The sequence below is a fragment of the Salvelinus alpinus genome, unplaced genomic scaffold, assembly GCF_045679555.1.
Source record: "Salvelinus alpinus unplaced genomic scaffold, SLU_Salpinus.1 scaffold_56, whole genome shotgun sequence".
NCBI lineage: Eukaryota > Metazoa > Chordata > Actinopteri > Salmoniformes > Salmonidae > Salvelinus > Salvelinus alpinus.
This window is the reverse complement of record NW_027255997.1, coordinates 134,353-206,441: the sequence shown is the minus strand read 5'-3', so window position 1 is coordinate 206,441 and position 72,089 is coordinate 134,353. Positions and strand designations below refer to the sequence as shown.

Sequence of the window (72,089 nt, the reverse complement as noted above, 5' to 3'; positions counted from 1 at the left end):
AGACTGTTTGTGCTTTGTTAGGTTTGGAATTGTGACATGTATAGTTAAAAAGTGTCTATTTAGAGTTGCTAAGTTGAACTGTCAGTGACAATAATACATATTTGAAAACAATGACATTATTTCTATCTTTGTTGATTTCGGGCTCAGGCATAAAGCCTAGACAGGCGGCTGGGAAACTCAAGGATCTCCGATCAAGAGAGAATACTGTTACGGGGCTCCCGAGTGGTGCCGTGGTCTAAGGCACTGCATCGCAGTGATAGCTGTAACTACTTGATGATCAAGTCAAAGGAAACATATCCTACAATCTGCAAGGCACCCAGACGTTGTCAAATGTGAGTTATCAGTGAAACAAAGCTTTAGGAATGTTATTTATCAGATTCTTACATTATCCACCTTAATGTGCATCTGTGAGCTTTGTCCTCTCCCATTCCTGGTCATTATAATAGACATGGTAATGTACAGTAGGTGTTATCAGATTCTTACATTATCCACCTTAATGTGCATCTGTGAGCTTTGTACTCTCCCATTCCTGGTCATTATAATATAAATGATAATGTACAGTAGGTGTTATCAGGCCTTTGTGATAAGGTCAAGCATTCAATGAATTAAAAGGTACAATGTTCTCATTTGATATGCTTTCTTTATTGATTAACATAATGATCAGTGTTACACAGGAATCATTTTAATTGTATTACTTTGCTCAGGTTTTTCAAAATAATATCTGACTAACACAATGCTACATAAAACCTTACAACCCCTTGGTATATTCAGAAGAATTAAACCTGCTGCTAAAATATAATTTCTATAATTCTATTGTTAATTGATTGAAAACAACATTAAAGAAAACTTTCTAAATGATCTCTGACAGTGACTTTATGACATAAAAGCTAACATTGTGTCAGAAAAATATTTAAAAATTAAACAGATAAATTGCCATGCAAAAGCTAATATCTGGCACAATTTTGGGCTGATTCTGCCTCTCCAACTCAGGGTTTTATTTGCCATACCAGAGGTAGAGGGGCATACCATTGTTGCCAGTATTCAGATTTTTATCGATGAGGATCAAGCCGGCCTCCTTATAAGGACAACCATCCTTGTTGTTGGATGTAACGGTCAAGGCCTTGATCGGGAGAGATCCAACTTTCTTGAACCAGACCATCACTGGCTGACCGCTTGTTCCATCATTGAGGTTAACATTCACCACGGTGAAACCAGCGTTCTGTAGGATGGAATCCTGTGCATGGTTGATGGATGCATCCATCCCGGTGATCCCGCCGCCCATTTCAGTGGATTGACGGTACCAGAGGAAGATGGGGTTTCCTCCAGAACCTCTATTGAGATCTTCATCCATCCGGATGTAGCCCTCTTTGAAAAGGTTCATGTGTTGTTGAACTGAGGTGGTGGCAGCAACGTCACAGATGTAGGTCTCACTCTTTCTCTTCAACCAGAGGGTGATGAAATCTCCTGGGTTACCGCGGTTCAGATTGCAAGGTAGCCTTTCCCAGCCGAGCTTGAATTGAGCGGCCTCTTTGTTCTCATCAGTGGTGAGGAAGAGATCTTCAATGGGAATGTCGTACTTAGGGCTTGCACCACTATGGTACCACAGCTGGATGACGTCTCCGTGTGTTCCAGAGTTGAGGTTTGCTGGGAGCTCAGTGAACCCTGCTTTTTTCAGGTCCTCTTTCATTTTATCAGTGAATGAAAACTGGACTCTGGTGATGGGTTCACCACTGCCATTTCTGAACCAGATGTAAACTTTAGTGGTGGATGAATTGCCTTGGTTGAGGTTGACATTTGTCTTTTGATAGCCTTGGCCATGAAGCTCTTTCTCCTTTTCAGGGCTAGTGGAGATTGCAATTTCTGTGATGTATTTAGAAGCCATTTTGTGTCGTTGGAGACAAGTGTCTGTAAAGTGAGAATACAGAGTGACATTGGTCAACACATCATATGAAGCATGAAATGACACACTAAATACACCAAAGACCAGGACATCTGATAAGTATAACATATGAAGGAATCAGCGACCAGCTTTACTAAGTATTTTCTACAGGTGTCCTAAAGGGGAAACAGGGCTTGATAAAATTATGACTTCAAGGATGCACAAAAACACCCTAAACAGATACTAAAACAGACATTTGGTCTCGTCTGAGTCAAATGATTCATTATAAACATATATAAATGAATTGGTTAACTGAAAAAACAACACTAAAAGACATTATCACACATCAGGAGTGGTAACACTGCCCCCTAGAGGACTTCATTAGTCATGAATTTGTTTTCGTCTTACATCAATTCTGATCCACATTGAAGACTCTGATTCTTTGATCATCTGAATCAGGTGTTATGGTGTTAGTGGAACAAGTGAAACCCATGTATCCCACCACCACCCTTTATAGTAACACAGACATACTCATATACACATCAGAACCCTTCATTGGAAGTCATTTCTTTACCTGCGATGTTGAGTTCTTCCTCTGTTCTGGAGTGTCTTCTCTGGGTGAATGTGTCTTCTCTGGGAGAATGTGTCTTCTCTGGGAGAATGTGTCTTCTCTGGGAGAATGTGTCTTCTCTGGGAGAATGTGTCTTCTCTGGGAGAAAGTGTCTTCTCTGGGTGAATGTGTCTTCTCTGGGAGAATGTGTCTTCTCTGGGAGAATGTGTCTTCTCTGGGAGAATGTGTCTTCTCTGGGAGAAAGTGTCTTCTCTGGGAGAAAGTGTCTTCTCTGGGAGAATGTGTCTTCTCTGGGAGAAAGTGTCTTCTCTGGTAGAATGTGTCTTCTCTGGGAGAAAATGTCTTCTCTGGGAGAATGTGTCTTCTCTGGGAGAAAGTGTCTTCTCTGGTAGAATGTGTCTTCTCTGGGAGAAAATGTCTTCTCTGGGAGAAAGTGTCTTCTCTGGGAGAAAGTGTCTTCTCTGGGTGAAAGTGTCTTCTCTGGGAGAAAGTGTCACATCGAAGAGCTGAGTGTCTCTTTTATACATTTTCTCCAGTTAAGTTGGCAAAAAATTCACCTATCAGAGTTCTACAGAATACATATTCCTAGGAACTGTATCTCTCCTCCATTCAGAGTACTACACAATACATATTCCTAGGAACTGTATCTCTCCTCCATTCAGAGTTCTAAACAATACTTATTCCTAGGAACTGTATCTCTCCTCCATTCACCTATCAGAGTTCTACAGAACAGATATTCCTAGGAACCTTCTATTTCCTCCTCCTCAGATTACACCCCTCCTCTAGTCATATCTCAACCTGTCTATCCATTACCCAGTTCATGTCTCCTTTTGACCCTGACCTTAAAGTTGGAATCCATAGAGGTGAAACTGCCACGTCAGTTTGCGATATTAAAACACAGACGTTAATTCAAACAACAAAGAACAAAAATTATGATCGGACATCGTTCCACATGATTACCTGAACAATAGAACAGCAGAGTATGTACTATGATTTAGCATTTGTTATTTATATATACATATTGTTTTAGAGGGTAGATCATATTTAATATTGCAGATAGATAGTGGCTTCTATCAGTGTAATTGTCTGCATCATTTCCAATCCCTCATATATATATTTTTATTATATTTTCTTTATGTATTATTTTGCCCCTGACGGAATCTAAAACAAAAATCCAGAAAATCACATTGTATGATTTTTAAGTAATTAATTTGCATTTTATTGCATGACATAAGTATTTGATACATCAGAAAAGCAGAACTTAAAATTTGGTACAGAAACCTTTGTTTGCAATTACAGAGATCATACGTTTCCTGTAGTTCTTGACCAGGTTTGCACACACTGCAGCAGGGATTTACCAAAATAAGTGATCTAATGACTCTACCTCCTCACAGCAAAATCTGCAGAGCTGGGATGGTTGTATCCCCCATATATATAACATTCTATTGGTTGAGAGAATGTTGTATAATAATTACAAATGAAACACTCTAAGTTTTGAATCAGGGGTCATTTTATGTATCAGTTCATAAATCATGTTCCAAGGAATTGATACAATGGAAATCTCTTCCCAACAATTTTGCAACCTGGTATATTTTCTTTATCACCATTTTCTTTAAACAATTTTGTTTCTTAATCCTTAGCCTAAAAGGTTTGGGGCCCTGCGGAAATCTAATTAACATAATAAAATAATACAATCTGTCTGTTTAGAGATATTGGGTTGGATGTGTCTCAATCCACCACATCAGCCGATGTCGCAATTCCGCATCTTTAGTGAAAAGTGTCAGAGCTGGAGTGTTGTTTGTCAGACCATGAGACATCCTGAAAATCTGTCTTCTCATGAAAATGTCTGTCGCGTCCGAACGGTTCGGTCTACAAACTAATACGACCTACAAACTAATACCACCTACAAACTAATACCACCTACTAACTAATACGACCTACAAACTAATACGATCAACAAACTAATTCGGTCTACAAACTAATACGACCTACAAACTAATACGACCTACAAACTAATTCGACCTACAAACTAATACGACTTACAAACTAATACGATCAACAAACTAATTCGACCTACAAACTAATACGATCAACAAACTAATACGACCAACAAACTAATATGACCTACAAACTAATACGATCAACAAACTAATACGACCAACAAACTAATACGACCAACAAACTAATATGACCAACAAACTAATATGACCTACAAACTAATACGATCAACAAACTAATACGATCAACAAACTAATACGACCAACAAACTAATATGACCTACAAACTAATACGACCAACAAACTAATACGATCAACAAACTAATACGATCAACAAACTAATACGACCAACAAACTAATATGACCTACAAACTAATACGATCAACAAACTAATACGATCAACAAACTAATACGATCAACAAACTAATACGACCAACAAACTAATACGACCTACAAACTAATACGACCTACAAACTAATTCGACCTACAAACTAATATGACCTACAAACTAATATACCAACAAACTAATATGACCTACAAACTAATATGAACTACAAACTAATATGAACTACAAACTAATATGACCAACAAACTAATATGACCAACAAACTAATATGACCTACAAACTAATATGACCAACAAACTAATGTGAACTAATATGACCAACAAACTAATTCGACCAACAAACTAATACGACCAACAAACTAATATGACCTAAAAACTAATATGACCAACAAACTAATATGACCTACAAACTAATATGATCTACAAACTAATATGACCAACAAACTAATACTTCCTACAAACTAATATGACCTACAAACTAATATGACCTACAAACTAATATGACCTACAAACTAATATGACCAACAAACTAATATGACCTACGAACTAATATGACCTACAAACTAATACGACCTACAAACTAATATGACCTACAAACTAATACGACCAACAAACTAATATGACCTACAAACTAATATGACCTACAAACTAATATACCAACAAACTAATACGACCAACAAACTAATACGACCAACAAACTAATATGAACTACAAACTAATATGACCAACAAACTAATATGACCAACAAACTAATATGACCTACAAACTAATATGACCAACAAACTAATGTGAACTAATATGACCAACAAACTAATTCGACCAACAAAACTAATACGACCAACAAACTAATATGACCTAAAAACTAATATGACCAACAAACTAATATGACCTACAAACTAATATGATCTACAAACTAATATGACCAACAAACTAATACTTCCTACAAACTAATATGACCTACAAACTAATATGACCTACAAACTAATATGACCTACAAACTAATATGACCAACAAACTAATATGACCTACGAACTAATATGACCTACAAACTAATACGACCTACAAACTAATACGACCAACAAACTAATACGACCTACAAACTAATACGACCTACAAACTAATACGACCAACAAACTAATACGACCAACAAACTAATATGACCAACAAACTAATATACCAACAAACTAATATGACCTACAAACTAATATGACCTACAAACTAATATGACCTACAAACTAATATGACCAACAAACTAATATGAACTACAAACTAATATGAACTACAAACTAATATGACCTACAAACTAATATACCAACAAACTAATACGACCAACAAACTAATACGACCTACAAACTAATACGACCTACAAACTAATACGACCTACAAACTAATACGACCTACAAACTAATACGACCAAAAAACTAATATGACCAAAAAACTAATATGACCTACAAACTAATATGAACTACAAACTAATGTGACCTACAAACTAATATGAACTACAAACTAATATGACCTACAAACTAATATGACCAACAAACTAATATGAACTACAAACTAATGTGACCTACAAACTAATACAAACAAATATACCAACAAACTAATATGACCTACAAACTAATACAAACAAATATACCAACAAACTAATACGACCTACAAACTAATACAAACTAATATACCAACAAACTAATACAAACTAATATGAACTACAAACTAATATGACCAACAAACTAATATGACCTACAAACTAATGTGACCTACAAACTAATATGACCAACAAACTAATATGAACTACAAACTAATGTGACCTACAAACTAGTATGACCTACAAACTAATATGACCAACAAACTAATATGACCTACAAACTAATATGACCTACAAACTAATATGACCTACAAAAAAATATACCAACAAACTAATATGACCTACAAACTAATATGACCAACAAACTAATACAAACTAATATGACCTACAAACTAATATGACCAACAAACTAATATGACCTACAAACTAATATGACCAACAAACTAATATGACCAACAAACTAATATGACCTACAAACTAATATGACCAACAAACTAATATGACCTACAAACTAATATGACCTACAAACTAATATGACCAACAAACTAATATGACCTACAAACTAATACAAACTAATATGAACTACAAACTAATATGACCAACAAACTAATATGACCTACAAACTAATATGACCTACAAACTAATATGACCAACAAACTAATATGAACTACAAACTAATGTGACCTACAAACTAATATGACCTACAAACTAATACAAACTAATATGACCTACAAACTAATATGACCAACAAACTAATATGAACTACAAACTAATATGACCTACAAACTAATATGACCAACAAACTAATATGACCAACAAACTAATATGAACTACAAACTAATGTGACCTACAAACTAATATGACCTACAAACTAATATGACCAACAAACTAATATGACCTACAAACTAATATGACCAACAAACTAATATGAACTACAAACTAATGTGACCTACAAACTAATATGACCTACAAACTAATACAAACTAATGTGACCTACAAACTAATATGACCAACAAACTAATACAAACTAATATGACCTAGAAACTAATGTGACCAACAAACTAATATGAACTACAAACTAATGTGACCTACAAACTAATATGACCTACAAACTAATATGACCTACAAAAAAATATACCAACAAACTAATATGAACTACAAACTAATGTGACCTACAAACTAATACAAACAAATATACCAACAAACTAATATGACCTACAAACTAATACAAACAAATATACCAACAAACTAATACGACCTACAAACTAATATGAACTACAAACTAATGTGACCTACAAACTAATATGACCAACAAACTAATACGACCAACAAACTATTATACCAACAAACTAGTGTTTTAGCTGTGCAAGTACTACAGTCAATATGTTGATAGAACTTCAGCAGCCTAGTCCCATATTTGCTTTGTTAAAATCCCCAGCTACAATAAATGCAGCCTCTGGATATGTGGTTTCCAGTTTGCATAAAGTCCAGGAAAGTTATTTGATGGCCTCTGGAATCAGTTGAATTGCTTTGGTGAGAGCGAACCAAGGATCTGCTTCCGTGTCGTATTCCTGGTCGTAATGCTGGTAGTTCTGGTGAGTTACCGCCGCTCTGATATCTAATAGTTTTTCCCGGCTGTATGTAATGACACAAAACATTTCCTGAGCTAATAATGTAAAATAGAATACATCAACAACAAAAAAATACTGCAAAGTTTCCTAAGAGCTAGTCGCGAGGCCACCATCTCCGTCGGCGCCATCTCTACTGATTGTGCCTCCATACTTCTGTAAGTTTGTATGACGTTCAGACGAGGCCCTTGACACTTGTGGGGGTCATAGAGCAAAACTAGAATACCCTCTTTCCACAGTGGGGACACATTAGTTTGTAAACCAGACGGTTTGGACGCCACAAACAGAAGTTGGCACAAATCCTCTGAAACTGGTAGGGGTTGTAAAGACAAACAGAGACCACCATCGTATTTGTCAGAGTCTCCTCTTTCCACAGAGTTGTCATAAGTTTGTAGGCCGTTCGGACGCTACAGAAGTTTTCGTCAGAAGACCGATTTCTGGGATATTTCCTGGTCTGACAAACACTGCTTTAGCTCTGCTACCTTTCATTGCAGATGAAAACCGTCAGATACTCTGCCCTCTGTGGAATATAGCCTAGCCAGGCGGCAGGGAAACTCGAGGAACTCCGTTCAAGAGAGAATACTGTTACGGGGCTCCCGTGTGGCGCAGTGGTCTAAGGCACTGCATCGCAGTGCTAGCTGTGCCACTGGAGATTCTGGTTAAATACATGTGTTATTAGGGATAACTTGAAACAGTGTTGATACGGCATGTTAATTGCTGTGCAGGTTATGGAGTTTGTTTATTGTCACTGATCTAACTGCTGTGCCGCCCCCTGCAAGTTATGGAGTTCGTCATGAAGTGTGACATTGACATCCGTAAGGACCTGTACACCAACAATGTCCTATCTGGTGGTACCACCATGTCCCCTGGTATCGGTAACCACATACGGAGGACCTGTACGCCAACAATGTCCTGTCTGGTGGTACCACCATGTTCCCTGGTATCGGTGACCACAGGCAGAAAGAGATCGCAGCACCATGAAGATCAAGGTAAATGGCTGAGAACAGGCCTACAACACACACGTTACTGTCATCATAATACTTTAAATCACCTGTAGGATTATAGCCACTGTGTGGTCACCGATACCAGGAAACATGGTGTTTTAGCTCATAGATTCATTCATTCATTGGCAAGGACATTCTGGAATTGGAGCCTTGACCACTGGCGATTTTTCTCTTGGATTCTTGGAGCGCTTTCTTATAACAAAAATACAACATTCACAACAGCTGCATGAAAAAAGCCAACTGTAAAGGGACGTTGACCAAAACGTATTTCCAGACATATGTAACCCCATACGTTAAAGTTAAAGGGTTTACCTCTCATCTCCAGCAGTGAGTCTTAAGGCCAAATCAAACCAAACGTGAATGAGCGTGTACAAACTGGAATTACAATGCACGGTAGTGAATGACAGACAACAGACTGGCCGCGAGCGTCACAGCAGTCAACAGCTTTAAATTAGAAAGCAATTCTATATTTCTGGAGTCTACGCAAAGCAATGCTGGTAAAAGGAGCGGATAAATTGCCGGAAAATAGACTGTTTGTGCTTTGTTAGGTTTGGAATTGTGACATGTATAGTTAAAAAGTGTCTATTTAGAGTTGCTAAGTTGAACTGTCAGTGACAATAATACATATTTGAAAACAATGACATTATTTCTATCTTTGTTGATTTCGGGCTCAGGCATAAAGCCTAGACAGGCGGCTGGGAAACTCAAGGATCTCCGATCAAGAGAGAATACTGTTACGGGGCTCCCGAGTGGTGCCGTGGTCTAAGGCACTGCATCGCAGTGATAGCTGTAACTACTTGATGATCAAGTCAAAGGAAACATATCCTACAATCTGCAAGGCACCCAGACGTTGTCAAATGTGAGTTATCAGTGAAACAAAGCTTTAGGAATGTTATTTATCAGATTCTTACATTATCCACCTTAATGTGCATCTGTGAGCTTTGTCCTCTCCCATTCCTGGTCATTATAATAGACATGGTAATGTACAGTAGGTGTTATCAGATTCTTACATTATCCACCTTAATGTGCATCTGTGAGCTTTGTACTCTCCCATTCCTGGTCATTATAATATAAATGATAATGTACAGTAGGTGTTATCAGGCCTTTGTGATAAGGTCAAGCATTCAATGAATTAAAAGGTACAATGTTCTCATTTGATATGCTTTCTTTATTGATTAACATAATGATCAGTGTTACACAGGAATCATTTTAATTGTATTACTTTGCTCAGGTTTTTCAAAATAATATCTGACTAACACAATGCTACATAAAACCTTACAACCCCTTGGTATATTCAGAAGAATTAAACCTGCTGCTAAAATATAATTTCTATAATTCTATTGTTAATTGATTGAAAACAACATTAAAGAAAACTTTCTAAATTATCTCTGACAGTGACTTTATGACATAAAAGCTAACATTGTGTCAGAAAAATATTTAAAAATTAAACAGATAAATTGCCATGCAAAAGCTAATATCTGGCACAATTTTGGGCTGATTCTGCCTCTCCAACTCAGGGTTTTATTTGCCATACCAGAGGTAGAGGGGCATACCATTGTTGCCAGTATTCAGATTTTTATCGATGAGGATCAAGCCGGCCTCCTTATAAGGACAAACATCCTTGTTGTTGGATGTAACGGTCAAGGCCTTGATCGGGAGAGATCCAACTTTCTTGAACCAGACCATCACTGGCTGACCGCTTGTTCCATCATTGAGGTTAACATTCACCACGGTGAAACCAGCGTTCTGTAGGATGGAATCCTGTGCATGGTTGATGGATGCATCCATCCCGGTGATCCCGCCGCCCATTTCAGTGGATTGACGGTACCAGAGGAAGATGGGGTTTCCTCCAGAACCTCTGTTGAGATCTTCATCCATCCGGATGTAGCCCTCTTTGAAAAGGTTCATGTGTTGTTGAACTGAGGTGGTGGCAGCAACGTCACAGATGTAGGTCTCACTCTTTCTCTTCAACCAGAGGGTGATGAAATCTCCTGGGTTACCGCGGTTCAGATTGCAAGGTAGCCTTTCCCAGCCGAGCTTGAATTGAGCGGCCTCTTTGTTCTCATCAGTGGTGAGGAAGAGATCTTCAATGGGAATGTCGTACTTAGGGCTTGCACCACTATGGTACCACAGCTGGATGACGTCTCCGTGTGTTCCAGAGTTGAGGTTTGCTGGGAGCTCAGTGAACCCTGCTTTTTTCAGGTCCTCTTTCATTTTATCAGTGAATGAAAACTGGACTCTGGTGATGGGTTCACCACTGCCATTTCTGAACCAGATGTAAACTTTAGTGGTGGATGAATTGCCTTGGTTGAGGTTGACATTTGTCTTTTGATAGCCTTGGCCATGAAGCTCTTTCTCCTTTTCAGGGCTAGTGGAGATTGCAATTTCTGTGATGTATTTAGAAGCCATTTTGTGTCGTTGGAGACAAGTGTCTGTAAAGTGAGAATACAGAGTGACATTGGTCAACACATCATATGAAGCATGAAATGACACACTAAATACACCAAAGACCAGGACATCTGATAAGTATAACATATGAAGGAATCAGCGACCAGCTTTACTAAGTATTTTCTACAGGTGTCCTAAAGGGGAAACAGGGCTTGATAAAATTATGACTTCAAGGATGCACAAAAACACCCTAAACAGATACTAAAACAGACATTTGGTCTCGTCTGAGTCAAATGATTCATTATAAACATATATAAATGAATTGGTTAACTGAAAAAACAACACTAAAAGACATTATCACACATCAGGAGTGGTAACACTGCCCCCTAGAGGACTTCATTAGTCATGAATTTGTTTTCGTCTTACATCAATTCTGATCCACATTGAAGACTGATTCTTTGATCATCTGAATCAGGTGTTATGGTGTTAGTGGAACAAGTGAAACCCATGTATCCCACCACCACCCTTTATAGTAACACAGACATACTCATATACACATCAGAACCCTTCATTGGAAGTCATTTCTTTACCTGCGATGTTGAGTTCTTCCTCTGTTCTGGAGTGTCTTCTCTGGGTGAACGTGTCTTCTCTGGGAGAATGTGTCTTCTCTGGGAGAATGTGTCTTCTCTGGGAGAATGTGTCTTCTCTGGGAGAATGTGTCTTCTCTGGGAGAAAGTGTCTTCTCTGGGAGAATGTGTCTTCTCTGGGAGAATGTGTCTTCTCTGGGAGAATGTGTCTTCTCTGGGAGAATGTGTCTTCTCTGGGAGAATGTGTCTTCTCTGGGAGAATGTGTCTTCTCTGGGAGAACGTGTCTTCTCTGGGAGAAAGTGTCTTCTCTGGGAGAAAGTGTCTTCTCTGGGAGAATGTGTCTTCTCTGGGAGAAAGTGTCTTCTCTGGTAGAATGTGTCTTCTCTGGGAGAAAATGTCTTCTCTGGGAGAAAGTGTCTTCTCTGGGAGAAAGTGTCTTCTCTGGGTGAAAGTGTCTTCTCTGGGAGAAAGTGTCACATCGAAGAGCTGAGTGTCTCTTTTATACATTTTCTCCAGTTAAGTTGGCAAAAAATTCACCTATCAGAGTTCTACAGAATACATATTCCTAGGAACTGTATCTCTCCTCCATTCAGAGTACTACACAATACATATTCCTAGGAACTGTATCTCTCCTCCATTCAGAGTTCTAAACAATACTTATTCCTAGGAACTGTATCTCTCCTCCATTCACCTATCAGAGTTCTACAGAACAGATATTCCTAGGAACCTTCTATTTCCTCCTCCTCAGATTACACCCCTCCTCTAGTCATATCTCAACCTGTCTATCCATTACCCAGTTCATTTCTCCTTTTGACCCTGACCTTAAAGTTGGAATCCATAGAGGTGAAACTGCCACGTCAGTTTGCGATATTAAAACACAGACGTTAATTCAAACAACAAAGAACAAAAATTATGATCGGACATCGTTCCACATGATTACCTGAACAATAGAACAGCAGAGTATGTACTATGATTTAGCATTTGTTATTTATATATACATATTGTTTTAGAGGGTAGATCATATTTAATATTGCAGATAGATAGTGGCTTCTATCAGTGTAATTGTCTGCATCATTTCCAATCCCTCATATATATATTTTTATTATATTTTCTTTATGTATTATTTTGCCCCTGACGGAATCTAAAACAAAAATCCAGAAAATCACATTGTATGATTTTTAAGTAATTAATTTGCATTTTATTGCATGACATAAGTATTTGATACATCAGAAAAGCAGAACTTAAAATTTGGTACAGAAACCTTTGTTTGCAATTACAGAGATCATACGTTTCCTGTAGTTCTTGACCAGGTTTGCACACACTGCAGCAGGGATTTACCAAAATAAGTGATCTAATGACTCTACCTCCTCACAGCAAAATCTGCAGAGCTGGGATGGTTGTATCCCCCATATATATAACATTCTATTGGTTGAGAGAATGTTGTATAATAATTACAAATGAAACACTCTAAGTTTTGAATCAGGGGTCATTTTATGTATCAGTTCATAAATCATGTTCCAAGGAATTGATACAATGGAAATCTCTTCCCAACAATTTTGCAACCTGGTATATTTTCTTTATCACCATTTTCTTTAAACAATTTTGTTTCTTAATCCTTAGCCTAAAAGGTTTGGGGCCCTGCGGAAATCTAATTAACATAATAAAATAATACAATCTGTCTGTTTAGAGATATTGGGTTGGATGTGTCTCAATCCACCACATCAGCCGATGTCGCAATTCCGCATCTTTAGTGAAAAGTGTCAGAGCTGGAGTGTTGTTTGTCAGACCATGAGACATCCTGAAAATCTGTCTTCTCATGAAAATGTCTGTCGCGTCCGAACGGTTCGGTCTACAAACTAATACGACCTACAAACTAATACCACCTACAAACTAATACCACCTACTAACTAATACGACCTACAAACTAATACGATCAACAAACTAATTCGGTCTACAAACTAATACGACCTACAAACTAATACGACCTACAAACTAATTCGACCTACAAACTAATACGACCTACAAACTAATACGATCAACAAACTAATTCGACCTACAAACTAATACGATCAACAAACTAATACGACCAACAAACTAATATGACCTACAAACTAATACGATCAACAAACTAATACGACCAACAAACTAATACGACCAACAAACTAATATGACCAACAAACTAATATGACCTACAAACTAATACGATCAACAAACTAATACGATCAACAAACTAATACGACCAACAAACTAATATGACCTACAAACTAATACGACCAACAAACTAATACGATCAACAAACTAATACGATCAACAAACTAATACGACCAACAAACTAATATGACCTACAAACTAATACGATCAACAAACTAATACGATCAACAAACTAATACGATCAACAAACTAATACGACCAACAAACTAATACGACCTACAAACTAATACGACCTACAAACTAATTCGACCTACAAACTAATATGACCTACAAACTAATATACCAACAAACTAATATGACCTACAAACTAATATGAACTACAAACTAATATGAACTACAAACTAATATGACCAACAAACTAATATGACCAACAAACTAATATGACCTACAAACTAATATGACCAACAAACTAATGTGAACTAATATGACCAACAAACTAATTCGACCAACAAACTAATACGACCAACAAACTAATATGACCTAAAAACTAATATGACCAACAAACTAATATGACCTACAAACTAATATGATCTACAAACTAATATGACCAACAAACTAATACTTCCTACAAACTAATATGACCTACAAACTAATATGACCTACAAACTAATATGACCTACAAACTAATATGACCAACAAACTAATATGACCTACGAACTAATATGACCTACAAACTAATACGACCTACAAACTAATATGACCTACAAACTAATACGACCAACAAACTAATATGACCTACAAACTAATATGACCTACAAACTAATATACCAACAAACTAATACGACCAACAAACTAATACGACCAACAAACTAATATGAACTACAAACTAATATGACCAACAAACTAATATGACCAACAAACTAATATGACCTACAAACTAATATGACCAACAAACTAATGTGAACTAATATGACCAACAAACTAATTCGACCAACAAAACTAATACGACCAACAAACTAATATGACCTAAAAACTAATATGACCAACAAACTAATATGACCTACAAACTAATATGACCTACAAACTAATATGACCAACAAACTAATACTTCCTACAAACTAATATGACCTACAAACTAATATGACCTACAAACTAATATGACCTACAAACTAATATGACCAACAAACTAATATGACCTACGAACTAATATGACCTACAAACTAATACGACCTACAAACTAATACGACCAACAAACTAATACGACCTACAAACTAATACGACCTACAAACTAATACGACCAACAAACTAATACGACCAACAAACTAATATGACCAACAAACTAATATACCAACAAACTAATATGACCTACAAACTAATATGACCTACAAACTAATATGACCTACAAACTAATATGACCAACAAACTAATATGAACTACAAACTAATATGAACTACAAACTAATATGACCTACAAACTAATATACCAACAAACTAATACGACCAACAAACTAATACGACCTACAAACTAATACGACCTACAAACTAATACGACCTACAAACTAATACGACCTACAAACTAATACGACCAAAAAACTAATATGACCAAAAAACTAATATGACCTACAAACTAATATGAACTACAAACTAATGTGACCTACAAACTAATATGAACTACAAACTAATATGACCTACAAACTAATATGACCAACAAACTAATATGAACTACAAACTAATGTGACCTACAAACTAATACAAACAAATATACCAACAAACTAATATGACCTACAAACTAATACAAACAAATATACCAACAAACTAATACGACCTACAAACTAATACAAACTAATATACCAACAAACTAATACAAACTAATATGACCAACAAACTAATGTGAACTAATATGACCAACAAACTAATTCGACCAACAAAACTAATACGACCAACAAACTAATATGACCTAAAAACTAATATGACCAACAAACTAATATGACCTACAAACTAATATGATCTACAAACTAATATGACCAACAAACTAATACTTCCTACAAACTAATATGACCTACAAACTAATATGACCTACAAACTAATATGACCTACAAACTAATATGACCAACAAACTAATATGACCTACGAACTAATATGACCTACAAACTAATACGACCTACAAACTAATACGACCAACAAACTAATACGACCTACAAACTAATACGACCTACAAACTAATACGACCAACAAACTAATACGACCAACAAACTAATATGACCAACAAACTAATATACCAACAAACTAATATGACCTACAAACTAATATGACCTACAAACTAATATGACCTACAAACTAATATGACCAACAAACTAATATGAACTACAAACTAATATGAACTACAAACTAATATGACCTACAAACTAATATACCAACAAACTAATACGACCAACAAACTAATACGACCTACAAACTAATACGACCTACAAACTAATACGACCTACAAACTAATACGACCTACAAACTAATACGACCAAAAAACTAATATGACCAAAAAACTAATATGACCTACAAACTAATATGAACTACAAACTAATGTGACCTACAAACTAATATGAACTACAAACTAATATGACCTACAAACTAATATGACCAACAAACTAATATGAACTACAAACTAATGTGACCTACAAACTAATACAAACAAATATACCAACAAACTAATATGACCTACAAACTAATACAAACAAATATACCAACAAACTAATACGACCTACAAACTAATACAAACTAATATACCAACAAACTAATACAAACTAATATGAACTACAAACTAATATGAACTACAAACTAATATGACCAACAAACTAATATGACCTACAAACTAATGTGACCTACAAACTAATATGACCAACAAACTAATATGAACTACAAACTAATGTGACCTACAAACTAGTATGACCTACAAACTAATATGACCAACAAACTAATATGACCTACAAACTAATATGACCTACAAACTAATATGACCTACAAAAAAATATACCAACAAACTAATATGACCTACAAACTAATATGACCAACAAACTAATACAAACTAATATGACCTACAAACTAATATGACCAACAAACTAATATGACCTACAAACTAATATGACCAACAAACTAATATGACCAACAAACTAATATGACCTACAAACTAATATGACCAACAAACTAATATGACCTACAAACTAATATGACCTACAAACTAATATGACCAACAAACTAATATGACCTACAAACTAATACAAACTAATATGAACTACAAACTAATATGACCAACAAACTAATATGACCTACAAACTAATATGACCTACAAACTAATATGACCAACAAACTAATATGAACTACAAACTAATGTGACCTACAAACTAATATGACCTACAAACTAATACAAACTAATATGACCTACAAACTAATATGACCAACAAACTAATATGAACTACAAACTAATATGACCTACAAACTAATATGACCAACAAACTAATATGACCAACAAACTAATATGAACTACAAACTAATGTGACCTACAAACTAATATGACCTACAAACTAATATGACCAACAAACTAATATGACCTACAAACTAATATGACCAACAAACTAATATGAACTACAAACTAATGTGACCTACAAACTAATATGACCTACAAACTAATACAAACTAATGTGACCTACAAACTAATATGACCAACAAACTAATACAAACTAATATGACCTAGAAACTAATGTGACCAACAAACTAATATGAACTACAAACTAATGTGACCTACAAACTAATATGACCTACAAACTAATATGACCTACAAAAAAATATACCAACAAACTAATATGAACTACAAACTAATGTGACCTACAAACTAATACAAACAAATATACCAACAAACTAATATGACCTACAAACTAATACAAACAAATATACCAACAAACTAATACGACCTACAAACTAATACAAACTAATATACCAACAAACTAATATGACCAACAAACTAATATGAACTACAAACTAATGTGACCTACAAACTAATATGACCAACAAACTAATACGACCAACAAACTATTATACCAACAAACTAGTGTTTTAGCTGTGCAAGTACTACAGTCAATATGTTGATAGAACTTCAGCAGCCTAGTCCCATATTTGCTTTGTTAAAATCCCCAGCTACAATAAATGCAGCCTCTGGATATGTGGTTTCCAGTTTGCATAAAGTCCAGGAAAGTTATTTGATGGCCTCTGGAATCAGTTGAATTGCTTTGGTGAGAGCGAACCAAGGATCTGCTTCCGTGTCGTATTCCTGTTCGTAATGCTGGTAGTTCTGGTGAGTTACCGCCGCTCTGATATCTAATAGTTTTTCCCGGCTGTATGTAATGACACAAAACATTTCCTGAGCTAATAATGTAAAATAGAATACATCAACAACAAAAAAATACTGCAAAGTTTCCTAAGAGCTAGTCGCGAGGCCACCATCTCCGTCGGCGCCATCTCTACTGATTGTGCCTCCATACTTCTGTAAGTTTGTATGACGTTCAGACGAGGCCCTTGACACTTGTGGGGGTCATAGAGCAAAACTAGAATACCCTCTTTCCACAGTGGGGACACATTAGTTTGTAAACCAGACGGTTTGGACGCCACAAACAGAAGTTGGCACAAATCCTCTGAAACTGGTAGGGGTTGTAAAGACAAACAGAGACCACCATCGTATTTGTCAGAGTCTCCTCTTTCCACAGAGTTGTCATAAGTTTGTAGGCCGTTCGGACGCTACAGAAGTTTTCGTCAGAAGACCGATTTCTGGGATATTTCCTGGTCTGACAAACACTGCTTTAGCTCTGCTACCTTTCATTGCAGATGAAAACCGTCAGATACTCTGCCCTCTGTGGAATATAGCCTAGCCAGGCGGCAGGGAAACTCGAGGAACTCCGTTCAAGAGAGAATACTGTTACGGGGCTCCCGTGTGGCGCAGTGGTCTAAGGCACTGCATCGCAGTGCTAGCTGTGCCACTGGAGATTCTGGTTAAATACATGTGTTATTAGGGAGAACTTGAAACAGTGTTGATACGGCATGTTAATTGCTGTGCAGGTTATGGAGTTTGTTTATTGTCACTGATCTAACTGCTGTGCCGCCCCCTGCAAGTTATGGAGTTCGTCATGAAGTGTGACATTGACATCCGTAAGGACCTGTACACCAACAATGTCCTATCTGGTGGTACCACCATGTCCCCTGGTATCGGTAACCACATACGGAGGACCTGTACGCCAACAATGTCCTGTCTGGTGGTACCACCATGTTCCCTGGTATCGGTGACCACAGGCAGAAAGAGATCGCAGCACCATGAAGATCAAGGTAAATGGCTGAGAACAGGCCTACAACACACACGTTACTGTCATCATAATACTTTAAATCACCTGTAGGATTATAGCCACTGTGTGGTCACCGATACCAGGAAACATGGTGTTTTAGCTCATAGATTCATTCATTCATTGGCAAGGACATTCTGGAATTGGAGCCTTGACCACTGGCGATTTTTCTCTTGGATCCTTGGAGCGCTTTCTTATAACAAAAATACAACATTCACAACAGCTGCATGAAAAAAGCCAACTGTAAAGGGACGTTGACCAAAACGTATTTCCAGACATATGTAACCCCATACGTTAAAGTTAAAGGGTTTACCTCTCATCTCCAGCAGTGAGTCTTAAGGCCAAATCAAACCAAACGTGAATGAGCGTGTACAAACTGGAATTACAATGCACGGTAGTGAATGACAGACAACAGACTGGCCGCGAGCGTCACAGCAGTCAACAGCTTTAAATTAGAAAGCAATTCTATATTTCTGGAGTCTACGCAAAGCAATGCTGGTAAAAGGAGCGGATAAATTGCCGGAAAATAGACTGTTTGTGCTTTGTTAGGTTTGGAATTGTGACATGTATAGTTAAAAAGTGTCTATTTAGAGTTGCTAAGTTGAACTGTCAGTGACAATAATACATATTTGAAAACAATGACATTATTTCTATCTTTGTTGATTTCGGGCTCAGGCATAAAGCCTAGACAGGCGGCTGGGAAACTCAAGGATCTCCGATCAAGAGAGAATACTGTTACGGGGCTCCCGAGTGGTGCCGTGGTCTAAGGCACTGCATCGCAGTGATAGCTGTAACTACTTGATGATCAAGTCAAAGGAAACATATCCTACAATCTGCAAGGCACCCAGACGTTGTCAAATGTGAGTTATCAGTGAAACAAAGCTTTAGGAATGTTATTTATCAGATTCTTACATTATCCACCTTAATGTGCATCTGTGAGCTTTGTCCTCTCCCATTCCTGGTCATTATAATAGACATGGTAATGTACAGTAGGTGTTATCAGATTCTTACATTATCCACCTTAATGTGCATCTGTGAGCTTTGTACTCTCCCATTCCTGGTCATTATAATATAAATGATAATGTACAGTAGGTGTTATCAGGCCTTTGTGATAAGGTCAAGCATTCAATGAATTAAAAGGTACAATGTTCTCATTTGATATGCTTTCTTTATTGATTAACATAATGATCAGTGTTACACAGGAATCATTTTAATTGTATTACTTTGCTCAGGTTTTTCAAATTAATATCTGACTAACACAATGCTACATAAAACCTTACAACCCCTTGGTATATTCAGAAGAATTAAACCTGCTGCTAAAATATAATTTCTATAATTCTATTGTTAATTGATTGAAAACAACATTAAAGAAAACTTTCTAAATGATCTCTGACAGTGACTTTATGACATAAAAGCTAACATTGTGTCAGAAAAATATTTAAAAATTAAACAGATAAATTGCCATGCAAAAGCTAATATCTGGCACAATTTTGGGCTGATTCTGCCTCTCCAACTCAGGGTTTTATTTGCCATACCAGAGGTAGAGGGGCATACCATTGTTGCCAGTATTCAGATTTTTATCGATGAGGATCAAGCCGGCCTCCTTATAAGGACAAACATCCTTGTTGTTGGATGTAACGGTCAAGGCCTTGATCGGGAGAGATCCAACTTTCTTGAACCAGACCATCACTGGCTGACCGCTTGTTCCATCATTGAGGTTAACATTCACCACGGTGAAACCAGCGTTCTGTAGGATGGAATCCTGTGCATGGTTGATGGATGCATCCATCCCGGTGATCCCGCCGCCCATTTCAGTGGATTGACGGTACCAGAGGAAGATGGGGTTTCCTCCAGAACCTCTGTTGAGATCTTCATCCATCCGGATGTAGCCCTCTTTGAAAAGGTTCATGTGTTGTTGAACTGAGGTGGTGGCAGCAACGTCACAGATGTAGGTCTCACTCTTTCTCTTCAACCAGAGGGTGATGAAATCTCCTGGGTTACCGCGGTTCAGATTGCAAGGTAGCCTTTCCCAGCCGAGCTTGAATTGAGCGGCCTCTTTGTTCTCATCAGTGGTGAGGAAGAGATCTTCAATGGGATTGTCGTACTTAGGGCTTGCACCACTATGGTACCACAGCTGGATGACGTCTCCGTGTGTTCCAGAGTTGAGGTTTGCTGGGAGCTCAGTGAACCCTGCTTTTTTCAGGTCCTCTTTCATTTTATCAGTGAATGAAAACTGGACTCTGGTGATGGGTTCACCACTGCCATTTCTGAACCAGATGTAAACTTTAGTGGTGGATGAATTGCCTTGGTTGAGGTTGACATTTGTCTTTTGATAGCCTTGGCCATGAAGCTCTTTCTCCTTTTCAGGGCTAGTGGAGATTGCAATTTCTGTGATGTATTTAGAAGCCATTTTGTGTCGTTGGAGACAAGTGTCTGTAAAGTGAGAATACAGAGTGACATTGGTCAACACATCATATGAAGCATGAAATGACACACTAAATACACCAAAGACCAGGACATCTGATAAGTATAACATATGAAGGAATCAGCGACCAGCTTTACTAAGTATTTTCTACAGGTGTCCTAAAGGGGAAACAGGGCTTGATAAAATTATGACTTCAAGGATGCACAAAAACACCCTAAACAGATACTAAAACAGACATTTGGTCTCGTCTGAGTCAAATGATTCATTATAAACATATATAAATGAATTGGTTAACTGAAAAAACAACACTAAAAGACATTATCACACATCAGGAGTGGTAACACTGCCCCCTAGAGGACTTCATTAGTCATGAATTTGTTTTCGTCTTACATCAATTCTGATCCACATTGAAGACTCTGATTCTTTGATCATCTGAATCAGGTGTTATGGTGTTAGTGGAACAAGTGAAACCCATGTATCCCACCACCACCCTTTATAGTAACACAGACATACTCATATACACATCAGAACCCTTCATTGGAAGTCATTTCTTTACCTGCGATGTTGAGTTCTTCCTCTGTTCTGGAGTGTCTTCTCTGGGTGAATGTGTCTTCTCTGGGAGAATGTGTCTTCTCTGGGAGAAAGTGTCTTCTCTGGTAGAATGTGTCTTCTCTGGGAGAATGTGTCTTCTCTGGGAGAATGTGTCTTCTCTGGGAGAATGTGTCTTCTCTGGGAGAATGTGTCTTCTCTGGGAGAATGTGTCTTCTCTGGGAGAAAGTGTCTTCTCTGGTAGAATGTGTCTTCTCTGGGAGAAAATGTCTTCTCTGGGAGAAAGTGTCTTCTCTGGGAGAAAGTGTCTTCTCTGGGTGAAAGTGTCTTCTCTGGGAGAAAGTGTCACATCGAAGAGCTGAGTGTCTCTTTTATACATTTTCTCCAGTTAAGTTGGCAAAAAATTCACCTATCAGAGTTCTACAGAATACATATTCCTAGGAACTGTATCTCTCCTCCATTCAGAGTACTACACAATACATATTCCTAGGAACTGTATCTCTCCTCCATTCAGAGTTCTAAACAATACTTATTCCTAGGAACTGTATCTCTCCTCCATTCACCTATCAGAGTTCTACAGAACAGATATTCCTAGGAACCTTCTATTTCCTCCTCCTCAGATTACACCCCTCCTCTAGTCATATCTCAACCTGTCTATCCATTACCCAGTTCATGTCTCCTTTTGACCCTGACCTTAAAGTTGGAATCCATAGAGGTGAAACTGCCACGTCAGTTTGCGATATTAAAACACAGACGTTAATTCAAACAACAAAGAACAAAAATTATTATCGGACATCGTTCCACATGATTACCTGAACAATAGAACAGCAGAGTATGTACTATGATTTAGTATTTGTTATTTATATATACATATTGTTTTAGAGGGTAGATCATATTTAATATTGCAGATAGATAGTGGCTTCTATCAGTGTAATTGTCTGCATCATTTCCAATCCCTCATATATATATTTTTATTATATTTTCTTTATGTATTATTTTGCCCCTGACGGAATCTAAAACAAAAATCTAGAAAATCACATTGTATGATTTTTAAGTAATTAATTTGCATTTTATTGCATGACATAAGTATTTGATACATCAGAAAAGCAGAACTTAAAATTTGGTACAGAAACCTTTGTTTGCAATTACAGAGATCATACGTTTCCTGTAGTTCTTGACCAGGTTTGCACACACTGCAGCAGGGATTTACCAAAATAAGTGATCTAATGACTCTACCTCCTCACAGCAAAATCTGCAGAGCTGGGATGGTTGTATCCCCCATATATATAACATTCTATTGGTTGAGAGAATGTTGTATAATAATTACAAATGAAACACTCTAAGTTTTGAATCAGGGGTCATTTTATGTATCAGTTCATAAATCATGTTCCAAGGAATTGATACAATGGAAATCTCTTCCCAACAATTTTGCAACCTGGTATATTTTCTTTATCACCATTTTCTTTAAACAATTTTGTTTCTTAATCCTTAGCCTAAAAGGTTTGGGGCCCTGCGGAAATCTAATTAACATAATAAAATAATACAATCTGTCTGTTTAGAGATATTGGGTTGGATGTGTCTCAATCCACCACATCAGCCGATGTCGCAATTCCGCATCTTTAGTGAAAAGTGTCAGAGCTGGAGTGTTGTTTGTCAGACCATGAGACATCCTGAAAATCTGTCTTCTCATGAAAATGTCTGTCGCGTCCGAACGGTTCGGTCTACAAACTAATACGACCTACAAACTAATACCACCTACAAACTAATACGATCAACAAACTAATTCGGTCTACAAACTAATACGACCTACAAACTAATACGACCTACAAACTAATTCGACCTACAAACTAATACGACCTACAAACTAATACGATCAACAAACTAATTCGACCTACAAACTAATACGACCTACAAACTAATACGACCTACAAACTAATACGATCAACAAACTAATTCGACCTACAAACTAATACGACCTACAAACTAATATGACCTACAAACTAATACGACCAACAAACTAATACGATCAACAAACTAATACGATCAACAAACTAATACGACCAACAAACTAATATGACCTACAAACTAATACGATCAACAAACTAATACGACCAACAAACTAATACGACCAACAAACTAATATGACCTACAAACTAATACGACCAACAAACTAATACGACCTACAAACTAATACGACCAACAAACTAATACGATCAACAAACTAATACGATCAACAAACTAATACGACCAACAAACTAATATGACCTACAAACTAATACGATCAACAAACTAATACGATCAACAAACTAATACGATCAACAAACTAATACGACCAACAAACTAATACGACCTACAAACTAATACGACCTACAAACTAATACGACCTACAAACTAATTCGACCTACAAACTAATATGACCTACAAACTAATACGACCTACAAACTAATACGACCTACAAACTAATATACCAACAAACTAATATGACCTACAAACTAATATGAACTACAAACTAATATGAACTACAAACTAATATGACCAACAAACTAATATGACCAACAAACTAATATGACCTACAAACTAATATGACCAACAAACTAATGTGAACTAATATGACCAACAAACTAATTCGACCAACAAACTAATACGACCAACAAACTAATATGACCTAAAAACTAATATGACCAACAAACTAATATGACCTACAAACTAATATGACCAACAAACTAATGTGAACTAATATGACCAACAAACTAATTCGACCAACAAACTAATACGACCTAAAAACTAATATGACCTAAAAACTAATATACCAACAAACTAATATGACCTAAAAACTAATATGACCAACAAACTAATATGACCTACAAACTAATATGATCTACAAACTAATATGACCAACAAACTAATATTTCCTACAAACTAATATGACCTACAAACTAATATGACCTACAAACTAATATGACCAACAAACTAATATGACCTACGAACTAATATGACCTACAAACTAATACGACCTACAAACTAATATGACCTACAAACTAATATGACCTACAAACTAATATGACCAACAAACTAATATGACCTACAAACTAATATGACCTACAAACTAATATGACCAACAAACTAATATGACCTACAAACTAATATGACCTACAAACTAATATGACCAACAAACTAATATGACCTACAAACTAATATGACCTACGAACTAATATGACCTACAAACTAATATGACCTACAAACTAATATGACCAACAAACTAATATGACCTACAAACTAATATGACCAACAAACTAATATGACCAACAAACTAATATGACCTACAAACTAATATGACCTACAAACTAATATGACCAACAAACTAATATGACCTACAAACTAATATGACCTACAAACTAATATGACCAACAAACTAATATGACCTACGAACTAATATGACCTACAAACTAATACGACCTACAAACTAATATGACCTACAAACTAATACGACCAACAAACTAATATGACCTACAAACTAATATGACCTACAAACTAATATACCAACAAACTAATACGACCAACAAACTAATACGACCAACAAACTAATATGACCTACAAACTAATATACCAACAAACTAATACGACCAACAAACTAATACGACCTACAAACTAATACGACCTACAAACTAATACGACCAACAAACTAATACGACCAACAAACTAATATGACCAACAAACTAATATACCAACAAACTAATATGACCTACAAACTAATATGACCTAAAAAACTAATATGACCAACAAACTAATATGAACTACAAACTAATATGACCTACAAACTAATATACCAACAAACTAATACGACCAACAAACTAATACGACCTACAAACTAATACGACCTACAAACTAATACGACCAAAAAACTAATATGAACTACAAACTAATATGACCTACAAACTAATATGACCAACAAACTAATATGACCAACAAACTAATATGAACTACAAACTAATGTGACCTACAAACTAATATGACCTACAAACTAATATGACCAACAAACTAATATGACCTACAAACTAATATGACCAACAAACTAATATGAACTACAAACTAATGTGACCTACAAACTAATATGACCTACAAACTAATACAAACTAATGTGACCTACAAACTAATATGACCAACAAACTAATACAAACTAATATGACCTAGAAACTAATGTGACCAACAAACTAATATGAACTACAAACTAATGTGACCTACAAACTAATATGACCTACAAACTAATATGACCTACAAAAAAATATACCAACAAACTAATATGACCTACAAACTAATATGAACTACAAACTAATGTGACCTACAAACTAATACAAACAAATATACCAACAAACTAATATGACCTACAAACTAATACAAACAAATATTCCAACAAACTAATACGACCTACAAACTAATACAAACTAATATACCAACAAACTAATATGACCAACAAACTAATATGAACTACAAACTAATGTGACCTACAAACTAATATGACCAACAAACTAATACGACCAACAAACTATTATACCAACAAACTAGTGTTTTAGCTGTGCAAGTACTACAGTCAATATGTTGATAGAACTTCAGCAGCCTAGTCCCATATTTGCTTTGTTAAAATCCCCAGCTACAATAAATGCAGCCTCTGGATATGTGGTTTCCAGTTTGCATAAAGTCCAGGAAAGTTATTTGATGGCCTCTGGAATCAGTTGAATTGCTTTGGTGAGAGCGAACCAAGGATCTGCTTCCGTGTCGTATTCCTGGTCGTAATGCTGGTAGTTCTGGTGAGTTACCGCCGCTCTGATATCCAATAGTTTTTCCCGGCTGTATGTAATGACACAAAACATTTCCTGAGCTAATAATGTAAAATAGAATACATCAACAACAAAAAAATACTGCAAAGTTTCCTAAGAGCTAGTCGCGAGGCCACCATCTCCGTCGGCGCCATCTCTACTGATTGTGCCTCCATACTTCTGTAAGTTTGTATGACGTTCAGACGAGGCCCTTGACACTTGTGGGGGTCATAGAGCGAAACTAGAATACCCTCTTTCCACAGTGGGGACACATTAGTTTGTAAACCAGACGGTTTGGACGCCACAAACAGAAGTTGGCACAAATCCTCTGAAACTGGTAGGGGTTGTAAAGACAAACAGAGACCACCATCGTATTTGTCAGAGTCTCCTCTTTCCACAGAGTTGTCATAAGTTTGTAGGCCGTTCGGACGCTACAGAAGTTTTCGTCAGAAGACCGATTTCTGGGATATTTCCTGGTCTGACAAACACTGCTTTAGCTCTGCTACCTTTCATTGCAGATGAAAACCGTCAGATACTCTGCCCTCTGTGGAATATAGCCTAGCCAGGCGGCAGGGAAACTCGAGGAACTCCGTTCAAGAGAGAATACTGTTACGGGGCTCCCGTGTGGCGCAGTGGTCTAAGGCACTGCATCGCAGTGCTAGCTGTGCCACTGGAGATTCTGGTTAAATACATGTGTTATTAGGGATAACTTGAAACAGTGTTGATACGGCATGTTAATTGCTGTGCAGGTTATGGAGTTTGTTTATTGTCACTGATCTAACTGCTGTGCCGCCCCCTGCAAGTTATGGAGTTCGTCATGAAGTGTGACATTGACATCCGTAAGGACCTGTACACCAACAATGTCCTATCTGGTGGTACCACCATGTCCCCTGGTATCGGTAACCACATACGGAGGACCTGTACGCCAACAATGTCCTGTCTGGTGGTACCACCATGTTCCCTGGTATCGGTGACCACAGGCAGAAAGAGATCGCAGCACCATGAAGATCAAGGTAAATGGCTGAGAACAGGCCTACAACACACACGTTACTGTCATCATAATACTTTAAATCACCTGTAGGATTATAGCCACTGTGTGGTCACCGATACCAGGAAACATGGTGTTTTAGCTCATAGATTCATTCATTCATTGGCAAGGACATTCTGGAATTGGAGCCTTGACCACTGGCGATTTTTCTCTTGGATCCTTGGAGCGCTTTCTTATAACAAAAATACAACATTCACAACAGCTGCATGAAAAAAGCCAACTGTAAAGGGACGTTGACCAAAACGTATTTCCAGACATATGTAACCCCATACGTTAAAGTTAAAGGGTTTACCTCTCATCTCCAGCAGTGAGTCTTCAGGCCAAATCAAACCAAACGTGAATGAGCGTGTACAAACTGGAATTACAATGCACGGTAGTGAATGACAGACAACAGACTGGCCGCGAGCGTCACAGCAGTCAACAGCTTTAAATTAGAAAGCAATTCTATATTTCTGGAGTCTACGCAAAGCAATGCTGGTAAAAGGAGCGGATAAATTGCCGGAAAATAGACTGTTTGTGCTTTGTTAGGTTTGGAATTGTGACATGTATAGTTAAAAAGTGTCTATTTAGAGTTGCTAAGTTGAACTGTCAGTGACAATAATACATATTTGAAAACAATGACATTATTTCTATCTTTGTTGATTTCGGGCTCAGGCATAAAGCCTAGACAGGCGGCTGGGAAACTCAAGGATCTCCGATCAAGAGAGAATACTGTTACGGGGCTCCCGAGTGGTGCCGTGGTCTAAGGCACTGCATCGCAGTGATAGCTGTAACTACTTGATGATCAAGTCAAAGGAAACATATCCTACAATCTGCAAGGCACCCAGACGTTGTCAAATGTGAGTTATCAGTGAAACAAAGCTTTAGGAATGTTATTTATCAGATTCTTACATTATCCACCTTAATGTGCATCTGTGAGCTTTGTCCTCTCCCATTCCTGGTCATTATAATAGACATGGTAATGTACAGTAGGTGTTATCAGATTCTTACATTATCCACCTTAATGTGCATCTGTGAGCTTTGTACTCTCCCATTCCTGGTCATTATAATATAAATGATAATGTACAGTAGGTGTTATCAGGCCTTTGTGATAAGGTCAAGCATTCAATGAATTAAAAGGTACAATGTTCTCATTTGATATGCTTTCTTTATTGATTAACATAATGATCAGTGTTACACAGGAATCATTTTAATTGTATTACTTTGCTCAGGTTTTTCAAAATAATATCTGACTAACACAATGCTACATAAAACCTTACAACCCCTTGGTATATTCAGAAGAATTAAACCTGCTGCTAAAATATAATTTCTATAATTCTATTGTTAATTGATTGAAAACAACATTAAAGAAAACTTTCTAAATGATCTCTGACAGTGACTTTATGACATAAAAGCTAACATTGTGTCAGAAAAATATTTAAAAATTAAACAGATAAATTGCCATGCAAAAGCTAATATCTGGCACAATTTTGGGCTGATTCTGCCTCTCCAACTCAGGGTTTTATTTGCCATACCAGAGGTAGAGGGGCATACCATTGTTGCCAGTATTCAGATTTTTATCGATGAGGATCAAGCCGGCCTCCTTATAAGGACAACCATCCTTGTTGTTGGATGTAACGGTCAAGGCCTTGATCGGGAGAGATCCAACTTTCTTGAACCAGACCATCACTGGCTGACCGCTTGTTCCATCATTGAGGTTAACATTCACCACGGTGAAACCAGCGTTCTGTAGGATGGAATCCTGTGCATGGTTGATGGATGCATCCATCCCGGTGATCCCGCCGCCCATTTCAGTGGATTGACGGTACCAGAGGAAGATGGGGTTTCCTCCAGAACCTCTATTGAGATCTTCATCCATCCGGATGTAGCCCTCTTTGAAAAGGTTCATGTGTTGTTGAACTGAGGTGGTGGCAGCAACGTCACAGATGTAGGTCTCACTCTTTCTCTTCAACCAGAGGGTGATGAAATCTCCTGGGTTACCGCGGTTCAGATTGCAAGGTAGCCTTTCCCAGCCGAGCTTGAATTGAGCGGCCTCTTTGTTCTCATCAGTGGTGAGGAAGAGATCTTCAATGGGAATGTCGTACTTAGGGCTTGCACCACTATGGTACCACAGCTGGATGACGTCTCCGTGTGTTCCAGAGTTGAGGTTTGCTGGGAGCTCAGTGAACCCTGCTTTTTTCAGGTCCTCTTTCATTTTATCAGTGAATGAAAACTGGACTCTGGTGATGGGTTCACCACTGCCATTTCTGAACCAGATGTAAACTTTAGTGGTGGATGAATTGCCTTGGTTGAGGTTGACATTTGTCTTTTGATAGCCTTGGCCATGAAGCTCTTTCTCCTTTTCAGGGCTAGTGGAGATTGCAATTTCTGTGATGTATTTAGAAGCCATTTTGTGTCGTTGGAGACAAGTGTCTGTAAAGTGAGAATACAGAGTGACATTGGTCAACACATCATATGAAGCATGAAATGACACACTAAATACACCAAAGACCAGGACATCTGATAAGTATAACATATGAAGGAATCAGCGACCAGCTTTACTAAGTATTTTCTACAGGTGTCCTAAAGGGGAAACAGGGCTTGATAAAATTATGACTTCAAGGATGCACAAAAACACCCTAAACAGATACTAAAACAGACATTTGGTCTCGTCTGAGTCAAATGATTCATTATAAACATATATAAATGAATTGGTTAACTGAAAAAACAACACTAAAAGACATTATCACACATCAGGAGTGGTAACACTGCCCCCTAGAGGACTTCATTAGTCATGAATTTGTTTTCGTCTTACATCAATTCTGATCCACATTGAAGACTCTGATTCTTTGATCATCTGAATCAGGTGTTATGGTGTTAGTGGAACAAGTGAAACCCATGTATCCCACCACCACCCTTTATAGTAACACAGACATACTCATATACACATCAGAACCCTTCATTGGAAGTCATTTCTTTACCTGCGATGTTGAGTTCTTCCTCTGTTCTGGAGTGTCTTCTCTGGGTGAATGTGTCTTCTCTGGGAGAATGTGTCTTCTCTGGGAGAATGTGTCTTCTCTGGGAGAATGTGTCTTCTCTGGGAGAATGTGTCTTCTCTGGGAGAAAGTGTCTTCTCTGGGTGAATGTGTCTTCTCTGGGAGAATGTGTCTTCTCTGGGAGAATGTGTCTTCTCTGGGAGAATGTGTCTTCTCTGGGAGAAAGTGTCTTCTCTGGGAGAAAGTGTCTTCTCTGGGAGAATGTGTCTTCTCTGGGAGAAAGTGTCTTCTCTGGGAGAAAGTGTCTTCTCTGGTAGAATGTGTCTTCTCTGGGAGAAAATGTCTTCTCTGGGAGAATGTGTCTTCTCTGGGAGAAAGTGTCTTCTCTGGTAGAATGTGTCTTCTCTGGGAGAAAATGTCTTCTCTGGGAGAAAGTGTCTTCTCTGGGAGAAAGTGTCTTCTCTGGGTGAAAGTGTCTTCTCTGGGAGAAAGTGTCACATCGAAGAGCTGAGTGTCTCTTTTATACATTTTCTCCAGTTAAGTTGGCAAAAAATTCACCTATCAGAGTTCTACAGAATACATATTCCTAGGAACTGTATCTCTCCTCCATTCAGAGTACTACACAATACATATTCCTAGGAACTGTATCTCTCCTCCATTCAGAGTTCTAAACAATACTTATTCCTAGGAACTGTATCTCTCCTCCATTCACCTATCAGAGTTCTACAGAACAGATATTCCTAGGAACCTTCTATTTCCTCCTCCTCAGATTACACCCCTCCTCTAGTCATATCTCAACCTGTCTATCCATTACCCAGTTCATGTCTCCTTTTGACCCTGACCTTAAAGTTGGAATCCATAGAGGTGAAACTGCCACGTCAGTTTGCGATATTAAAACACAGACGTTAATTCAAACAACAAAGAACAAAAATTATGATCGGACATCGTTCCACATGATTACCTGAACAATAGAACAGCAGAGTATGTACTATGATTTAGCATTTGTTATTTATATATACATATTGTTTTAGAGGGTAGATCATATTTAATATTGCAGATAGATAGTGGCTTCTATCAGTGTAATTGTCTGCATCATTTCCAATCCCTCATATATATATTTTTATTATATTTTCTTTATGTATTATTTTGCCCCTGACGGAATCTAAAACAAAAATCCAGAAAATCACATTGTATGATTTTTAAGTAATTAATTTGCATTTTATTGCATGACATAAGTATTTGATACATCAGAAAAGCAGAACTTAAAATTTGGTACAGAAACCTTTGTTTGCAATTACAGAGATCATACGTTTCCTGTAGTTCTTGACCAGGTTTGCACACACTGCAGCAGGGATTTACCAAAATAAGTGATCTAATGACTCTACCTCCTCACAGCAAAATCTGCAGAGCTGGGATGGTTGTATCCCCCATATATATAACATTCTATTGGTTGAGAGAATGTTGTATAATAATTACAAATGAAACACTCTAAGTTTTGAATCAGGGGTCATTTTATGTATCAGTTCATAAATCATGTTCCAAGGAATTGATACAATGGAAATCTCTTCCCAACAATTTTGCAACCTGGTATATTTTCTTTATCACCATTTTCTTTAAACAATTTTGTTTCTTAATCCTTAGCCTAAAAGGTTTGGGGCCCTGCGGAAATGTAATTAACATAATAAAATAATACAATCTGTCTGTTTAGAGATATTGGGTTGGATGTGTCTCAATCCACCACATCAGCCGATGTCGCAATTCCGCATCTTTAGTGAAAAGTGTCAGAGCTGGAGTGTTGTTTGTCAGACCATGAGACATCCTGAAAATCTGTCTTCTCATGAAAATGTCTGTCGCGTCCGAACGGTTCGGTCTACAAACTAATACGACCTACAAACTAATACCACCTACTAACTAATACGACCTACAAACTAATACGATCAACAAACTAATTCGGTCTACAAACTAATACGACCTACAAACTAATACGACCTACAAACTAATTCGACCTACAAACTAATACGACCTACAAACTAATACGATCAACAAACTAATTCGACCTACAAACTAATACGACCTACAAACTAATATGACCTACAAACTAATACGACCAACAAACTAATACGATCAACAAACTAATACGATCAACAAACTAATACGACCAACAAACTAATATGACCTACAAACTAATACGATCAACAAACTAATACGACCAACAAACTAATACGACCAACAAACTAATATGACCAACAAACTAATATGACCTACAAACTAATACGATCAACAAACTAATACGATCAACAAACTAATACGACCAACAAACTAATATGACCTACAAACTAATACGACCAACAAACTAATACGATCAACAAACTAATACGATCAACAAACTAATACGACCAACAAACTAATATGACCTACAAACTAATACGATCAACAAACTAATACGATCAACAAACTAATACGATCAACAAACTAATACGACCAACAAACTAATACGACCTACAAACTAATACGACCTACAAACTAATTCGACCTACAAACTAATATGACCTACAAACTAATATACCAACAAACTAATATGACCTACAAACTAATATGAACTACAAACTAATATGAACTACAAACTAATATGACCAACAAACTAATATGACCAACAAACTAATATGACCTACAAACTAATATGACCAACAAACTAATGTGAACTAATATGACCAACAAACTAATTCGACCAACAAACTAATACGACCAACAAACTAATATGACCTAAAAACTAATATGACCAACAAACTAATATGACCTACAAACTAATATGATCTACAAACTAATATGACCAACAAACTAATACTTCCTACAAACTAATATGACCTACAAACTAATATGACCTACAAACTAATATGACCTACAAACTAATATGACCAACAAACTAATATGACCTACGAACTAATATGACCTACAAACTAATACGACCTACAAACTAATATGACCTACAAACTAATACGACCAACAAACTAATATGACCTACAAACTAATATGACCTACAAACTAATATACCAACAAACTAATACGACCAACAAACTAATACGACCAACAAACTAATATGAACTACAAACTAATATGACCAACAAACTAATATGACCAACAAACTAATATGACCTACAAACTAATATGACCAACAAACTAATGTGAACTAATATGACCAACAAACTAATTCGACCAACAAAACTAATACGACCAACAAACTAATATGACCTAAAAACTAATATGACCAACAAACTAATATGACCTACAAACTAATATGATCTACAAACTAATATGACCAACAAACTAATACTTCCTACAAACTAATATGACCTACAAACTAATATGACCTACAAACTAATATGACCTACAAACTAATATGACCAACAAACTAATATGACCTACGAACTAATATGACCTACAAACTAATACGACCTACAAACTAATACGACCAACAAACTAATACGACCTACAAACTAATACGACCTACAAACTAATACGACCAACAAACTAATACGACCAACAAACTAATATGACCAACAAACTAATATACCAACAAACGAATATGACCTACAAACTAATATGACCTACAAACTAATATGACCTACAAACTAATATGACCAACAAACTAATATGAACTACAAACTAATATGAACTACAAACTAATATGACCTACAAACTAATATGACCTACAAACTAATACGACCAACAAACTAATACGACCTACAAACTAATACGACCTACAAACTAATACGACCTACAAACTAATACGACCAAAAAACTAATATGACCTACAAACTAATATGACCTACAAACTAATATGAACTACAAACTAATGTGACCTACAAACTAATATGAACTACAAACTAATATGACCTACAAACTAATATGACCAACAAACTAATATGAACTACAAACTAATGTGACCTACAAACTAATACAAACAAATATACCAACAAACTAATATGACCTGCAAACTAATACAAACAAATATACCAACAAACTAATACGACCTACAAACTAATACAAACTAATATACCAACAAACTAATACAAACTAATATGAACTACAAACTAATATGAACTACAAACTAATATGACCAACAAACTAATATGACCTACAAACTAATGTGACCTACAAACTAATATGACCTACAAACTAATATGACCAACAAACTAATACAAACTAATATGACCTACAAACTAATATGACCAACAAACTAATATGACCTACAAACTAATATGACCAACAAACTAATATGACCAACAAACTAATATGACCTACAAACTAATATGACCAACAAACTAATATGACCTACAAACTAATATGACCTACAAACTAATATGACCAACAAACTAATATGACCTACAAACTAATACAAACTAATATGAACTACAAACTAATATGACCAACAAACTAATATGACCTACAAACTAATATGACCTACAAACTAATATGACCAACAAACTAATATGAACTACAAACTAATGTGACCTACAAACTAGTATGACCTACAAACTAATATGACCAACAAACTAATATGACCTACAAACTAATATGACCTACAAACTAATATGACCTACAAAAAAATATACCAACAAACTAATATGACCTACAAACTAATATGACCAACAAACTAATACAAACTAATATGACCTACAAACTAATATGACCAACAAACTAATATGACCTACAAACTAATATGACCAACAAACTAATATGACCAACAAACTAATATGACCTACAAACTAATATGACCAACAAACTAATATGACCTACAAACTAATATGACCTACAAACTAATATGACCAACAAACTAATATGACCTACAAACTAATACAAACTAATATGAACTACAAACTAATATGACCAACAAACTAATATGACCTACAAACTAATATGACCTACAAACTAATATGACCAACAAACTAATATGAACTACAAACTAATGTGACCTACAAACTAATATGACCTACAAACTAATACAAACTAATATGACCTACAAACTAATATGACCAACAAACTAATATGAACTACAAACTAATATGACCTACAAACTAATATGACCAACAAACTAATATGACCAACAAACTAATATGAACTACAAACTAATGTGACCTACAAACTAATATGACCTACAAACTAATATGACCAACAAACTAATATGACCTACAAACTAATATGACCAACAAACTAATATGAACTACAAACTAATGTGACCTACAAACTAATATGACCTACAAACTAATATAAACTAATGTGACCTACAAACTAATATGACCAACAAACTAATACAAACTAATATGACCTAGAAACTAATGTGACCAACAAACTAATATGAACTACAAACTAATGTGACCTACAAACTAATATGACCTACAAACTAATATGACCTACAAAAAAATATACCAACAAACTAATATGAACTACAAACTAATGTGACCTACAAACTAATACAAACAAATATTCCAACAAACTAATATGACCTACAAACTAATACAAACAAATATACCAACAAACTAATACGACCTACAAACTAATACAAACTAATATACCAACAAACTAATATGACCAACAAACTAATATGAACTACAAACTAATGTGACCTACAAACTAATATGACCAACAAACTAATACGACCAACAAACTATTATACCAACAAACTAGTGTTTTAGCTGTGCAAGTACTACAGTCAATATGTTGATAGAACTTCAGCAGCCTAGTCCCATATTTGCTTTGTTAAAATCCCCAGCTACAATAAATGCAGCCTCTGGATATGTGGTTTCCAGTTTGCATAAAGTCCAGGAAAGTTATTTGATGGCCTCTGGAATCAGTTGAATTGCTTTGGTGAGAGCGAACCAAGGATCTGCTTCCGTGTCGTATTCCTGGTCGTAATGCTGGTAGTTCTGGTGAGTTACCGCCGCTCTGATATCCAATAGTTTTTCCCGGCTGTATGTAATGACACAAAACATTGCCTGAGCTAATAATGTAAAATAGAATACATCAACAACAAAAAAATACTGCAAAGTTTCCTAAGAGCTAGTCGCGAGGCCACCATCTCCGTCGGCGCCATCTCTACTGATTGTGCCTCCATACTTCTGTAAGTTTGTATGACGTTCAGACGAGGCCCTTGACACTTGTGGGGGTCATAGAGCAAAACTAGAATACCCTCTTTCCACAGTGGGGACACATTAGTTTGTAAACCAGACGGTTTGGACGCCACAAACAGAAGTTGGCACAAATCCTCTGAAACTGGTAGGGGTTGTAAAGACAAACAGAGACCACCATCGTATTTGTCAGAGTCTCCTCTTTCCACAGAGTTGTCATAAGTTTGTAGGCCGTTCGGACGCTACAGAAGTTTTCGTCAGAAGACCGATTTCTGGGATATTTCCTGGTCTGACAAACACTGCTTTAGCTCTGCTACCTTTCATTGCAGATGAAAACCGTCAGATACTCTGCCCTCTGTGGAATATAGCCTAGCCAGGCGGCAGGGAAACTCGAGGAACTCCGTTCAAGAGAGAATACTGTTACGGGGCTCCCGTGTGGCGCAGTGGTCTAAGGCACTGCATCGCAGTGCTAGCTGTGCCACTGGAGATTCTGGTTAAATACATGTGTTATTAGGGAGAACTTGAAACAGTGTTGATACGGCATGTTAATTGCTGTGCAGGTTATGGAGTTTGTTTATTGTCACTGATCTAACTGCTGTGCCGCCCCCTGCAAGTTATGGAGTTCGTCATGAAGTGTGACATTGACATCCGTAAGGACCTGTACACCAACAATGTCCTATCTGGTGGTACCACCATGTCCCCTGGTATCGGTAACCACATACGGAGGACCTGTACGCCAACAATGTCCTGTCTGGTGGTACCACCATGTTCCCTGGTATCGGTGACCACAGGCAGAAAGAGATCGCAGCACCATGAAGATCAAGGTAAATGGCTGAGAACAGGCCTACAACACACACGTTACTGTCATCATAATACTTTAAATCACCTGTAGGATTATAGCCACTGTGTGGTCACCGATACCAGGAAACATGGTGTTTTAGCTCATAGATTCATTCATTCATTGGCAAGGACATTCTGGAATTGGAGCCTTGACCACTGGCGATTTTTCTCTTGGATCCTTGGAGCGCTTTCTTATAACAAAAATACAACATTCACAACAGCTGCATGAAAAAAGCCAACTGTAAAGGGACGTTGACCAAAACGTATTTCCAGACATATGTAACCCCATACGTTAAAGTTAAAGGGTTTACCTCTCATCTCCAGCAGTGAGTCTTCAGGCCAAATCAAACCAAACGTGAATGAGCGTGTACAAACTGGAATTACAATGCACGGTAGTGAATGACAGACAACAGACTGTCCGCGAGCGTCACAGCAGTCAACAGCTTTAAATTAGAAAGCAATTCTATATTTCTGGAGTCTACGCAAAGCAATGCTGGTAAAAGGAGCGGATAAATTGCCGGAAAATAGACTGTTTGTGCTTTGTTAGGTTTGGAATTGTGACATGTATAGTTAAAAAGTGTCTATTTAGAGTTGCTAAGTTGAACTGTCAGTGACAATAATACATATTTGAAAACAATGACATTATTTCTATCTTTGTTGATTTCGGGCTCAGGCATAAAGCCTAGACAGGCGGCTGGGAAACTCAAGGATCTCCGATCAAGAGAGAATACTGTTACGGGGCTCCCGAGTGGTGCCGTGGTCTAAGGCACTGCATCGCAGTGATAGCTGTAACTACTTGATGATCAAGTCAAAGGAAACATATCCTACAATCTGCAAGGCACCCAGACGTTGTCAAATGTGAGTTATCAGTGAAACAAAGCTTTAGGAATGTTATTTATCAGATTCTTACATTATCCACCTTAATGTGCATCTGTGAGCTTTGTCCTCTCCCATTCCTGGTCATTATAATAGACATGGTAATGTACAGTAGGTGTTATCAGATTCTTACATTATCCACCTTAATGTGCATCTGTGAGCTTTGTACTCTCCCATTCCTGGTCATTATAATATAAATGATAATGTACAGTAGGTGTTATCAGGCCTTTGTGATAAGGTCAAGCATTCAATGAATTAAAAGGTACAATGTTCTCATTTGATATGCTTTCTTTATTGATTAACATAATGATCAGTGTTACACAGGAATCATTTTAATTGTATTACTTTGCTCAGGTTTTTCAAAATAATATCTGACTAACACAATGCTACATAAAACCTTACAACCCCTTGGTATATTCAGAAGAATTAAACCTGCTGCTAAAATATAATTTCTATAATTCTATTGTTAATTGATTGAAAACAACATTAAAGAAAACTTTCTAAATGATCTCTGACAGTGACTTTATGACATAAAAGCTAACATTGTGTCAGAAAAATATTTAAAAATTAAACAGATAAATTGCCATGCAAAAGCTAATATCTGGCACAATTTTGGGCTGATTCTGCCTCTCCAACTCAGGGTTTTATTTGCCATACCAGAGGTAGAGGGGCATACCATTGTTGCCAGTATTCAGATTTTTATCGATGAGGATCAAGCCGGCCTCCTTATAAGGACAACCATCCTTGTTGTTGGATGTAACGGTCAAGGCCTTGATCGGGAGAGATCCAACTTTCTTGAACCAGACCATCACTGGCTGACCGCTTGTTCCATCATTGAGGTTAACATTCACCACGGTGAAACCAGCGTTCTGTAGGATGGAATCCTGTGCATGGTTGATGGATGCATCCATCCCGGTGATCCCGCCGCCCATTTCAGTGGATTGACGGTACCAGAGGAAGATGGGGTTTCCTCCAGAACCTCTATTGAGATCTTCATCCATCCGGATGTAGCCCTCTTTGAAAAGGTTCATGTGTTGTTGAACTGAGGTGGTGGCAGCAACGTCACAGATGTAGGTCTCACTCTTTCTCTTCAACCAGAGGGTGATGAAATCTCCTGGGTTACCGCGGTTCAGATTGCAAGGTAGCCTTTCCCAGCCGAGCTTGAATTGAGCGGCCTCTTTGTTCTCATCAGTGGTGAGGAAGAGATCTTCAATGGGAATGTCGTACTTAGGGCTTGCACCACTATGGTACCACAGCTGGATGACGTCTCCGTGTGTTCCAGAGTTGAGGTTTGCTGGGAGCTCAGTGAACCCTGCTTTTTTCAGGTCCTCTTTCATTTTATCAGTGAATGAAAACTGGACTCTGGTGATGGGTTCACCACTGCCATTTCTGAACCAGATGTAAACTTTAGTGGTGGATGAATTGCCTTGGTTGAGGTTGACATTTGTCTTTTGATAGCCTTGGCCATGAAGCTCTTTCTCCTTTTCAGGGCTAGTGGAGATTGCAATTTCTGTGATGTATTTAGAAGCCATTTTGTGTCGTTGGAGACAAGTGTCTGTAAAGTGAGAATACAGAGTGACATTGGTCAACACATCATATGAAGCATGAAATGACACACTAAATACACCAAAGACCAGGACATCTGATAAGTATAACATATGAAGGAATCAGCGACCAGCTTTACTAAGTATTTTCTACAGGTGTCCTAAAGGGGAAACAGGGCTTGATAAAATTATGACTTCAAGGATGCACAAAAACACCCTAAACAGATACTAAAACAGACATTTGGTCTCGTCTGAGTCAAATGATTCATTATAAACATATATAAATGAATTGGTTAACTGAAAAAACAACACTAAAAGACATTATCACACATCAGGAGTGGTAACACTGCCCCCTAGAGGACTTCATTAGTCATGAATTTGTTTTCGTCTTACATCAATTCTGATCCACATTGAAGACTCTGATTCTTTGATCATCTGAATCAGGTGTTATGGTGTTAGTGGAACAAGTGAAACCCATGTATCCCACCACCACCCTTTATAGTAACACAGACATACTCATATACACATCAGAACCCTTCATTGGAAGTCATTTCTTTACCTGCGATGTTGAGTTCTTCCTCTGTTCTGGAGTGTCTTCTCTGGGTGAACGTGTCTTCTCTGGGAGAATGTGTCTTCTCTGGGAGAATGTGTCTTCTCTGGGAGAATGTGTCTTCTCTGGGAGAATGTGTCTTCTCTGGGAGAAAGTGTCTTCTCTGGGAGAATGTGTCTTCTCTGGGAGAATGTGTCTTCTCTGGGAGAATGTGTCTTCTCTGGGAGAATGTGTCTTCTCTGGGAGAATGTGTCTTCTCTGGGAGAATGTGTCTTCTCTGGGAGAACGTGTCTTCTCTGGGAGAAAGTGTCTTCTCTGGGAGAAAGTGTCTTCTCTGGGAGAATGTGTCTTCTCTGGGAGAATGTGTCTTCTCTGGGAGAATGTGTCTTCTCTGGGAGAACGTGTCTTCTCTGGGAGAAAATGTCTTCTCTGGGAGAAAGTGTCTTCTCTGGGAGAATGTGTCTTCTCTGGGAGAAAGTGTCTTCTCTGGGTGAAAGTGTCTTCTCTGGGAGAAAGTGTCACATCGAAGAGCTGAGTGTCTCTTTTATACATTTTCTCCAGTTAAGTTGGCAAAAAATTCACCTATCAGAGTTCTACAGAATACATATTCCTAGGAACTGTATCTCTCCTCCATTCAGAGTACTACACAATACATATTCCTAGGAACTGTATCTCTCCTCCATTCAGAGTTCTAAACAATACTTATTCCTAGGAACTGTATCTCTCCTCCATTCACCTATCAGAGTTCTACAGAACAGATATTCCTAGGAACCTTCTATTTCCTCCTCCTCAGATTACACCCCTCCTCTAGTCATATCTCAACCTGTCTATCCATTACCCAGTTCATGTCTCCTTTTGACCCTGACCTTAAAGTTGGAATCCATAGAGGTGAAACTGCCACGTCAGTTTGCGATATTAAAACACAGACGTTAATTCAAACAACAAAGAACAAAAATTATTATCGGACATCGTTCCACATGATTACCTGAACAATAGAACAGCAGAGTATGTACTATGATTTAGTATTTGTTATTTATATATACATATTGTTTTAGAGGGTAGATCATATTTAATATTGCAGATAGATAGTGGCTTCTATCAGTGTAATTGTCTGCATCATTTCCAATCCCTCATATATATATTTTTATTATATTTTCTTTATGTATTATTTTGCCCCTGACGGAATCTAAAACAAAAATCTAGAAAATCACATTGTATGATTTTTAAGTAATTAATTTGCATTTTATTGCATGACATAAGTATTTGATACATCAGAAAAGCAGAACTTAAAATTTGGTACAGAAACCTTTGTTTGCAATTACAGAGATCATACGTTTCCTGTAGTTCTTGACCAGGTTTGCACACACTGCAGCAGGGATTTACCAAAATAAGTGATCTAATGACTCTACCTCCTCACAGCAAAATCTGCAGAGCTGGGATGGTTGTATCCCCCATATATATAACATTCTATTGGTTGAGAGAATGTTGTATAATAATTACAAATGAAACACTCTAAGTTTTGAATCAGGGGTCATTTTATGTATCAGTTCATAAATCATGTTCCAAGGAATTGATACAATGGAAATCTCTTCCCAACAATTTTGCAACCTGGTATATTTTCTTTATCACCATTTTCTTTAAACAATTTTGTTTCTTAATCCTTAGCCTAAAAGGTTTGGGGCCCTGCGGAAATCTAATTAACATAATAAAGTAATACAATCTGTCTGTTTAGAGATATTGGGTTGGATGTGTCTCAATCCACCACATCAGCCGATGTCGCAATTCCGCATCTTTAGTGAAAAGTGTCAGAGCTGGAGTGTTGTTTGTCAGACCATGAGACATCCTGAAAATCTGTCTTCTCATGAAAATGTCTGTCGCGTTCGAACGGTTCGGTCTACAAACTAATACGACCTACAAACTAATACCACCTACAAACTAATACGATCAACAAACTAATTCGGTCTACAAACTAATACGACCTACAAACTAATACGACCTACAAACTAATTCGACCTACAAACTAATACGACCTACAAACTAATACGATCAACAAACTAATTCGACCTACAAAGTAATACGACCTACAAACTAATATGACCTACAAACTAATACGACCAACAAACTAATACGATTAACAAACTAATACGATCAACAAACTAATACGACCAACAAACTAATATGACCTACAAACTAATACGATCAACAAACTAATACGACCAACAAACTAATACGACCAACAAACTAATATGACCTACAAACTAATACGACCAACAAACTAATATGACCTACAAACTAATACGACCAACAAACTAATACGATCAACAAACTAATACGATCAACAAACTAATACGACCAACAAACTAATATGACCTACAAACTAATACGATCAACAAACTAATACGATCAACAAACTAATACGATCAACAAACTAATACGACCAACAAACTAATACGACCTACAAACTAATACGACCTACAAACTAATTCGACCTACAAACTAATATGACCTACAAACTAATACGACCTACAAACTAATATGACCTACAAACTAATACGATCAACAAACTAATACGATCAACAAACTAATACGATCAACAAACTAATACGACCAACAAACTAATACGACCTACAAACTAATACGACCTACAAACTAATTCGACCTACAAACTAATATGACCTACAAACTAATACGACCTACAAACTAATATGACCTACAAACTAATATACCAACAAACTAATATGACCTACAAACTAATATGACCAACAAACGAATATGAACTACAAACTAATATGAACTACAAACTAATATGAACTACAAACTAATATGAACTACAAACTAATATGACCAACAAACTAATATGACCAACAAACTAATATGACCTACAAACTAATATGACCAACAAACTAATGTGAACTAATATGACCAACAAACTAATTCGACCAACAAACTAATACGACCAACAAACTAATATGACCTAAAAACTAATATGACCAACAAACTAATATGACCTACAAACTAATATGACCAACAAACTAATGTGAACTAATATGACCAACAAACTAATTCGACCAACAAACTAATACGACCTAAAAACTAATATGACCTAAAAACTAATATACCAACAAACTAATATGACCTAAAAACTAATATGACCAACAAACTAATATGACCTACAAACTAATATGATCTACAAACTAATATGACCAACAAACTAATACTTCCTACAAACTAATATGACCTACAAACTAATATGACCTACAAACTAATATGACCAACAAACTAATATGACCTACGAACTAATATGACCTACAAACTAATACGACCTACAAACTAATATGACCTACAAACTAATATGACCTACAAACTAATATGACCAACAAACTAATATGACCTACAAACTAATATGACCTACAAACTAATATGACCAACAAACTAATATGACCTACAAACTAATATGACCTACAAACTAATATGACCAACAAACTAATATGACCTACAAACTAATATGACCTACGAACTAATATGACCTACAAACTAATATGACCTACAAACTAATATGACCAACAAACTAATATGACCTACAAACTAATATGACCAACAAACTAATATGACCTACAAACTAATATGACCTACAAACTAATATGACCAACAAACTAATATGACCTACAAACTAATATGACCTACAAACTAATATGACCAACAAACTAATATGACCTACAAACTAATATGACCTACAAAGTAATACGGCCTACAAACTAATATGACCTACAAACTAATACGACCAACAAACTAATATGACCTACAAACTAATATGACCTACAAACTAATATACCAACAAACTAATACGACCAACAAACTAATACGACCAACAAACTAATATGACCTACAAACTAATATACCAACAAACTAATACGACCAACAAACTAATACGACCTACAAACTAATACGACCTACAAACTAATACGACCAACAAACTAATACGACCAACAAACTAATATGACCAACAAACTAATATACCAACAAACTAATATGACCTACAAACTAATATGACCTACAAACTAATATGACCAACAAACTAATATGAACTACAAACTAATATGACCTACAAACTAATATACCAACAAACTAATACGACCAACAAACTAATACGACCTACAAACTGATACGACCTACAAATTAATACGACCTACAAACTAATACGACCAAAAAACTAATATGACCTACAAACTAATATGACCTACAAACTAATATGAACTACAAACTAATGTGACCTACAAAGTAATATGAACTACAAACTAATATGACCTACAAACTAATATGACCAACAAACTAATATGAACTACAAACTAATGTGACCTACAAACTAATACAAACAAATATACCAACAAGCTAATATGACCTACAAACTAATACAAACAAATATACCAACAAACTAATACGACCTACAAACTAATACAAACTAATATACCAACAAACTAATACAAACTAATACGAACTACAAACTAATATGAACTACAAACTAATATGACCAACAAACGAATATGACCTACAAACTAATGTGACCTACAAACTAATATGACCAACAAACTAATATGAACTACAAACTAATGTGACCTACAAACTAATATGACCAACAAACTAATATGACCTACAAAAAAATATACCAACAAACTAATATGACCTACAAACTAATATGACCAACAAACTAATACAAACTAATATGACCTACAAACTAATATGACCAACAAACTAATACAAACTAATATGACCTACAAACTAATATGACCTACAAACTAATATGAACTACAAACTAATGTGACCTACAAACTAATATGACCTACAAACTAATATGACCAACAAACTAATATGACCTACGAACTAATATGACCTACAAACTAATACGACCTACAAACTAATATGACCTACAAACTAATATGACCTACAAACTAATATGACCAACAAACTAATATGACCTACAAACTAATATGACCTACAAACTAATATGACCAACAAACTAATATGACCTACAAACTAATATGACCTACAAACTAATATGACCAACAAACTAATATGACCTACAAACTAATATGACCTACGAACTAATATGACCTACAAACTAATATGACCTACAAACTAATATGACCAACAAACTAATATGACCTACAAACTAATATGACCAACAAACTAATATGACCAACAAACTAATATGACCTACAAACTAATATGACCTACAAACTAATATGACCAACAAACTAATATGACCTACGAACTAATATGACCTACAAACTAATACGACCTACAAACTAATATGACCTACAAACTAATACGACCAACAAACTAATATGACCTACAAACTAATATGACCTACAAACTAATATACCAACAAACTAATACGACCAACAAACTAATACGACCAACAAACTAATATGACCTACAAACTAATATACCAACAAACTAATACGACCAACAAACTAATACGACCTACAAACTAATACGACCTACAAACTAATACGACCAACAAACTAATACGACCAACAAACTAATATGACCAACAAACTAATATACCAACAAACTAATATGACCTACAAACTAATATGACCTACAAACTAATATGACCAACAAACTAATATGAACTACAAACTAATATGACCTACAAACTAATATACCAACAAACTAATACGACCAACAAACTAATACGACCTACAAACTGATACGACCTACAAATTAATACGACCTACAAACTAATACGACCAAAAAACTAATATGACCTACAAACTAATATGACCTACAAACTAATATGAACTACCAACTAATGTGACCTACAAAGTAATATGAACTACAAACTAATATGACCTACAAACTAATATGACCAACAAACTAATATGAACTACAAACTAATGTGACCTACAAACTAATACAAACAAATATACCAACAAAATAATATGACCTACAAACTAATACAAACAAATATACCAACAAACTAATACGACCTACAAACTAATACAAACTAATATACCAACAAACTAATACAAACTAATACGAACTACAAACTAATATGACCAACAAACGAATATGACCAACAAACGAATATGACCTACAAACTAATGTGACCTACAAACTAATATGACCAACAAACTAATATGAACTACAAACTAATGTGACCTACAAACTAATATGACCAACAAACTAATATGACCTACAAAAAAATATACCAACAAACTAATATGACCTACAAACTAATATGACCAACAAACTAATACAAACTAATATGACCTACAAACTAATATGACCAACAAACTAATACAAACTAATATGACCTACAAACTAATATGACCTACAAACTAATATGAACTACAAACTAATGTGACCTACAAACTAATATGACCAACAAACTAATATGACCTACAAAAAAATATACCAACAAACTAATATGACCTACAAACTAATATGACCAACAAACTAATACAAACTAATATGACCTACAAACTAATATGACCTACAAACTAATATGACCTACAAAAAAATATACCAACAAACTAATATGACCTACAAACTAATATGACCAACAAACTAATACAAACTAATATGACCTACAAACTAATATGACCAACAAACTAATACAAACTAATATGACCTACAAACTAATATGACCAACAAACTAATATGACCTACAAACTAATATGACCTACAAACTAATATGACCTACAAACTAATATGACCAACAAACTAATATGACCTACAAACTAATATGACCTACAAACTAATATGACCAACAAACTAATATGACCTACAAACTAATATGACCTACAAACTAATATGACCAACAAACTAATATGAACTACAAACTAATGTGACCTACAAACTAATATGACCTACAAACTAATATGACCAACAAACTAATACAAACTAATATGACCTACAAACTAATATGACCAACAAACTAATACAAACTAATATGACCTACAAACTAATATGACCAACAAACTAATATGACCTACAAACTAATATGACCTACAAACTAATATGACCTACAAACTAATATGACCAACAAACTAATATGACCTACAAACTAATATGACCAACAAACTAATATGACCAACAAACTAATATGACCTACAAACTAATATGACCTACAAACTAATATGACCAACAAACTAATATGACCTACGAACTAATATGACCTACAAACTAATACGACCTACAAACTAATATGACCTACAAACTAATACGACCAACAAACTAATATGACCTACAAACTAATATGACCTACAAACTAATATACCAACAAACTAATACGACCAACAAACTAATACGACCAACAAACTAATATGACCAACAAACTAATATACCAACAAACTAATATGACCTACAAACTAATATGACCTACAAACTAATATGACCAACAAACTAATATGAACTACAAACTAATATGACCTACAAACTAATATACCAACAAACTAATACGACCAACAAACTAATACGACCTACAAACTGATACGACCAACAAACTAATATGACCTACAAACTAATATGACCAACAAACTAATATGACCTACGAACTAATATGACCTACAAACTAATACGACCTACAAACTAATATGACCTACAAACTAATACGACCAACAAACTAATATGACCTACAAACTAATATGACCTACAAACTAATATACCAACAAACTAATACGACCAACAAACTAATACGACCAACAAACTAATATGACCAACAAACTAATATGACCTACAAACTAATATGACCTACAAACTAATATGACCTACAAACTAATATGAACTACAAACTAATATGACCTACAAACTAATATACCAACAAACTAATACGACCAACAAACTAATACGACCTACAAACTGATACGACCTACAAATTAATACGACCTACAAACTAATACGACCAAAAAACTAATATGACCTACAAACTAATATGACCTACAAACTAATATGAACTACAAACTAATGTGACCTACAAAGTAATATGAACTACAAACTAATATGACCTACAAACTAATATGACCAACAAACTAATATGAACTACAAACTAATGTGACCTACAAACTAATACAAACAAATATACCAACAAAATAATATGACCTACAAACTAATACAAACAAATATACCAACAAACTAATACGACCTACAAACTAATACAAACTAATATACCAACAAACTAATACAAACTAATACGAACTACAAACTAATATGAACTACAAACTAATATGACCAACAAACGAATATGACCTACAAACTAATGTGACCTACAAACTAATATGACCAACAAACTAATATGAACTACAAACTAATGTGACCTACAAACTAATATGACCAACAAACTAATATGACCTACAAAAAAATATACCAACAAACTAATATGACCTACAAACTAATATGACCAACAAACTAATACAAACTAATATGACCTACAAACTAATATGACCAACAAACTAATACAAACTAATATGACCTACAAACTAATATGACCTACAAACTAATATGAACTACAAACTAATGTGACCTACAAACTAATATGACCAACAAACTAATATGACCTACAAAAAAATATACCAACAAACTAATATGACCTACAAACTAATATGACCAACAAACTAATACAAACTAATATGACCTACAAACTAATATGACCTACAAACTAATATGACCTACAAAAAAATATACCAACAAACTAATATGACCTACAAACTAATATGACCAACAAACTAATACAAACTAATATGACCTACAAACTAATATGACCAACAAACTAATACAAACTAATATGACCTACAAACTAATATGACCAACAAACTAATATGACCTACAAACTAATATGACCTAGAAACTAATATGACCTACAAACTAATATGACCAACAAACTAATATGACCTACAAACTAATATGACCTACAAACTAATATGACCAACAAACTAATATGACCTACAAACTAATATGACCTACAAACTAATATGACCAACAAACTAATATGAACTACAAACTAATGTGACCTACAAACTAATATGACCTACAAACTAATACAAACTAATATGACCTGCAAACTAATATGACCAACAAACTAATATGAACTACAAACTAATGTGACCTACAAACTAATATGACCTACAAACTAATATGACCAACAAACTAATATGAACTACAAACTAATGTGACCTACAAACTAATATGACCTACAAACTAATACAAACTAATGTGACCTACAAACTAATATGACCAACAAACTAATACAAACTAATATGACCTAGAAACTAATATGACCAACAAACTAATATGACCTACAAACTAATATGACCTACAAACTAATATGACCTACAAACTAATATGACCTACAAACTAATATGACCTACAAACTAATATGACCTACAAACTAATATGACCTACAAACTAATATGACCAACAAACTAATATGAACTACAAACTAATGTGACCTACAAACTAATATGACCTACAAACTAATATGACCTACAAAAAAATATACCAACAAACTAATATGACCTACAAACTAATATGAACTACAAACGAATGTGACCTACAAACTAATACAAACAAATATACCAACAAACTAATATGACCTACAAACTAATACAAACAAATATACCAACAAACTAATACGACCTACAAACTAATACAAACTAATATACCAACAAACTAATATGACCAACAAACTAATATGAACTACAAACTAATGTGACCTACAAACTAATATGACCAACAAACTAATACGACCAACAAACTATTATACCAACAAACTAGTGTTTTAGCTGTGCAAGTACTACAGTCAATATGTTGATAGAACTTCAGCAGCCTAGTCCCATATTTGCTTTGTTAAAATCCCCAGCTACAATAAATGCAGCCTCTGGATATGTGGTTTCCAGTTTGCATAAAGTCCAGGAAAGTTATTTGATGGCCTCTGGAATCAGTTGAATTGCTTTGGTGAGAGCGAACCAAGGATCTGCTTCCGTGTCGTATTCCTGGTCGTAATGCTGGTAGTTCTGGTGAGTTACCGCCGCTCTGATATCCAATAGTTTTTCCCGGCTGTATGTAATGACACAAAACATTGCCTGAGCTAATAATGTAAAATAGAATACATCAACAACAAAAAAATACTGCAAAGTTTCCTAAGAGCTAGTCGCGAGGCCACCATCTCCGTCGGCGCCATCTCTACTGATTGTGCCTCCATACTTCTGTAAGTTTGTATGACGTTCAGACGAGGCCCTTGACACTTGTGGGGGTCATAGAGCAAAACTAGAATACCCTCTTTCCACAGTGGGGACACATTAGTTTGTAAACCAGACGGTTTGGACGCCACAAACAGAAGTTGGCACAAATCCTCTGAAACTGGTAGGGGTTGTAAAGACAAACAGAGACCACCATCGTATTTGTCAGAGTCTCCTCTTTCCACAGAGTTGTCATAAGTTTGTAGGCCGTTCGGACGCTACAGAAGTTTTCGTCAGAAGACCGATTTCTGGGATATTTCCTGCTCTGACAAACACTGCTTTAGCTCTGCTACCTTTCATTGCAGATGAAAACCGTCAGATACTCTGCCCTCTGTGGAATATAGCCTAGCCAGGCGGCAGGGAAACTCGAGGAACTCCGTTCAAGAGAGAATACTGTTACGGGGCTCCCGTGTGGCGCAGTGGTCTAAGGCACTGCATCGCAGTGCTAGCTGTGCCACTGGAGATTCTGGTTAAATACATGTGTTATTAGGGAGAACTTGAAACAGTGTTGATACGGCATGTTAATTGCTGTGCAGGTTATGGAGTTTGTTTATTGTCACTGATCTAACTGCTGTGCCGCCCCCTGCAAGTTATGGAGTTCGTCATGAAGTGTGACATTGACATCCGTAAGGACCTGTACACCAACAATGTCCTATCTGGTGGTACCACCATGTCCCCTGGTATCGGTAACCACATACGGAGGACCTGTACGCCAACAATGTCCTGTCTGGTGGTACCACCATGTTCCCTGGTATCGGTGACCACAGGCAGAAAGAGATCGCAGCACCATGAAGATCAAGGTAAATGGCTGAGAACAGGCCTACAACACACACGTTACTGTCATCATAATACTTTAAATCACCTGTAGGATTATAGCCACTGTGTGGTCACCGATACCAGGAAACATGGTGTTTTAGCTCATAGATTCATTCATTCATTGGCAAGGACATTCTGGAATTGGAGCCTTGACCACTGGCGATTTTTCTCTTGGATCCTTGGAGCGCTTTCTTATAACAAAAATACAACATTCACAACAGCTGCATGAAAAAAGCCAACTGTAAAGGGACGTTGACCAAAACGTATTTCCAGACATATGTAACCCCATACGTTAAAGTTAAAGGGTTTACCTCTCATCTCCAGCAGTGAGTCTTCAGGCCAAATCAAACCAAACGTGAATGAGCGTGTACAAACTGGAATTACAATGCACGGTAGTGAATGACAGACAACAGACTGGCCGCGAGCGTCACAGCAGTCAACAGCTTTAAATTAGAAAGCAATTCTATATTTCTGGAGTCTACGCAAAGCAATGCTGGTAAAAGGAGCGGATAAATTGCCGGAAAATAGACTGTTTGTGCTTTGTTAGGTTTGGAATTGTGACATGTATAGTTAAAAAGTGTCTATTTAGAGTTGCTAAGTTGAACTGTCAGTGACAATAATACATATTTGAAAACAATGACATTATTTCTATCTTTGTTGATTTCGGGCTCAGGCATAAAGCCTAGACAGGCGGCTGGGAAACTCAAGGATCTCCGATCAAGAGAGAATACTGTTACGGGGCTCCCGAGTGGTGCCGTGGTCTAAGGCACTGCATCGCAGTGATAGCTGTAACTACTTGATGATCAAGTCAAAGGAAACATATCCTACAATCTGCAAGGCACCCAGACGTTGTCAAATGTGAGTTATCAGTGAAACAAAGCTTTAGGAATGTTATTTATCAGATTCTTACATTATCCACCTTAATGTGCATCTGTGAGCTTTGTCCTCTCCCATTCCTGGTCATTATAATAGACATGGTAATGTACAGTAGGTGTTATCAGATTCTTACATTATCCACCTTAATGTGCATCTGTGAGCTTTGTACTCTCCCATTCCTGGTCATTATAATATAAATGATAATGTACAGTAGGTGTTATCAGGCCTTTGTGATAAGGTCAAGCATTCAATGAATTAAAAGGTACAATGTTCTCATTTGATATGCTTTCTTTATTGATTAACATAATGATCAGTGTTACACAGGAATCATTTTAATTGTATTACTTTGCTCAGGTTTTTCAAAATAATATCTGACTAACACAATGCTACATAAAACCTTACAACCCCTTGGTATATTCAGAAGAATTAAACCTGCTGCTAAAATATAATTTCTATAATTCTATTGTTAATTGATTGAAAACAACATTAAAGAAAACTTTCTAAATGATCTCTGACAGTGACTTTATGACATAAAAGCTAACATTGTGTCAGAAAAATATTTAAAAATTAAACAGATAAATTGCCATGCAAAAGCTAATATCTGGCACAATTTTGGGCTGATTCTGCCTCTCCAACTCAGGGTTTTATTTGCCATACCAGAGGTAGAGGGGCATACCATTGTTGCCAGTATTCAGATTTTTATCGATGAGGATCAAGCCGGCCTCCTTATAAGGACAACCATCCTTGTTGTTGGATGTAACGGTCAAGGCCTTGATCGGGAGAGATCCAACTTTCTTGAACCAGACCATCACTGGCTGACCGCTTGTTCCATCATTGAGGTTAACATTCACCACGGTGAAACCAGCGTTCTGTAGGATGGAATCCTGTGCATGGTTGATGGATGCATCCATCCCGGTGATCCCGCCGCCCATTTCAGTGGATTGACGGTACCAGAGGAAGATGGGGTTTCCTCCAGAACCTCTATTGAGATCTTCATCCATCCGGATGTAGCCCTCTTTGAAAAGGTTCATGTGTTGTTGAACTGAGGTGGTGGCAGCAACGTCACAGATGTAGGTCTCACTCTTTCTCTTCAACCAGAGGGTGATGAAATCTCCTGGGTTACCGCGGTTCAGATTGCAAGGTAGCCTTTCCCAGCCGAGCTTGAATTGAGCGGCCTCTTTGTTCTCATCAGTGGTGAGGAAGAGATCTTCAATGGGAATGTCGTACTTAGGGCTTGCACCACTATGGTACCACAGCTGGATGACGTCTCCGTGTGTTCCAGAGTTGAGGTTTGCTGGGAGCTCAGTGAACCCTGCTTTTTTCAGGTCCTCTTTCATTTTATCAGTGAATGAAAACTGGACTCTGGTGATGGGTTCACCACTGCCATTTCTGAACCAGATGTAAACTTTAGTGGTGGATGAATTGCCTTGGTTGAGGTTGACATTTGTCTTTTGATAGCCTTGGCCATGAAGCTCTTTCTCCTTTTCAGGGCTAGTGGAGATTGCAATTTCTGTGATGTATTTAGAAGCCATTTTGTGTCGTTGGAGACAAGTGTCTGTAAAGTGAGAATACAGAGTGACATTGGTCAACACATCATATGAAGCATGAAATGACACACTAAATACACCAAAGACCAGGACATCTGATAAGTATAACATATGAAGGAATCAGCGACCAGCTTTACTAAGTATTTTCTACAGGTGTCCTAAAGGGGAAACAGGGCTTGATAAAATTATGACTTCAAGGATGCACAAAAACACCCTAAACAGATACTAAAACAGACATTTGGTCTCGTCTGAGTCAAATGATTCATTATAAACATATATAAATGAATTGGTTAACTGAAAAAACAACACTAAAAGACATTATCACACATCAGGAGTGGTAACACTGCCCCCTAGAGGACTTCATTAGTCATGAATTTGTTTTCGTCTTACATCAATTCTGATCCACATTGAAGACTCTGATTCTTTGATCATCTGAATCAGGTGTTATGGTGTTAGTGGAACAAGTGAAACCCATGTATCCCACCACCACCCTTTATAGTAACACAGACATACTCATATACACATCAGAACCCTTCATTGGAAGTCATTTCTTTACCTGCGATGTTGAGTTCTTCCTCTGTTCTGGAGTGTCTTCTCTGGGTGAATGTGTCTTCTCTGGGTGAATGTGTCTTCTCTGGGAGAATGTGTCTTCTCTGGGAGAATGTGTCTTCTCTGGGAGAATGTGTCTTCTCTGGGAGAAAGTGTCTTCTCTGGGTGAATGTGTCTTCTCTGGGAGAATGTGTCTTCTCTGGGAGAATGTGTCTTCTCTGGGAGAATGTGTCTTCTCTGGGAGAAAGTGTCTTCTCTGGGAGAAAGTGTCTTCTCTGGGAGAATGTGTCTTCTCTGGGAGAAAGTGTCTTCTCTGGTAGAATGTGTCTTCTCTGGGAGAAAATGTCTTCTCTGGGAGAATGTGTCTTCTCTGGGAGAAAGTGTCTTCTCTGGTAGAATGTGTCTTCTCTGGGAGAAAATGTCTTCTCTGGGAGAAAGTGTCTTCTCTGGGAGAAAGTGTCTTCTCTGGGTGAAAGTGTCTTCTCTGGGAGAAAGTGTCACATCGAAGAGCTGAGTGTCTCTTTTATACATTTTCTCCAGTTAAGTTGGCAAAAAATTCACCTATCAGAGTTCTACAGAATACATATTCCTAGGAACTGTATCTCTCCTCCATTCAGAGTACTACACAATACATATTCCTAGGAACTGTATCTCTCCTCCATTCAGAGTTCTAAACAATACTTATTCCTAGGAACTGTATCTCTCCTCCATTCACCTATCAGAGTTCTACAGAACAGATATTCCTAGGAACCTTCTATTTCCTCCTCCTCAGATTACACCCCTCCTCTAGTCATATCTCAACCTGTCTATCCATTACCCAGTTCATGTCTCCTTTTGACCCTGACCTTAAAGTTGGAATCCATAGAGGTGAAACTGCCACGTCAGTTTGCGATATTAAAACACAGACGTTAATTCAAACAACAAAGAACAAAAATTATGATCGGACATCGTTCCACATGATTACCTGAACAATAGAACAGCAGAGTATGTACTATGATTTAGCATTTGTTATTTATATATACATATTGTTTTTATGACCTACAAACTAATACGATCAACAAACTAATACGATCAACAAACTAATACGACCAACAAACTAATATGACCTACAAACTAATACGACCAACAAACTAATACGATCAACAAACTAATACGATCAACAAACTAATACGACCAACAAACTAATATGACCTACAAACTAATACGATCAACAAACTAATACGATCAACAAACTAATACGATCAACAAACTAATACGACCAACAAACTAATACGACCTACAAACTAATACGACCTACAAACTAATTCGACCTACAAACTAATATGACCTACAAAGTAATATACCAACAAACTAATATGACCTACAAACTAATATGAACTACAAACTAATATGAACTACAAACTAATATGACCAACAAACTAATATGACCTACAAACTAATATGACCAACAAACTAATGTGAACTAATATGACCAACAAACTAATTCGACCAACAAACTAATACGACCAACAAACTAATATGACCTAAAAACTAATATGACCAACAAACTAATATGACCTACAAACTAATATGATCTACAAACTAATATGACCAACAAACTAATACTTCCTACAAACTAATATGACCTACAAACTAATATGACCTACAAACTAATATGACCTACAAACTAATATGACCAACAAACTAATATGACCTACGAACTAATATGACCTACAAACTAATACGACCTACAAACTAATATGACCTACAAACTAATACGACCAACAAACTAATATGACCTACAAACTAATATGACCTACAAACTAATATACCAACAAACTAATACGACCAACAAACTAATACGACCAACAAACTAATATGAACTACAAACTAATATGACCAACAAACTAATATGACCAACAAACTAATATGACCTACAAACTAATATGACCAACAAACTAATGTGAACTAATATGACCAACAAACTAATTCGACCAACAAAACTAATACGACCAACAAACTAATATGACCTAAAAACTAATATGACCAACAAACTAATATGACCTACAAACTAATATGATCTACAAACTAATATGACCAACAAACTAATACTTCCTACAAACTAATATGACCTACAAACTAATATGACCTACAAACTAATATGACCTACAAACTAATATGACCAACAAACTAATATGACCTACGAACTAATATGACCTACAAACTAATACGACCTACAAACTAATACGACCAACAAACTAATACGACCTACAAACTAATACGACCTACAAACTAATACGACCAACAAACTAATACGACCAACAAACTAATATGACCAACAAACTAATATACCAACAAACTAATATGACCTACAAACTAATATGACCTACAAACTAATATGACCTACAAACTAATATGACCAACAAACTAATATGAACTACAAACTAATATGAACTACAAACTAATATGACCTACAAACTAATATACCAACAAACTAATACGACCAACAAACTAATACGACCTACAAACTAATACGACCTACAAACTAATACGACCTACAAACTAATACGACCTACAAACTAATACGACCAAAAAACTAATATGACCTACAAACTAATATGACCTACAAACTAATATGAACTACAAACTAATGTGACCTACAAACTAATATGAACTACAAACTAATATGACCTACAAACTAATATGACCAACAAACTAATATGAACTACAAACTAATATGACCTACAAACTAATATGACCAACAAACTAATATGACCAACAAACTAATATGAACTACAAACTAATGTGACCTACAAACTAATATGACCTACAAACTAATATGACCAACAAACTAATATGACCTACAAACTAATATGACCAACAAACTAATATGAACTACAAACTAATGTGACCTACAAACTAATATGACCTACAAACTAATACAAACTAATGTGACCTACAAACTAATATGACCAACAAACTAATACAAACTAATATGACCTAGAAACTAATGTGACCAACAAACTAATATGAACTACAAACTAATGTGACCTACAAACTAATATGACCTACAAACTAATATGACCTACAAAAAAATATACCAACAAACTAATATGAGCTACAAACTAATGTGACCTACAAACTAATACAAACAAATATACCAACAAACTAATATGACCTACAAACTAATACAAACAAATATACCAACAAACTAATACGACCTACAAACTAATACAAACTAATATACCAACAAACTAATATGACCAACAAACTAATATGAACTACAAACTAATGTGACCTACAAACTAATATGACCAACAAACTAATACGACCAACAAACTATTATACCAACAAACTAGTGTTTTAGCTGTGCAAGTACTACAGTCAATATGTTGATAGAACTTCAGCAGCCTAGTCCCATATTTGCTTTGTTAAAATCCCCAGCTACAATAAATGCAGCCTCTGGATATGTGGTTTCCAGTTTGCATAAAGTCCAGGAAAGTTATTTGATGGCCTCTGGAATCAGTTGAATTGCTTTGGTGAGAGCGAACCAAGGATCTGCTTCCGTGTCGTATTCCTGGTCGTAATGCTGGTAGTTCTGGTGAGTTACCGCCGCTCTGATATCTAATAGTTTTTCCCGGCTGTATGTAATGACACAAAACATTTCCTGAGCTAATAATGTAAAATAGAATACATCAACAACAAAAAAATACTGCAAAGTTTCCTAAGAGCTAGTCGCGAGGCCACCATCTCCGTCGGCGCCATCTCTACTGATTGTGCCTCCATACTTCTGTAAGTTTGTATGACGTTCAGACGAGGCCCTTGACACTTGTGGGGGTCATAGAGCAAAACTAGAATACCCTCTTTCCACAGTGGGGACACATTAGTTTGTAAACCAGACGGTTTGGACGCCACAAACAGAAGTTGGCACAAATCCTCTGAAACTGGTAGGGGTTGTAAAGACAAACAGAGACCACCATCGTATTTGTCAGAGTCTCCTCTTTCCACAGAGTTGTCATAAGTTTGTAGGCCGTTCGGACGCTACAGAAGTTTTCGTCAGAAGACCGATTTCTGGGATATTTCCTGGTCTGACAAACACTGCTTTAGCTCTGCTACCTTTCATTGCAGATGAAAACCGTCAGATACTCTGCCCTCTGTGGAATATAGCCTAGCCAGGCGGCAGGGAAACTCGAGGAACTCCGTTCAAGAGAGAATACTGTTACGGGGCTCCCGTGTGGCGCAGTGGTCTAAGGCACTGCATCGCAGTGCTAGCTGTGCCACTGGAGATTCTGGTTAAATACATGTGTTATTAGGGAGAACTTGAAACAGTGTTGATACGGCATGTTAATTGCTGTGCAGGTTATGGAGTTTGTTTATTGTCACTGATCTAACTGCTGTGCCGCCCCCTGCAAGTTATGGAGTTCGTCATGAAGTGTGACATTGACATCCGTAAGGACCTGTACACCAACAATGTCCTATCTGGTGGTACCACCATGTCCCCTGGTATCGGTAACCACATACGGAGGACCTGTACGCCAACAATGTCCTGTCTGGTGGTACCACCATGTTCCCTGGTATCGGTGACCACAGGCAGAAAGAGATCGCAGCACCATGAAGATCAAGGTAAATGGCTGAGAACAGGCCTACAACACACACGTTACTGTCATCATAATACTTTAAATCACCTGTAGGATTATAGCCACTGTGTGGTCACCGATACCAGGAAACATGGTGTTTTAGCTCATAGATTCATTCATTCATTGGCAAGGACATTCTGGAATTGGAGCCTTGACCACTGGCGATTTTTCTCTTGGATTCTTGGAGCGCTTTCTTATAACAAAAATACAACATTCACAACAGCTGCATGAAAAAAGCCAACTGTAAAGGGACGTTGACCAAAACGTATTTCCAGACATATGTAACCCCATACGTTAAAGTTAAAGGGTTTACCTCTCATCTCCAGCAGTGAGTCTTAAGGCCAAATCAAACCAAACGTGAATGAGCGTGTACAAACTGGAATTACAATGCACGGTAGTGAATGACAGACAACAGACTGGCCGCGAGCGTCACAGCAGTCAACAGCTTTAAATTAGAAAGCAATTCTATATTTCTGGAGTCTACGCAAAGCAATGCTGGTAAAAGGAGCGGATAAATTGCCGGAAAATAGACTGTTTGTGCTTTGTTAGGTTTGGAATTGTGACATGTATAGTTAAAAAGTGTCTATTTAGAGTTGCTAAGTTGAACTGTCAGTGACAATAATACATATTTGAAAACAATGACATTATTTCTATCTTTGTTGATTTCGGGCTCAGGCATAAAGCCTAGACAGGCGGCTGGGAAACTCAAGGATCTCCGATCAAGAGAGAATACTGTTACGGGGCTCCCGAGTGGTGCCGTGGTCTAAGGCACTGCATCGCAGTGATAGCTGTAACTACTTGATGATCAAGTCAAAGGAAACATATCCTACAATCTGCAAGGCACCCAGACGTTGTCAAATGTGAGTTATCAGTGAAACAAAGCTTTAGGAATGTTATTTATCAGATTCTTACATTATCCACCTTAATGTGCATCTGTGAGCTTTGTCCTCTCCCATTCCTGGTCATTATAATAGACATGGTAATGTACAGTAGGTGTTATCAGATTCTTACATTATCCACCTTAATGTGCATCTGTGAGCTTTGTACTCTCCCATTCCTGGTCATTATAATATAAATGATAATGTACAGTAGGTGTTATCAGGCCTTTGTGATAAGGTCAAGCATTCAATGAATTAAAAGGTACAATGTTCTCATTTGATATGCTTTCTTTATTGATTAACATAATGATCAGTGTTACACAGGAATCATTTTAATTGTATTACTTTGCTCAGGTTTTTCAAAATAATATCTGACTAACACAATGCTACATAAAACCTTACAACCCCTTGGTATATTCAGAAGAATTAAACCTGCTGCTAAAATATAATTTCTATAATTCTATTGTTAATTGATTGAAAACAACATTAAAGAAAACTTTCTAAATGATCTCTGACAGTGACTTTATGACATAAAAGCTAACATTGTGTCAGAAAAATATTTAAAAATTAAACAGATAAATTGCCATGCAAAAGCTAATATCTGGCACAATTTTGGGCTGATTCTGCCTCTCCAACTCAGGGTTTTATTTGCCATACCAGAGGTAGAGGGGCATACCATTGTTGCCAGTATTCAGATTTTTATCGATGAGGATCAAGCCGGCCTCCTTATAAGGACAAACATCCTTGTTGTTGGATGTAACGGTCAAGGCCTTGATCGGGAGAGATCCAACTTTCTTGAACCAGACCATCACTGGCTGACCGCTTGTTCCATCATTGAGGTTAACATTCACCACGGTGAAACCAGCGTTCTGTAGGATGGAATCCTGTGCATGGTTGATGGATGCATCCATCCCGGTGATCCCGCCGCCCATTTCAGTGGATTGACGGTACCAGAGGAAGATGGGGTTTCCTCCAGAACCTCTGTTGAGATCTTCATCCATCCGGATGTAGCCCTCTTTGAAAAGGTTCATGTGTTGTTGAACTGAGGTGGTGGCAGCAACGTCACAGATGTAGGTCTCACTCTTTCTCTTCAACCAGAGGGTGATGAAATCTCCTGGGTTACCGCGGTTCAGATTGCAAGGTAGCCTTTCCCAGCCGAGCTTGAATTGAGCGGCCTCTTTGTTCTCATCAGTGGTGAGGAAGAGATCTTCAATGGGAATGTCGTACTTAGGGCTTGCACCACTATGGTACCACAGCTGGATGACGTCTCCGTGTGTTCCAGAGTTGAGGTTTGCTGGGAGCTCAGTGAACCCTGCTTTTTTCAGGTCCTCTTTCATTTTATCAGTGAATGAAAACTGGACTCTGGTGATGGGTTCACCACTGCCATTTCTGAACCAGATGTAAACTTTAGTGGTGGATGAATTGCCTTGGTTGAGGTTGACATTTGTCTTTTGATAGCCTTGGCCATGAAGCTCTTTCTCCTTTTCAGGGCTAGTGGAGATTGCAATTTCTGTGATGTATTTAGAAGCCATTTTGTGTCGTTGGAGACAAGTGTCTGTAAAGTGAGAATACAGAGTGACATTGGTCAACACATCATATGAAGCATGAAATGACACACTAAATACACCAAAGACCAGGACATCTGATAAGTATAACATATGAAGGAATCAGCGACCAGCTTTACTAAGTATTTTCTACAGGTGTCCTAAAGGGGAAACAGGGCTTGATAAAATTATGACTTCAAGGATGCACAAAAACACCCTAAACAGATACTAAAACAGACATTTGGTCTCGTCTGAGTCAAATGATTCATTATAAACATATATAAATGAATTGGTTAACTGAAAAAACAACACTAAAAGACATTATCACACATCAGGAGTGGTAACACTGCCCCCTAGAGGACTTCATTAGTCATGAATTTGTTTTCGTCTTACATCAATTCTGATCCACATTGAAGACTGATTCTTTGATCATCTGAATCAGGTGTTATGGTGTTAGTGGAACAAGTGAAACCCATGTATCCCACCACCACCCTTTATAGTAACACAGACATACTCATATACACATCAGAACCCTTCATTGGAAGTCATTTCTTTACCTGCGATGTTGAGTTCTTCCTCTGTTCTGGAGTGTCTTCTCTGGGTGAACGTGTCTTCTCTGGGAGAATGTGTCTTCTCTGGGAGAATGTGTCTTCTCTGGGAGAATGTGTCTTCTCTGGGAGAATGTGTCTTCTCTGGGAGAAAGTGTCTTCTCTGGGAGAATGTGTCTTCTCTGGGAGAATGTGTCTTCTCTGGGAGAATGTGTCTTCTCTGGGAGAATGTGTCTTCTCTGGGAGAATGTGTCTTCTCTGGGAGAATGTGTCTTCTCTGGGAGAACGTGTCTTCTCTGGGAGAAAGTGTCTTCTCTGGGAGAAAGTGTCTTCTCTGGGAGAATGTGTCTTCTCTGGGAGAAAGTGTCTTCTCTGGTAGAATGTGTCTTCTCTGGGAGAAAGTGTCTTCTCTGGGAGAAAATGTCTTCTCTGGGAGAAAGTGTCTTCTCTGGGAGAAAGTGTCTTCTCTGGGTGAAAGTGTCTTCTCTGGGAGAAAGTGTCACATCGAAGAGCTGAGTGTCTCTTTTATACATTTTCTCCAGTTAAGTTGGCAAAAAATTCACCTATCAGAGTTCTACAGAATACATATTCCTAGGAACTGTATCTCTCCTCCATTCAGAGTACTACACAATACATATTCCTAGGAACTGTATCTCTCCTCCATTCAGAGTTCTAAACAATACTTATTCCTAGGAACTGTATCTCTCCTCCATTCACCTATCAGAGTTCTACAGAACAGATATTCCTAGGAACCTTCTATTTCCTCCTCCTCAGATTACACCCCTCCTCTAGTCATATCTCAACCTGTCTATCCATTACCCAGTTCATTTCTCCTTTTGACCCTGACCTTAAAGTTGGAATCCATAGAGGTGAAACTGCCACGTCAGTTTGCGATATTAAAACACAGACGTTAATTCAAACAACAAAGAACAAAAATTATGATCGGACATCGTTCCACATGATTACCTGAACAATAGAACAGCAGAGTATGTACTATGATTTAGCATTTGTTATTTATATATACATATTGTTTTAGAGGGTAGATCATATTTAATATTGCAGATAGATAGTGGCTTCTATCAGTGTAATTGTCTGCATCATTTCCAATCCCTCATATATATATTTTTATTATATTTTCTTTATGTATTATTTTGCCCCTGACGGAATCTAAAACAAAAATCCAGAAAATCACATTGTATGATTTTTAAGTAATTAATTTGCATTTTATTGCATGACATAAGTATTTGATACATCAGAAAAGCAGAACTTAAAATTTGGTACAGAAACCTTTGTTTGCAATTACAGAGATCATACGTTTCCTGTAGTTCTTGACCAGGTTTGCACACACTGCAGCAGGGATTTACCAAAATAAGTGATCTAATGACTCTACCTCCTCACAGCAAAATCTGCAGAGCTGGGATGGTTGTATCCCCCATATATATAACATTCTATTGGTTGAGAGAATGTTGTATAATAATTACAAATGAAACACTCTAAGTTTTGAATCAGGGGTCATTTTATGTATCAGTTCATAAATCATGTTCCAAGGAATTGATACAATGGAAATCTCTTCCCAACAATTTTGCAACCTGGTATATTTTCTTTATCACCATTTTCTTTAAACAATTTTGTTTCTTAATCCTTAGCCTAAAAGGTTTGGGGCCCTGCGGAAATCTAATTAACATAATAAAATAATACAATCTGTCTGTTTAGAGATATTGGGTTGGATGTGTCTCAATCCACCACATCAGCCGATGTCGCAATTCCGCATCTTTAGTGAAAAGTGTCAGAGCTGGAGTGTTGTTTGTCAGACCATGAGACATCCTGAAAATCTGTCTTCTCATGAAAATGTCTGTCGCGTCCGAACGGTTCGGTCTACAAACTAATACGACCTACAAACTAATACCACCTACAAACTAATACCACCTACTAACTAATACGACCTACAAACTAATACGATCAACAAACTAATTCGGTCTACAAACTAATACGACCTACAAACTAATACGACCTACAAACTAATTCGACCTACAAACTAATACGACCTACAAACTAATACGATCAACAAACTAATTCGACCTACAAACTAATACGATCAACAAACTAATACGACCAACAAACTAATATGACCTACAAACTAATACGATCAACAAACTAATACGACCAACAAACTAATACGACCAACAAACTAATATGACCAACAAACTAATATGACCTACAAACTAATACGATCAACAAACTAATACGATCAACAAACTAATACGACCAACAAACTAATATGACCTACAAACTAATACGACCAACAAACTAATACGATCAACAAACTAATACGATCAACAAACTAATACGACCAACAAACTAATATGACCTACAAACTAATACGATCAACAAACTAATACGATCAACAAACTAATACGATCAACAAACTAATACGACCAACAAACTAATACGACCTACAAACTAATACGACCTACAAACTAATTCGACCTACAAACTAATATGACCTACAAACTAATATACCAACAAACTAATATGACCTACAAACTAATATGAACTACAAACTAATATGAACTACAAACTAATATGACCAACAAACTAATATGACCAACAAACTAATATGACCTACAAACTAATATGACCAACAAACTAATGTGAACTAATATGACCAACAAACTAATTCGACCAACAAACTAATACGACCAACAAACTAATATGACCTAAAAACTAATATGACCAACAAACTAATATGACCTACAAACTAATATGATCTACAAACTAATATGACCAACAAACTAATACTTCCTACAAACTAATATGACCTACAAACTAATATGACCTACAAACTAATATGACCTACAAACTAATATGACCAACAAACTAATATGACCTACGAACTAATATGACCTACAAACTAATACGACCTACAAACTAATATGACCTACAAACTAATACGACCAACAAACTAATATGACCTACAAACTAATATGACCTACAAACTAATATACCAACAAACTAATACGACCAACAAACTAATACGACCAACAAACTAATATGAACTACAAACTAATATGACCAACAAACTAATATGACCAACAAACTAATATGACCTACAAACTAATATGACCAACAAACTAATGTGAACTAATATGACCAACAAACTAATTCGACCAACAAAACTAATACGACCAACAAACTAATATGACCTAAAAACTAATATGACCAACAAACTAATATGACCTACAAACTAATATGATCTACAAACTAATATGACCAACAAACTAATACTTCCTACAAACTAATATGACCTACAAACTAATATGACCTACAAACTAATATGACCTACAAACTAATATGACCAACAAACTAATATGACCTACGAACTAATATGACCTACAAACTAATACGACCTACAAACTAATACGACCAACAAACTAATACGACCTACAAACTAATACGACCTACAAACTAATACGACCAACAAACTAATACGACCAACAAACTAATATGACCAACAAACTAATATACCAACAAACTAATATGACCTACAAACTAATATGACCTACAAACTAATATGACCTACAAACTAATATGACCAACAAACTAATATGAACTACAAACTAATATGAACTACAAACTAATATGACCTACAAACTAATATACCAACAAACTAATACGACCAACAAACTAATACGACCTACAAACTAATACGACCTACAAACTAATACGACCTACAAACTAATACGACCTACAAACTAATACGACCAAAAAACTAATATGACCTACAAACTAATATGACCTACAAACTAATATGAACTACAAACTAATGTGACCTACAAACTAATATGAACTACAAACTAATATGACCTACAAACTAATATGACCAACAAACTAATATGAACTACAAACTAATGTGACCTACAAACTAATACAAACAAATATACCAACAAACTAATATGACCTACAAACTAATACAAACAAATATACCAACAAACTAATACGACCTACAAACTAATACAAACTAATATACCAACAAACTAATACAAACTAATATGAACTACAAACTAATATGAACTACAAACTAATATGACCAACAAACTAATATGACCTACAAACTAATGTGACCTACAAACTAATATGACCAACAAACTAATATGAACTACAAACTAATGTGACCTACAAACTAGTATGACCTACAAACTAATATGACCAACAAACTAATATGACCTACAAACTAATATGACCTACAAACTAATATACCAACAAACTAATATGACCTACAAACTAATATGAACTACAAACTAATATGAACTACAAACTAATATGACCAACAAACTAATATGACCAACAAACTAATATGACCTACAAACTAATATGACCAACAAACTAATGTGAACTAATATGACCAACAAACTAATTCGACCAACAAACTAATACGACCAACAAACTAATATGACCTAAAAACTAATATGACCAACAAACTAATATGACCTACAAACTAATATGATCTACAAACTAATATGACCAACAAACTAATACTTCCTACAAACTAATATGACCTACAAACTAATATGACCTACAAACTAATATGACCTACAAACTAATATGACCAACAAACTAATATGACCTACGAACTAATATGACCTACAAACTAATACGACCTACAAACTAATATGACCTACAAACTAATACGACCAACAAACTAATATGACCTACAAACTAATATGACCTACAAACTAATATACCAACAAACTAATACGACCAACAAACTAATACGACCAACAAACTAATATGAACTACAAACTAATATGACCAACAAACTAATATGACCAACAAACTAATATGACCTACAAACTAATATGACCAACAAACTAATGTGAACTAATATGACCAACAAACTAATTCGACCAACAAAACTAATACGACCAACAAACTAATATGACCTAAAAACTAATATGACCAACAAACTAATATGACCTACAAACTAATATGATCTACAAACTAATATGACCAACAAACTAATACTTCCTACAAACTAATATGACCTACAAACTAATATGACCTACAAACTAATATGACCTACAAACTAATATGACCAACAAACTAATATGACCTACGAACTAATATGACCTACAAACTAATACGACCTACAAACTAATACGACCAACAAACTAATACGACCTACAAACTAATACGACCTACAAACTAATACGACCAACAAACTAATACGACCAACAAACTAATATGACCAACAAACTAATATACCAACAAACTAATATGACCTACAAACTAATATGACCTACAAACTAATATGACCTACAAACTAATATGACCAACAAACTAATATGAACTACAAACTAATATGAACTACAAACTAATATGACCTACAAACTAATATACCAACAAACTAATACGACCAACAAACTAATACGACCTACAAACTAATACGACCTACAAACTAATACGACCTACAAACTAATACGACCTACAAACTAATACGACCAAAAAACTAATATGACCTACAAACTAATATGACCTACAAACTAATATGAACTACAAACTAATGTGACCTACAAACTAATATGAACTACAAACTAATATGACCTACAAACTAATATGACCAACAAACTAATATGAACTACAAACTAATGTGACCTACAAACTAATACAAACAAATATACCAACAAACTAATATGACCTACAAACTAATACAAACAAATATACCAACAAACTAATACGACCTACAAACTAATACAAACTAATATACCAACAAACTAATACAAACTAATATGAACTACAAACTAATATGAACTACAAACTAATATGACCAACAAACTAATATGACCTACAAACTAATGTGACCTACAAACTAATATGACCAACAAACTAATATGAACTACAAACTAATGTGACCTACAAACTAGTATGACCTACAAACTAATATGACCAACAAACTAATATGACCTACAAACTAATATGACCTACAAACTAATATGACCTACAAAAAAATATACCAACAAACTAATATGACCTACAAACTAATATGACCAACAAACTAATACAAACTAATATGACCTACAAACTAATATGACCAACAAACTAATATGACCTACAAACTAATATGACCAACAAACTAATATGACCAACAAACTAATATGACCTACAAACTAATATGACCAACAAACTAATATGACCTACAAACTAATATGACCTACAAACTAATATGACCAACAAACTAATATGACCTACAAACTAATACAAACTAATATGAACTACAAACTAATATGACCAACAAACTAATATGACCTACAAACTAATATGACCTACAAACTAATATGACCAACAAACTAATATGAACTACAAACTAATGTGACCTACAAACTAATATGACCTACAAACTAATACAAACTAATATGACCTACAAACTAATATGACCAACAAACTAATATGAACTACAAACTAATATGACCTACAAACTAATATGACCAACAAACTAATATGACCAACAAACTAATATGAACTACAAACTAATGTGACCTACAAACTAATATGACCTACAAACTAATATGACCAACAAACTAATATGACCTACAAACTAATATGACCAACAAACTAATATGAACTACAAACTAATGTGACCTACAAACTAATATGACCTACAAACTAATACAAACTAATGTGACCTACAAACTAATATGACCAACAAACTAATACAAACTAATATGACCTAGAAACTAATGTGACCAACAAACTAATATGAACTACAAACTAATGTGACCTACAAACTAATATGACCTACAAACTAATATGACCTACAAAAAAATATACCAACAAACTAATATGAACTACAAACTAATGTGACCTACAAACTAATACAAACAAATATACCAACAAACTAATACGACCTACAAACTAATACAAACTAATATACCAACAAACTAATATGACCAACAAACTAATATGAACTACAAACTAATGTGACCTACAAACTAATATGACCAACAAACTAATACGACCAACAAACTATTATACCAACAAACTAGTGTTTTAGCTGTGCAAGTACTACAGTCAATATGTTGATAGAACTTCAGCAGCCTAGTCCCATATTTGCTTTGTTAAAATCCCCAGCTACAATAAATGCAGCCTCTGGATATGTGGTTTCCAGTTTGCATAAAGTCCAGGAAAGTTATTTGATGGCCTCTGGAATCAGTTGAATTGCTTTGGTGAGAGCGAACCAAGGATCTGCTTCCGTGTCGTATTCCTGTTCGTAATGCTGGTAGTTCTGGTGAGTTACCGCCGCTCTGATATCTAATAGTTTTTCCCGGCTGTATGTAATGACACAAAACATTTCCTGAGCTAATAATGTAAAATAGAATACATCAACAACAAAAAAATACTGCAAAGTTTCCTAAGAGCTAGTCGCGAGGCCACCATCTCCGTCGGCGCCATCTCTACTGATTGTGCCTCCATACTTCTGTAAGTTTGTATGACGTTCAGACGAGGCCCTTGACACTTGTGGGGGTCATAGAGCAAAACTAGAATACCCTCTTTCCACAGTGGGGACACATTAGTTTGTAAACCAGACGGTTTGGACGCCACAAACAGAAGTTGGCACAAATCCTCTGAAACTGGTAGGGGTTGTAAAGACAAACAGAGACCACCATCGTATTTGTCAGAGTCTCCTCTTTCCACAGAGTTGTCATAAGTTTGTAGGCCGTTCGGACGCTACAGAAGTTTTCGTCAGAAGACCGATTTCTGGGATATTTCCTGGTCTGACAAACACTGCTTTAGCTCTGCTACCTTTCATTGCAGATGAAAACCGTCAGATACTCTGCCCTCTGTGGAATATAGCCTAGCCAGGCGGCAGGGAAACTCGAGGAACTCCGTTCAAGAGAGAATACTGTTACGGGGCTCCCGTGTGGCGCAGTGGTCTAAGGCACTGCATCGCAGTGCTAGCTGTGCCACTGGAGATTCTGGTTAAATACATGTGTTATTAGGGAGAACTTGAAACAGTGTTGATACGGCATGTTAATTGCTGTGCAGGTTATGGAGTTTGTTTATTGTCACTGATCTAACTGCTGTGCCGCCCCCTGCAAGTTATGGAGTTCGTCATGAAGTGTGACATTGACATCCGTAAGGACCTGTACACCAACAATGTCCTATCTGGTGGTACCACCATGTCCCCTGGTATCGGTAACCACATACGGAGGACCTGTACGCCAACAATGTCCTGTCTGGTGGTACCACCATGTTCCCTGGTATCGGTGACCACAGGCAGAAAGAGATCGCAGCACCATGAAGATCAAGGTAAATGGCTGAGAACAGGCCTACAACACACACGTTACTGTCATCATAATACTTTAAATCACCTGTAGGATTATAGCCACTGTGTGGTCACCGATACCAGGAAACATGGTGTTTTAGCTCATAGATTCATTCATTCATTGGCAAGGACATTCTGGAATTGGAGCCTTGACCACTGGCGATTTTTCTCTTGGATCCTTGGAGCGCTTTCTTATAACAAAAATACAACATTCACAACAGCTGCATGAAAAAAGCCAACTGTAAAGGGACGTTGACCAAAACGTATTTCCAGACATATGTAACCCCATACGTTAAAGTTAAAGGGTTTACCTCTCATCTCCAGCAGTGAGTCTTAAGGCCAAATCAAACCAAACGTGAATGAGCGTGTACAAACTGGAATTACAATGCACGGTAGTGAATGACAGACAACAGACTGGCCGCGAGCGTCACAGCAGTCAACAGCTTTAAATTAGAAAGCAATTCTATATTTCTGGAGTCTACGCAAAGCAATGCTGGTAAAAGGAGCGGATAAATTGCCGGAAAATAGACTGTTTGTGCTTTGTTAGGTTTGGAATTGTGACATGTATAGTTAAAAAGTGTCTATTTAGAGTTGCTAAGTTGAACTGTCAGTGACAATAATACATATTTGAAAACAATGACATTATTTCTATCTTTGTTGATTTCGGGCTCAGGCATAAAGCCTAGACAGGCGGCTGGGAAACTCAAGGATCTCCGATCAAGAGAGAATACTGTTACGGGGCTCCCGAGTGGTGCCGTGGTCTAAGGCACTGCATCGCAGTGATAGCTGTAACTACTTGATGATCAAGTCAAAGGAAACATATCCTACAATCTGCAAGGCACCCAGACGTTGTCAAATGTGAGTTATCAGTGAAACAAAGCTTTAGGAATGTTATTTA

The 72,089-nt window shown here is 36.4% G+C and overlaps 7 protein-coding genes across 7 annotated transcripts; all 7 read right to left on the bottom strand.

Moving 5' to 3' along the window:
* Positions 1–620: 620 nt before the first annotated feature.
* On the bottom strand, positions 621–2,832 carry LOC139567154 (uncharacterized). The gene is made up of 2 exons (XM_071388633.1): positions 2,454–2,832; positions 621–1,905 (listed from the first exon to the last, which is right to left on the bottom strand). The coding sequence occupies exon 2, from the start codon at positions 1,880–1,882 to the stop codon at positions 995–997; it is 888 nt and encodes a 295-aa protein (XP_071244734.1). The 5' UTR covers positions 1,883–1,905; positions 2,454–2,832; the 3' UTR covers positions 621–994.
* Positions 2,833–10,156: 7,324 nt separating this feature from the next.
* Positions 10,157–12,337, bottom strand: LOC139567155 (uncharacterized). Its single transcript, XM_071388634.1, has 2 exons — positions 11,988–12,337; positions 10,157–11,441 (listed from the first exon to the last, which is right to left on the bottom strand). Exon 2 carries the CDS (start codon positions 11,416–11,418, stop codon positions 10,531–10,533), a length of 888 nt encoding a protein of 295 aa, XP_071244735.1. The 5' UTR covers positions 11,419–11,441; positions 11,988–12,337; the 3' UTR covers positions 10,157–10,530.
* An 8,349-nt stretch (positions 12,338–20,686) lies between these two features.
* LOC139567151 (uncharacterized) lies at positions 20,687–23,161 on the bottom strand. Its single transcript, XM_071388630.1, has 3 exons — positions 23,153–23,161; positions 22,495–22,819; positions 20,687–21,946 (listed from the first exon to the last, which is right to left on the bottom strand). Exons 1-3 carry the CDS (start codon positions 23,159–23,161, stop codon positions 21,036–21,038), a joined length of 1,245 nt encoding a protein of 414 aa, XP_071244731.1. The 3' UTR covers positions 20,687–21,035.
* A 6,315-nt stretch (positions 23,162–29,476) lies between these two features.
* LOC139567156 (uncharacterized) lies at positions 29,477–31,570 on the bottom strand. The gene is made up of 2 exons (XM_071388635.1): positions 31,310–31,570; positions 29,477–30,761 (listed from the first exon to the last, which is right to left on the bottom strand). Exon 2 carries the CDS (start codon positions 30,736–30,738, stop codon positions 29,851–29,853), a length of 888 nt encoding a protein of 295 aa, XP_071244736.1. The 5' UTR covers positions 30,739–30,761; positions 31,310–31,570; the 3' UTR covers positions 29,477–29,850.
* Positions 31,571–39,438: 7,868 nt separating this feature from the next.
* LOC139567150 (uncharacterized) lies at positions 39,439–42,106 on the bottom strand. The gene is made up of 3 exons (XM_071388629.1): positions 42,098–42,106; positions 41,269–41,764; positions 39,439–40,720 (listed from the first exon to the last, which is right to left on the bottom strand). Exons 1-3 carry the CDS (start codon positions 42,104–42,106, stop codon positions 39,810–39,812), a joined length of 1,416 nt encoding a protein of 471 aa, XP_071244730.1. The 3' UTR covers positions 39,439–39,809.
* Positions 42,107–53,459: 11,353 nt separating this feature from the next.
* LOC139567153 (uncharacterized) lies at positions 53,460–55,671 on the bottom strand. Its single transcript, XM_071388632.1, has 2 exons — positions 55,293–55,671; positions 53,460–54,744 (listed from the first exon to the last, which is right to left on the bottom strand). Exon 2 carries the CDS (start codon positions 54,719–54,721, stop codon positions 53,834–53,836), a length of 888 nt encoding a protein of 295 aa, XP_071244733.1. The 5' UTR covers positions 54,722–54,744; positions 55,293–55,671; the 3' UTR covers positions 53,460–53,833.
* Positions 55,672–61,049: 5,378 nt separating this feature from the next.
* Positions 61,050–63,239, bottom strand: LOC139567158 (uncharacterized). The gene is made up of 2 exons (XM_071388636.1): positions 62,881–63,239; positions 61,050–62,334 (listed from the first exon to the last, which is right to left on the bottom strand). The coding sequence occupies exon 2, from the start codon at positions 62,309–62,311 to the stop codon at positions 61,424–61,426; it is 888 nt and encodes a 295-aa protein (XP_071244737.1). The 5' UTR covers positions 62,312–62,334; positions 62,881–63,239; the 3' UTR covers positions 61,050–61,423.
* Between the last annotated feature and the right edge of the window lie 8,850 nt (positions 63,240–72,089).

What these genes read in the sequence shown, in the direction of transcription:
- LOC139567154 (XM_071388633.1), bottom strand. Translation starts at nt 1,882, where the DNA reads ATGGCTTCTAAATACATCACAGAAATTGCAATCTCCACTAGCCCTGAA.
- LOC139567155 (XM_071388634.1), bottom strand. Translation starts at nt 11,418, where the DNA reads ATGGCTTCTAAATACATCACAGAAATTGCAATCTCCACTAGCCCTGAA.
- LOC139567151 (XM_071388630.1), bottom strand. An exon ending in GGAAGAACTCAACATCGCAG is followed by an intron (nt 21,947 to 22,494) that starts GTAAAGAAATGA and finishes CTCACTTTACAG; the next exon opens with ACACTTGTCTCCAACGACAC.
- LOC139567156 (XM_071388635.1), bottom strand. Translation starts at nt 30,738, where the DNA reads ATGGCTTCTAAATACATCACAGAAATTGCAATCTCCACTAGCCCTGAA.
- LOC139567150 (XM_071388629.1), bottom strand. An exon ending in GGAAGAACTCAACATCGCAG is followed by an intron (nt 40,721 to 41,268) that starts GTAAAGAAATGA and finishes CTCACTTTACAG; the next exon opens with ACACTTGTCTCCAACGACAC.
- LOC139567153 (XM_071388632.1), bottom strand. Translation starts at nt 54,721, where the DNA reads ATGGCTTCTAAATACATCACAGAAATTGCAATCTCCACTAGCCCTGAA.
- LOC139567158 (XM_071388636.1), bottom strand. Translation starts at nt 62,311, where the DNA reads ATGGCTTCTAAATACATCACAGAAATTGCAATCTCCACTAGCCCTGAA.